Source organism: Taudactylus pleione, unplaced genomic scaffold (assembly GCF_031769625.1).
Source record: "Taudactylus pleione unplaced genomic scaffold, aTauple2 ptg000393l, whole genome shotgun sequence".
NCBI lineage: Eukaryota > Metazoa > Chordata > Amphibia > Anura > Myobatrachidae > Taudactylus > Taudactylus pleione.
Window position 1 is genome coordinate 9147771 of NW_028284794.1, and position 71477 is coordinate 9219247.

The following is a 71477-nucleotide window of genomic DNA, read 5'->3' on the forward strand; positions in this document are numbered from 1 at the left end:
CACACTCAGTCATCTATTATCCCCCATTACCTCTATTACTGGGACACACTCAGGGCCTAATTCAGACCCGCTCGCGAGCGCTGAGTGCTCGCAAGCGGGTCGATGTTGGCCCAGTGCACATGCGCGAGACCCGGATAGCAACGGCCAAGCCGTCGCTATGGGTCTCACTACAAAGGGGGTGTGCTGTCGATGGTGAGTGACAGCACGCCCCCTTTGGTGGGCATGCCGGGGGCGTGGCTGCCCAGACGGAGGCATTCCCATGGGAACGCCTACCATCTGGGGCCAGCCCCACTGACATCACTTGTGATGTCAGTGGGAGTGCTCTCGGCTCTGATAGAGCTGAAAGTACTCCAGGGCTTGCGGCAACGAGACCCTACCACAAGGGTCTCATAGCAAGCCCGCTGGTCGCGATGGTCTTGACCATGGCGACCATCTTTTTGGCCATTCGCTATAGCTGTGGGTGGTCACCCACAGCTATGCGAAAGGCCAGATGGCCGCTCTAAAATTTGGAAGGACGGCCCTGATTCAGAGCGAGCGCTCTGTCAGAGCGTCCGGCTCTGAATCAGGGCCTCAGTCCTCTATTATCCCCCATTACCTCTATTACTGGGGCACACACTCAGGGCCTGATACAGACATGTATCATGCGCACGAGGGAGACCAGGATAGCGATGGCGAAGCCTTCGCTCCGGGTCTCGCTTCAAAGGGGGCGTGCTGTTGATGGTGAGTGACAGCACGCCCCCTTTGGTGGGCGTGCAGGGGGCGTGGCTGCCCAGATGGAGGCGTTCCCATGGGAACGCCTACCGTCTGGGGCCGGCCTCACTGACATCACAAGCAGCCTCCATCGTGCGCATGTGCATTTGGGAAACATCGACCCGCTTGCGAGCGCTCAGCGCTCGCGAGCGGGTCTGAATGACCCTCAGTCCTATATTATCCCCCATTACCTCTATTACTGGGGCACACCCTCAGTCATCTGTTATCCCCCATTACCTCTATTACTGGGGCACATACTCAGTCCTCTATTATCCCCCATTACCTCTATTACTGGGGCACACACTCAGGGCCTGAATCAGGGCCGTCCTAGCTAAAATTAGAGCGGCCTCCTGGCCGCTCGCATGGCTGTGGGTGGCCACCCACAGCTTACGCGAGCGGCCAAAAAGATGGTCGCGATGGTCAAGACCATCGCGACCATCGGGCTTGCGACGAGACCCTTGCGGTAGGGTCTCGTTGTCCGCAAGCCCGGAGTGCTTTTGGCTCTATCAGAGCCAAAAACACTCCCACTGACATCACTAGTGATGTCAGTGGGGCCGGACACAGAAGGTAGGCGTTCCCATGGGAATGCCTCCGTCTGGGCAGCCACGCCCCCGACACGCCCACCAAAGGGGGCGTGCTGTCACTCACCATTGACAGCACACCCCCTTTGGTGCGAGACCCGGAGCGACGGCTTCCTCGTCGCTATCCAGGTCTCGCGCATGCGCATGACGGAGCAGCCTCCATCGTGCGCATGCGCACTCGGGCAACATCGACCCGCTTGCGAGCGTTCAGCGCTCGCGAGCGGGTCTGAATCAGGCCCTCAGTCCTCTATTATCCCCCATTATCTCTATTACTGGGGCACACACTCAGGACCTCATTCAGAGTCGGTCGAAGCGGCCGCACGGTCGTATGCCACCGATATTCGCTATACTGTGCATGCGTTAAGTTCGTAATGCGCGTGCGCAAACTAGCCGCTACGATCAGAAATTTCTCTCTCCTTGAACACAGCCAGGTCGGTAGTTTGAGTGACAGATAGAGGCGTTTGTGGGTGGTAACAGGGGAAGGTGCTTGAAAACGGGGGAGTGGAGATCCGAACGCAGGCGTGCCTAATTATGCGAACAGCGTTTTATGGGAGTGCATACGGTTTATGGGAGTGCATAATTAGCAAAGTAGCGTCATGGCACATGTGACATTGGAGGTTTTTATACTGACATGATCGTAGAGCTTAAGAGAGGGTATGGTCAACCTTAAGCTCTGCGACCAGTTCCGATGGTTACCGATGCTTGCGATTAATCCTTATATGCCCGGAGATGACGTGTAATGCGTACGAGAAGGGGGCGTATTTTTTGGTCTTTCGGCCGCTTCCTCCCCTTGGTCGGCCAGTAACCGATCCGAACTTAGAGACGTAACTTGCGAGGGAATCATTTGCATATCCGGCCCCTTTTCCCGTACGACCGTGCAGCCGCTTCGACCGACTCTAAATGAGGTCCTCAGTCCTCTATTATCCCCCATTACCTCTATTACTGGGGCACATACTCAGTCCTCTATTATCCCCCATTACCTCTATTACTGGGGCACACACTCAGTCCTCTATTATCCCCCATTACCTCTATTACTGGGGCACATACTCAGTCCTCTATTATCCCCCATTACCTATATTACTGGGGCACACACTCAGTCCTCTATTATCCCCCATTATCTCTATTACTGGGGCACACACTCAGTCCTCTATTATCCCCCATTACCTATATTACTGGGGCACACACTCAGTCCTCTATTATCCCCCATTACCTCTATTACTGGGGCACATACTCAGTCCTCTATTATCCCCCATTACCTCTATTACTGGGGCACACACTCAGTCCTCTATTATCCCCCATTACCTATATTACTGGGGCACACACTCAGTCCTCTATTATCCCCCATTACCTCTATTACTGGGGCACATACTCAGTCCTCTATTATCCCCCATTACCTATATTACTGGGGCACACACTCAGTCCTCTATTATCCCCCATTATCTCTATTACTGGGGCACACACTCAGTCCTCTATTATCCCCCATTACCTCTATTACTGGGGCACACACTCAGTCCTCTATTATCCCCCATTACCTCTATTACTGGGGCACACACTCAGTCCTCTATTATCCCCCATTACCTCTATTACTGGGGCACACACTCAGTCCTCTATTATCCCCCATTACCTCTATTACTGGGGCACACACTCAGTCCTCTATTATCCCCCATTACCTCTATTACTGGGGCACACACTCAGTCCTCTATTATCCTCCATTATCTCTATTACTGGGGCACATACTCAGTCCTCTATTATCCTCCATTACCTCTATTACTGGGGCACACACTCAGTCCTCTATTATCCCCCATTACCTCTATTACTGGGGCACACACTCAGTCCTCTATTATCCCCCATTACCTCTATTACTGGGGCACACACTCAGTCCTCTATTATCCCCCATTACCTATATTACTGGGGCACACACTCAGTCCTCTATTATCCCCCATTACCTATATTACTGGGGCACACACTCAGTCCTCTATTATCCTCCATTATCTCTATTACTTGGGCACACACTCAGTCCTCTATTATCCTCCATTATCTCTATTACTGGGGCACACACTCAGTCCTCTATTTTCCCCCATTACCTCTATTACTGGGGCACACACTCAGTCCTCTATTATCCTCCATTACCTCTATTACTGGGGCACATACTCAGTCCTCTATTATCCTCCATTAATTCTATTACTGGGGCACACACTCAGGGCCTGATTCAGACCAGCTCGCGAGCGCTATGCGCTCGCAAGCGGGTCGATGGTGGCCCAGTGCGCATGCGCACGACGGAGCCGGCTCCGTCGTGCGCATGCGCGAGACCCGGATGGCGACGGGCAATCCGTCGCTCCGGGTCTCGTACCAAAGGGGACGTGCTGTCGATGTTGAGTGACAGCACGCCCCCTTTGGTGGGCGGGCGGGCCGGGGAAGTGGCTACCCAGACGGAGGCGTTCCCATGGGAACGCCTACCGTCTGGGGCCGGCCCCACTGACATCACAAGTGATGTCAGTGGGAGTGCTCTCGGCTCTGATAGAGCCGAAAGCACTCCAGGGCTTGCGGCAACAAGACCCTACCACAAGGGTCTCGTCGCAAGCCCGATGGTCGCGATGGTCTTGACTATCGCGACCATCTTCCTGGCCGCTCGCTATAGCTGTGTTATTAGGGTACTCTCAGTCCTCCATTACCTCAGTTATTGCGGTACGCACAGTCCCTCATTATATGTTATTAGGTTACACTCAGTCCTCCATTACCTCTGATGTTAGGGTACGCTCAGTCCCTCATTACTTCTATTAGGGTACGCACAGTCCCCCATTATGTTATTAAAGAACACACAGTCCTCCATTACTTCAGTTGTTAGGGTACACTCAGTCCTCCATTACTTCTGATGTTAGGGTACACTCAGTCCTCCATTACTTCTGATGTTAGGGTACACTCAGTCCCTCATTACTTCTATTATTAGGGTACGCACAGTCCCCCATTATGTTATTAGGGAACACACAGTCCTCCATTACCTCTGATGTTAGGGTACACTCAATCCTATTGTTGCTAGGGTACTGTTGCTAAGTTATTGTGTTGATAGATTTTGTAGTTGCTAGGGTACTGTTGCTATGTGACGCAGTTGCTAGGGGTCTGTTACTAGGTGACGCAGTTGCTAGGGTACTGTTGCTAGGTAACGCAGTTGCCGGGTAAGGCACCATCTCTGTGCTGATTGGTGGCACATGGCTCGGCGTTCCTCTGCTTCTGTCTGTTGCCAGGTGACACACACTGCTGCTCGGCGCTCCGGCCTGATTGGGCGCCGTCTCTCGGCGCTCGGCTGCTCTCCCCTGCCGGGACCCATCATGGAGTCGCAGTGCGATTACTCGATGATCTTCCCGGCATGTCCCCTGTTACCGTCAGACCTCCCGGGCCGGTACCGGTCCCTCCCCCGCCGTAACCACCTGTACCTGGGCGAGTCGCTGAGGTTCCTGCTCGTTCTGCGGCTCCGCAGTCCCGGGGAGGTTGCCCAGGAAAGGGCGGGGTCCGAGGCCTGCTGCGGCGGGGACAGCTCTCAGGAAAGCCCGGGGTCTGAGGCCTGCTCCTGGGCGCCGCTGGCGGCTTCCCTCTCGGCTCTGGCCAGTGTGTGTCCCGGAGAGGAGGAGCTGGAGGAAGAGGAGGAGGAGAGCGGCGACAGCCCGGGGAGCTACCGGGGGTGCAGGGCCATCCTCAGCCAGCAGCAGCCAGCGGGGACCGGCCCGGGGGTGAGGAGGGAGCTATCACCCCGATGTCACCGCCCTACTGTCACCCCGATGTCACTGCCCTACTATCGCCCCCCCTATTGTCACCCCGATGTCGCCCCCCTACTGTCACCCCAATCTCACCGCCCTACTGTCACCCAGCTCTAATCCCCCTACTGACACCAGTCACCCTGATCTCACCGCCCTACTGTCACCCAGCTCTAATCCCCCTACTGACACCAGTCACCCTGATCTCACCGCCCTACTGTCACCCCGATGTCACCGCCCTACTGTCGCGCCCCTACTGTCACCCCGATGTCGCCCCCCTACTGTCACCCCAATCTCACCGCCCTACTGTCACCCAGCTCTAATCCCCCTACTGACACCAGTCACCCTGATCTCACCGCCCTACTGTCACCCAGCTCTAATCCCCCTACTGACACCAGTCACCCTGATCTCACCGCCCTACTGTCACCCCGATGTCACCGCCCTACTGTCGCGCCCCTACTGTCACCCTGATGTCGCGCCCCTACTGTCACCCTGATGTCGCCCCCCTACTGTCACCGCCCTACTGTCACCCCAATCTCACCGCCCTACTGACACCAGTCACCCTGATCTCACCTCCCTACTGTCACCCTATTCTCATTACCCTGATGTCTCCTGTCACCTGTACATAACTTATACCTACCACCATGTTTTAACTGTCATTATTATATCACCCTGCCGGCCGAAACTCTCCAGCCCCCGCTCGCCTGTCTACCTGATACACCTGCCACCTTACCACTACATTGCCTTCACTTGTCACCCTGCTTTACCTTTTACCCATCTTTTCTCCTGCTGTACTGGTAACCCTGCTCCTGATCTCTCACCCAGCTGCTCCTGTCTTCTCCTCTATCACCCCTATCTGTTTACCAGTCACCGAACTGTATCTTCAGGTGTCACCTCCTGTAACTTCCACCCTAAACACCCATCTTATCACCTGTAACCCAGTTATACCCGTCTCTTCAGCAGTCACTGAGCCATATCTCTCATGTCACCTGTCCCTGTTGTGTACCTACCACCTTCCCCCGAATCTTTGTAACTGTCATACCTGTCTCTTCACCTATCACTCTACCTCGGCTGTCGCAATATATCACCCCTATGTCTACACCTGCCACCATTCCAATGCCTTACCTGTCCCAGCTACTGAACGTGTCTCATCACCCTCCCATAGCGATCCCGCCTATGCCCGATAACTGGGCTGTCTCTGTACTGTGTGCTGTTGTCCTGTCTGGGCTGCTGATGTCTGTTAAGCTGAGTTATGTCCTTGGTGACCGATTACAGAGCCAGCTGACCTGCCACCCTCTAAATCTGTCACCTTGCTCTCTGACCCTCATATCTGACCTGTCTCACCATATGGGCCCTTGTTGCCTATGCAGCATTTCATTCTCATGTTCTGTATAATCTACCCTCCTTTATTTCACTCTCTTGTTATTTAACAGAGCACAGTTACAGACCCTGTAGTTTCTTGTGATGAAGTCATCTTTCCTCTGTCCGTGTCCTTAGATCGTCTGCCCCCAACAACGGTCAAAGCCAAGGTCAGTATTAGATCCGTTAGTTCTTCTCTGCCTGGAAAGTCTAAAGCTCCTTGGATATAGGGAATGTGTACTATAGTATAGATATAAACAGCAGCGTATCTCTTGAAAACCCCCAGGACACAGTCAGCAGTACCGGCACAGCCTGTTTTTTAGCCCTGGCACAGATATATGAAAGCAGCCTTTAACCTGCAAAGCATATAGGGGTCAGTGCTGCTGCTACACCACCGATAAGCAGTAATTAATAGTTAGCTTCTCCGACACGGCTATGGAGCAAATTATTGATGTTTCTAATGAATAATCTGGCAGTGCAGTGGAACTACGCGCCCCATCGCGCCTCCACATTGCTGCACTGTGCCTCTGGCTCCTGGCTGTCCTCCACATTGCTGCACTGTGCCTCTGGCTCCTGGCTGTCCTCCACATTGCTGCACTGTGCCTCTGGCTCCTGGCTGTCCTCCACATTGCTGCACTGTGCCTCTGGTCCCTGGCTCTTGGCTGTTTGTGGCAGATCAGTTGCGATGCACAAACCTATAATTCTATTTGCTTCAGTAATTTTGTGTTATCTGTCCATGTTCTTACATGCATTCCTTAAAAATGTTATTCTAACGGGGAAAGTGGAGGGACCACGACTAGCGAGAGCCAGAATCCGGGACCGAAAGCCCTTTCCTGAAATGCGGTTTTCCAATTGGGCGCAACTGAGCAATTGTACAGCAGGATGTCCACACACATGACGTACAAAATAATTGTAGAGTGGAAACCATTTAGCACATGGTAAATGTTATATTGCCAGTATGTGCATCTGCTGCAGAGCTCACAGTCAGCCAGCCCTGCAAATGGAATGGCTTAATTAACCTTGTTGAGTGTACCTGATAAAGCCTTGAGAACTAACCCTAGGACGGGTTAGCAATCATATATAAAGCCTCACTGTTCAAGAAGGCAAAAACCAACCGGGTTGCGGTTTCAGAATCTCGCACCCTATTACATTTGGCCCGTATCTCCTGATCTAAGGTAGAGGTAGGTTGTTGAATGGAGCAATATTCCTGCAGCTGTGACTCTGCAGCTAAGATTAAATCTGGATGTTAAATCCGCAAAGATTTTAATTTTTATCCATTGCAATAGTGCAATAGAAATGAATATTTTGCTCCTGTTGTCTTCATTCTTTATAAACCTGTAATAGGGCAATGCTGCCCTAATGTAATGTTCCTATGTGATCCTTGGTTCTGTTTGTGGGAGTCAGGCAGGAGGAAGTCACAGATTATAACAAGATGTTGAGTTCTGTGTGCCAGAGATACGGGTTAGTTTTGGTATCTCATCAGACAGCTACCCCCCTCCCCACCTCCCATTCACTCTCTCTCTCTGTCTTTCAGATAGTAGTAACGGTCTGGAAACGGGACACGGAGCAGTCTCGGGTAAAAGCGTTCGGCTATCGCTCTTTGTTGCTGAATTCTACTCCAGGTCAAATTTTCAAGGAGGAGCAGGCGACGTTCAAGGCTCAAGGTGACCTCAGAACTTCACAACTCTTCACTTCCCTATTAACTACAGCCCCTTGATAGTAGAAAGACAAACGCAACTTTTTTTTGGGGGGGGGGGGGTGTAACAGCAGCTACTTTAGCGGGTGTGCTTCCTTGTACCCCATAGTGTTCATTCTAGCACCCTGCCCCTGTCACAACCCGTGCAGTTCCTCTTTCCTGACTGGGGTGTCACACTCTGATGTGGTGCTTCTAGCGCACTCTGGTGTGTATCTCAGCAGTTTGTTGCTTCAGCTGAGTGTGCTAGAAGCACCAGAGCAGAAACTGACAACCCAGGAAGGAAAGAAGAACTGCACAGGTTGTGACAGGTGCAGGGTGCTAGAATGAACATTAACCCCACATTCATGATACCCAGTATGGTTGTCTGCAGATAAGAGCATTGTACTATGAGTAACTTAGTTAACCAATGACATTGTACATTATTCAGTTGTTATCAATGGAGGATTGTGAACTGCATGTAAGCTGCTTTGGGGAAGGAGTGGGGGGGACCTGTAGCTGGCAAGCTGTTGTGGAACTACAAATTGCAGGAGGGCTGGTCCAGAAAAGCTGCTGAGCCACCGGTTGGCATACTGGCCACTTACAGAGCTAAAGTGATCTCTTTTCCCCTCTCGCAGTGAGTACCCTCCTCACCGTGCTCCCACCCCCCACCCTCAGGTGCCGTCAGATCAACGTGTCCGGGAGACACCTCACAGCTCTGAAAGGTGAGATCGGGGGGAAAAGAGGGGGGCCATAAAAGCGACTAGATGTTACACCCACTCTTACCCCGTCTTTCTTGCCCTCTCAGTGTTGAACACCTCCTCTCAGGACGACCTCTGTATTCGGGATGTACGGATACTCCCCAACTTCAATGCCAGTTACCTTCCCGTCATGCCGGACGGATCTGTCCTGCTGGTGGACAACGTTTGGTAAGAGGGGAAGAAAATTTGATTTGAATCAGGTTTTAGGATTATTTTTATAAATGTCGATGCTCTGGGGCATATTCCTTTAAGAGCTGTAGAGAGGCAGCTTGTTACCTAGTATAGTGGTCCTCACATAGGAGCATTGAACTGTGAGAAACTTGCCTATTCCATAGGCTCTGTAAGCAATCAGTTGCCCATGGATGAATAGAGGGTCCCCCAATATCTGTTGCAGTCCGGGCATGTTCTTCTATCTGGATTTTTAGATTGCGGCGGAAGTAGCCTTTAATCACAGCAAAGTGCCAGCACTGACGGCTACCACTGCTGGCTCAATGCCCCCGGCTACAAGATATTACAGTTACAGCATCTTCCAAAAATCCCCAATTTGGGTTTCCCTGACATGTAGGTTAATTTATCTAGGACTGCAATGTGATTGATAGCACTTTATACTATAATACAGTGTCTCCCAACTCCAGTCCTCAGGCTAGGTACACACTAAACGACGTGTGTACCCAGAGATGCAACGTACAACCTCCCCTCCCCCCACACCAACAGTCTGACATATCGGGCGGCCCATACACACTGGACAATCCGGTGCTCGCCCGCCCGATATATTGGACCCTGCCTGCATGGGGTCGTCAGCCACGTCGTCTGATCGGACTGCATGCAGGGAAGATCCACGGGAGCGCGCACTGGCACAATATGGTCCATACACACTGGAAGATTTTAACGATTGGTTGTTCCGATGTTTCGGAATGGGGCAAATCGTTACCAGAATCGTCTAGTGTGTAGGGGCCTTTACAGTGCATGTTGTACAGATCTAGCTGGTGCACAGGTGTAGTCATTACCAGCTGAAGCATTTTATAAAAGACCCACAGGTGGTGCTAAATATTTCACTTGTGACACTGAGGAGACCTGTAAAACATGCACTGTTAGGGGTCCCTGGGGACTGGAGTTGGGAGACACTGCTATAGTGTATACAGGGCTTTAATTTGTATTTAAAATACACCGCCTTACGGTAATTATAAGGATCAGTGTTGCTGGAACCCTACTAGTATTGATAGCAAATTGCTTAAAACTACCGCTATGCTAATGACACAGATGGGGGGGTCTGCGTTGGAGTCTCTGAACAGTGTATTCAACCCTCCCCTGCAGGCAGCTGAAGTCCGGCCTCCCACATCTTTAGGGCTGTGTCTTAGTCGGCTCTGATATGGATTAAAATCTGAGACTGCAGTTATTTGACCTGCTGTGACATCACTGGCCCCACCCCTGTGTGTGAGCCAACCAATCTGCACAATGCAGGGCTGCCCAGCTGTCCATCCATCACACTCTGTTTAGTCACATGGCTCCTGCTGTAGAGGAGAGTGAGAGAGCATGAAGAAAAGCACATAGTGAAATCGTTATCTATTCATGTCATACAGGGTTTCCATACAGGGTAGAGAGCTTTGTACACCCATTGGCTTCTCCTTACTCGCTGCCGTCGGATAAAGTCACTCTGTACATTGTTCCTCTTGTCCGCAGCCACCAGTCAGGAGATGTCAGTATGGCCTCTTTCCTGCGTCTACACAGCTGCTCTTCCCAACTACCCAGTATGCTCTGCTCCCTGGAGGAGCACAACTTCCTATTCCAGCTGCAGGCAGGAGAGCGCCCCCCTGAGGATGTTAAAGAGGTGAGAGGGGGGACAAGTGCTAGAACAGGGAGTAGCCGCTCCCTCCAGAGTGTATCTGTACCTTTAATAGTCCTCCTCTGTGCCCCCAGGCATTATAACGAGGGATGTATCATACAGAAGGTGACATAATGTAATAGATAATGCACTGTGCCGAGAATATACCTGGTGGTGTGAGAGATGGCATTGTCATGTCAGGGTATAAGGCTAGCCCTGCATCCTTCTTTGTACCTAATTGCACTGATATTTATTTCCACATTGTCTCCCGTCCCTATTTCTCTCTGTCTCTTAGAATTAATTTGAGGTCATTTCCTGTACGGCTTTTGCAGGTCATAGGAACCTTTATTCCTTTGCACTAATTGTTTTATAATCGTCCCCAATTTGTCCTTTTATAGCTCCACTTTCGCCGCACCACCCCCCGTGTTACTCCTCATCACACCTCAATATTCTTCAATCGTTTCTTTCGTGTTTTGGGGTGTAACAGAAGCGGGCTGGTAACGATCAGAATTTTACTATTCACAGGACATTAGAAAAGTTAACATTTTATATATAATACTATTTTTGTTCACTGAAAGACACTTCCACGCTTCTCATCCACGTACGTGGTGCTCCCATCCTCCCTCTGCTCATCTATTCTATGACCATGTTCCCTCTGACTTCAACTTCTCGTTGTCTTCCTCAGGGTCTGGAGGTTCCTTTAGTCGCTATAGTTCACTGGTCAACCCCAAAACTGCCATTTACATCTGGGATATACACCCACTACAAGTAAGCCCACCCCAAAATACCAGCAGGACGTGTCGACACAAAATGACCCCCCTCCCAAGTATCTGCCGGGTCCTGATTTATTTTCCTCTTTCTCTCAGGCTCCCAAGTATTCGTCTGGAGAGGCCACGTTTTGTGATGACCGCTCGATGTGACTCCCCGGTACAAACGCACACTCCATTTCACGTCACCTACACCCTGCTGAACGATCTACAGGACTTCCTGGCTGTCCGCCTAGTCTGGACTCCAGACACCAACACGGCACTGGGTGGTGAGTGAGGGGAGGGGGGGGGGGGGTAATAGAGGGTGCAGATGCTGCAATTGAGGAGTCTGTTGGTCTCACTGTAGAGAGCAAAAACAGGACCTCGCTGACCGTCCACCATTCTTCCCCCGCAGGTAGATGTCTGTCGGAGGAGGAGCGGCGCGTCACACAGGCCGCCCAGGAGGCAGTGGTATGTTACACTCCCATCAATAGCCTTGGATTCTGTCGGAAAGGCAGCTCGGTGACAATCGGCGTCACATTCATGGCTCTGAAAGCCGGTCTGTTCGAGGTGAGGACCAGTAGAAGAGATTGCTGCATGGCTATGAGTGTGTGTGTACAATGAGCATCCAGAGGGGTTTAAAATCTGTCATGTATGTCTAGTGTTCATTCTAGCACCCTGCACCTGTCACAACCCATCGCAGTTCCTCTTGTCTGAGGTGTCGCTCTCTGCTCTGGTGCTTCTAGCACACTCAGCTGATGCAACAAACTGCTGAGCTACAGAACAGAGTGTGCTAGAAGCAGCAGAGCAGAGAGCGACACCCCAGGCAGGAAAGAGGAACTGCACGGGTTGTGAGAGGTGCAGGGTGCTAGAATGAACACTATGGGGGCCTGTTTATCATCACTTAATTTCTACACAAAAAAAAGCATGTGAAAATTAAAATTTTCACCTGCAATTGTAGAAATTAAGTATTCTGGCCATTCATCAAGAAGGTAAAGCAGGAGATATCACAGATATCCTCCTGCTTACCTTCCTCTCCCGGAATGGCCCGCTGTCCTCATACACTAGTATCACAGATATCTCCTGCTTACCTTCCTCTCCCGGAATGGCCCGCTGTCCTCATACACTAATATCACAGATATCCTCCTGCTTACCTTCCTCTCCCGGAGTGGCCTGCTGTCCCCATACACTAGTATCACAGATAGCTCCTGCTTACCTTCCTCTCCCGGAATGGCCCGCTGTCCTCATACACTAGTATCACAGATATCTCCTGCTTTCCTTCCTCTCCCGGAATGGCCCGCTGTCCTCATACACTAGTATCACAGATATCTCCTGCTTACCTTTCTCTCCCGGAATGGCCCGCTGTCCCCATATATTAGTATGGGGACAGAATTCATCAAGCTCCGAAAATACAATATTTTCGATGCTTGACTGCAGGAGCATTCGCCATCTTCAGACGGCGTTTGTTCCCGCTCGCCGCGAGCAACCCATTCCTTCCCTATGGTCCGGGTTGCGAAGAGGGACGGACGTCAGGGCTCTTGTGCTTATGCATGACCTGTAGGTTTCGCATGCGCACTTGTTTCACTGCTCCGAAAGGATTCACTGCTCCAAAAGGAGCAGTGAAAGCGTTTGTGGAGACAGCTGATTATCAGATCGGCTGTCTCCCCACCGGAGTAATGATGAGTTGCTTATGGCGAGATGAAATGTTAAGTATGGGGGTTGTTAATTAACATAATGAATAGACCCATATGTGTCCTACATTCTATTAAGAGCTGCATGTTTTCAGGCCTCAGAGCAGTGCCTCACTGACACTGGGAATCCCGAGTAATGGCTAGATGACACTGGCATGTAGCCAGAGGTGTAGTGTAGAGCAATGCCCCCCAAATATCTATATATAAGGTGGAACTCAGAATAAAAATGGCACAAAGCAGATCAGACGCTGACACCGCCCGCCAGGATCACTGCAGTGCGATTCGTGTGACGTTTCAGTAACGCACACTGACAGCAGTCGGCGTGTGTGGTCCACGGCCACCTAGACAGTCAGGAAAGCACCCATCCAGTGCCCGCAGCACCTACTCCGGGTACGCCGCCCTGCCTGTAGCTGGCACACATCAATGTGCTGATTATAATAAAAGACAAAATAAAAGTGTAAAAATCTTCCTTTTGAAACAGAGTGAGGGAGAATGTGACTATTCTCCTGGTCATTTGGGTAGAAATCTGGTCCTGAAGGGGTTAAGGAATGGTGGACTTGGCGGCAAATCCTCTTCATGCAAATGTAGGGATTAATCCCACCAATAAGATACATAGTGTACAAGTCCTTGATGCATTGTGTGTTCTATTGATTAACAATGCTGCAAATGTGTCCTCACACATCTAGCCTGAATACGCCTCGAGCGCAGGAAGCCTGGCGTGAGCGTCGGGTGTAATTTTTGCCTCTTTTCTTGTCAAAACCGCATCTTAAGTCGGAATGAGATGCTACTAGGATGCAGCGCCCATTGAGACTGCGCTGATTACGTTTGTACTGCGGTGCACACAGATATACAAGTGTCACATATCGCCTTAATCAGCGCAGTCTGCCGTTGCATCCACCGCATTGTGGCTAAGACGTAGTTTCACCCAAAAAAAACCCCCACAAAAAGACGATGAGCCGAAAGGGTCTGTTTGGCTGGACTGCAGCAAGGATGTGTCAGGACGTTCTGTCTGCTCAATGCAGCCGCAGCGAAATCAATAAAAGGAAATGCATTATGTATTCCAACCAACTGACCGATGTATTCTGGCCGCAGGTGAAGGTTGTGAACCTCTGTGGTACAGAATAAAGTGCACTATTCCCTTGAAGGACATCTCTGCCTTGTGTGGGAACTGTACTAATTAATTACGCAGCACCCACATACGGCAGATACGGGGGAGACATTACTTACAGCGATGTGCTGGCTGGCAGCGTGATGTATTTCTATGGATCTATAGCAGAGCTCTACAGACTCTGGGCCTGATTCAGAGACGGACGCTATTAGCGCTCGCTCGTTCAGAAAAAGGGGGTGGCTATTCAAATGAACCGTTCGCTCTTTGCAGTCTGTTGCCGCCTCTATGTCTGAACGAGCGAACAAAACATGCGGTCGTTTTTTGAAAGATACGCCCCCTGGCCGCTCGCATCATACGTCATGTCCGCTATTTAATTGATTAATCGAGTACATCAAACAGCGTATGAACTGCTCGCTATTCTTGTGGCTGGTTTTTCCTACCGCTATATTGCGAGCAGTTCTGACTACAAAATAACCAAGTGAAGTGGTCAATGACGCTGCTGTGTTAATTATGCACACCCATAAAACGCCCGTTTTGACCTTTTAAGCACGCCTGCGTTCTGATCTCCACTCCCCGTTTTCAAGCACCTTCCCCTGTTACCACCCACATACGCCTCCTCCTGTCACTCAAAATAGCAGGCATTCGCTATATAGCGAACAAACGATTTTCGGCCGCACTGACTGGTTCGCGCATGCGTATTAAAAACCGTACGCATGTGCAGATGTGCGAGCATCGCTCGGAACGAGCGAACGGCTGCATAAGAGCGGCTCTGAATGAGACCCTCTGTTCCAATAAGAGCCATGGCCAGCTTTGCTGTGTGAGTGTTTTGCCTTCACAGTCTCTGCGAGGGAAATCTATTCCCTATCTGAGAGCTCCGGCCCTCGGCTGCAGGTAAAGCTGGTGGCCTGGGGGGGAGGGTGCTGTGCGGAGACTAGAAGCATCTTTGTTCTGCCCTTGGAGGCCTCTGTCTGACCTTCACCCTGTCATTAATAGAAAACATGCAGTATGCTGGCAGCTCTAGGCCTGATGTGCCTATATAAGGCACCGTTCCCACCGCAAAGGTACAGCCACGTTCCTGGGAAACAGATTCATTCCTGAGATGTCTGGATTTGCCTTGAGACCATCCAGGGGGTGACGGCAGACAAAGAATTGGCAGGGGTTAATCCCTAACGTCCCTAAACAACAGTCCTTTTAATGTTCCCATCTCCTGCCCCAATACACTCTCCCTCTTCCCTCTCCTCAGCTGAGCCAACACATGAAACTGAAGCTGCAGTTCACAGCCAGCGTGTCACAGGCTCCGCCGGACGCTCGACCCGTCTCGCGAAGGAGCAGTCCCAGCAGCCCGGCCCTCAGGGACCTGGAGAGACAGCAGCAAGGGGGCGCTCTAGGGAGATCTCAGTCCTTTTCTCACCAGCAGCCTCCACGCGGTCAGCTTATCCGGTGAGTATACCCGCTAACCACAGCAGCAGCTGGAACGAGACCGCTCCTCACTAAAGTCCAATGCTAAAAAAAAACAAATCACAGCAAATAAATAATCAGGGAGTGTATAATATTTATGCAACATAGGAAAAATGGCTGCTGGCTGACAAAAGTTATTATTGTGTGCAAAATAGATACATGAATGAAAAATAGCGGATATAAATAATGGAGTTAGCTTCTTAAAGGATTACTCCCCATTAAAAACTAATTGTCTCCCTTCCCCAGCATCTTGGCTATTATAGAATTAACGGCTCGGGATGGATTTCCGGCTCCCTTGTGCTTAGCACTGCGGACCTGCAGGTCACCATCCCCCCCCCCCCGTGCCGTCTCCCTGCCTCAGTGTGTCATATAGTATAATACAGTACAGTGAGCGGCCCGGTATAGCAGGTAGTATTGAGGCAGGGACAGAGCTATTCTCTATTAATAAACTGTATGGCGGAGAAGAAAATGTGTTTTTAATCAGATTTACCCTCCCATTTATTCATTAAAAGAAGGGGGAAAAAATCGAATAATATACGTATAGATAACATTTATTATATTTGTATAAAGAGGGCGTCAGTTACAGCATATGCTCCTGCTAGCGAGGACTTGTTACTGATCCCAGCCAGCAGCAGCAGCACGGGTCAGCATGCAGCAAGTTAAGCTGGGTACACACTGGGACTGATTCAGATGTGACCGGTACTGCACAGCAGCAAGGAAGAGGCTCTGTAATACCGTCCAGCAAATATTTTACTGCTGCAGAAGGCGCCTATAGGAAGCGGGCGCCTCCTGCCAGTCATTGCGATCCTAGTGCAGCGTCCCTAGATGCTGCATTGGATCACCATGGCAGCAGGGTCCCATCTGAGTAAGCTTCAGCTTACTCAGGCTGTTGCAAGGCCAGGAAACCTGCGTCCACCGCAGACCCTGGCCTCGGTACTCCCAGAACACAAGGGCGACATGCCCCCCGTTTCCTGTGACGCAGTACAGGCACGCCCCCCAAACGCCACAGCAGGTCAGTCACGCTGCGGCTTGGTAAGTCTCTGAGCAATATTGCATGGGTACTGCGCAGTCTGTGCAGCAGAATAAGCTACCAACCCCCCCCCCCCGCAAACATAGATTTTTGTATCCTGAGTTTCTTATAATAAGCTGCATTCGCCAAAAGTGATCCGTTTATTGGCATAGACACAACTACAAGCTAAACTCTACGGAAACCTCTTACACTATTCCTACACCAACAAGGTGCTAATACACTTGCCTCTTACCATACACGTCAGACAGCGGGAAAGTAAAATAGATTTATCTGTACACATTAAGGGCCGGGCTACCTGGCCTGCTGTCCTGTCCATGTTTTATGGTTTCCTTGAGTTTAAGCTAACACGTGTCTTATCTCTGCAGGACTGGAAGTGTGATGGAACGCCGTGCCATCACCCCACCTGTGGGCTCCCCCTTGGGCCGTCCCCTCTACTTGCCCCCAGAGCGGGCCGCCCTCTCGTTGGATAAAATCGCAAAGCGCCAGTGCAAAGTTCTAGTGGTGAATCCGGTCCAATGACCTTCCCACGGCATTCCACGTAGAAGAGGAACTTCCCCCGAACCACAGCGGATGAGGGAACAAAACAAAGCAGCCTGGGATGAATGAGGGACGTGGACCTTTACCGGCCTGTGCTGGATGGGAGATTCGAGACAAAAAGAGCCTATGCCTGGATGGGGGAATAAGGGCCAAACAGAACCTACTAAGGATTTGGGACGAGTAGAAACTCTGCTGGATGGGGAATTGGGCCAAATAGAGCTTTGGCTGGATGGCAAAATGGGGCCAAACACAGCCTATGCGACTAGGGTACTTGGGCCAATCACCGACTGAGTGGGCGGGAAACTGGGAGCCTATCGCAGCCTGTGTGGGCGGGGACCTGGGAGTCTATCGCAGCCTGTGTGGGCGGGGACCTGGGAGCCAATCGCAGCCTGTGTGGGCGGGGAACTAGGAGCAAATTGCAGCCTGTGTGGGTGGGGAAAAGGAGAAAGTTGAAGGTGGGAGGAGCTTAAAGTATACTTGGTGGTACAATGGCTTACTCCTTGTGATATAGGGAATTAGTCGGCAGAAAGGCCTTCACCCCTCACTTCCACACAGTCTCTTACATTCAGGATACGTTTTATGTTTACATGATTGCCTGTTTCTTTTGTCGGTTTGTCTTTTTTTTATTTTTACATTTATTTATATGTTACTGCCACCACCTCTGCTCGTATTCACCCTCATTGCCCCCTGTGCCAGGATGCAACTCCGAGGCTGGACGTTTTCATGTAGCTGTAAAGTTCCACTGCCGGCTGTGGCATTGGGGGCTGGGAATTGGGGCGGAGGCGTTATTCTCTATGCGAATCACTCTGTAAGAACAGAGTTTACCATTTACTGTTAGTGAATACACTGGAAACCCCATCAAATGTAATGGCTGATGGGGATTGACTTTGATGGAGGAGAACTTAACACCCATAGAGGGATTAATGATTTTACACACTGTACAGGCAGCAGGAAGTGAGGTTACTGCCTGTATCTGCTGAGAAGCTACACCCCCTACCCATCATTATACCCCCAGATAGAAGTGCTAGAGAAGGGAGTGTGTACCAAGGGTACACGTGACGGCCAATAAAAAGCGGTCAGAGAGAAGTATATATAATTACCGTTGCCAAAGTGTTGATTGTAGTGTAATAATGTTGATTCTTCTGAATGTGCAGGGTAAGGCGACTTGTGAACACATTATTACACATATAGTGGCGCCACCTGCAGTTCGCTGGTAGGTACTGCACCTTCATTGTGCATAACCTCAGAAACGGGGACTCCTACGATCTGAACGGGTTAATACTTCTAATTGCAAACTGTACCCACAAATTATCCTTACTGTGAATTATATATCCGGGTACCTGAATTCTGTTTCCGGTACATGGATATAGTATAAATAAGAGTTACTGTGGGGTAGTCCCCATTTTTTAAATTCCCACAAACACCCACTGGTGTCTCTTTTTATAATGTGCTTTTAACACCTGTAAGCGAGTATGCTGCTAGGATCACTTGGGTTGCATTAGCATTCCCTTGAACGCTCCTGGGCGTGTGGACGCTGTAAAATGCTAGCAAGAAACAAACAGTAAGTAGAACTAAAGGGGGCAAAGGATATAATGGAAGTTTCCTGTCTGGGGCATGTTCCCGGAATGGATCTACAATCGCTTCCGGTGTGATGGGTAAAGTGCTCCCACCGCCTCATGTTTGTGGGTTAAGCTAATAATGAGGGTGCAGCTTCTCCATCCATTCGCTGGCAGCGTTTCACTGTACCGCTGTTATAATACTCTTATGGGCTGCAAGTACGGTCGACTTCAGGTATAGTTATCATCCAGGCGCATCCTTGGTCGTTCATAGCAAAAAGGTCAACGATATCGTCGTAGAAAATCTGACCGTGTGTATGCACCATTACTGATCATGGACCGATGCTCCTCTGTGTTCAGCTTACCATGTGTTTATCTTCCCCGTGTATTGTCATTGGTCCTCTTAATATTATAGCAGTTTCCCACTTACTGTTAGTGAATACACTGGGAACCCATCCAACTTAATGCCTAATGGGGATTTATTCCAGTAGAGAACTTCATAAACCCATAGAGGGACTGATGATTTCACTGGAATCTGTATGATATATCGCTGGACGCAATGCCGGCGGTGGCATCCCGAGCTTCAATAGCCCGTTGGGCTGGAAAGTACCTTAAACCCCTCCCCGCACCCTAAACCTAATCCTCCTTGCGAGGTCCCTAATTCTAAATCCCCCCCCTCCCGGGCTAACGCTAGTATACTTACCTTCGGGATGCCGACATCGGCTTCCTGACCGGCATCTTTATCGTATCCCATTTCACCTACACCATAGTATTTACAACCAAGTGTGGCTGAAGGAAGTGTAACCAATGCATTGAAATTAATTAGACCAGATGTTCCCAAACGCGGTCCTCAAGGCTCCCCAACAGGTTGCTTAAATCAAATTGGCTGAGGTAATAATTAAGCCACCTGTGCTTAACCATGGATCTCTCTAAAACCTGAAGTTTTGGGGAGCCTTGAGGACTGCATTTGGGAACCTCTGCGCTTTAGACATCGCGGTAACCTGCGAGTGAGTAGAACCGCTGCATAGGGATCAGAGATCCTTCAGCCAGCTGCAGGTAATTAGCAGTATTAAAGCAGCAGTTCCCACATAGGAGGTTTATGTTTTTTCCTTTAAATAGCAGGTTAGCACGCATCTGGGAGTTATTGTTCCCAGCTGTCCTATGAACCATTATCTCGTTTTCAAAATCTCTGTGGAGGGCCACAAAGCTTGTCTGCCAGTTACACACACACATGCTCAAGGAGGAGGGAAGGATTTTTTTTTTTTTTACAGATCAGTTGGCTCATTTCAAAGGCTCTCTGCTCACTATATTATGTGACTGTGGTTGCTATGGTAGTCGCAAGACACTCTGCAGCATTCTGAATTTCTAGCAGCCTGAAATATATCTGGTCATTACCAAGCTACTTTTCATGTCCTGCTACAGTGTTTTATGTTGCAGGTGGAAAGAAAAATAAAACCTAATTTTTCCATAGGTTTTATCTGCTTTAATGGGCTAGGACCCAGAGCTCTAGTGTGAGCCAGATCCAGTCTCCCACCCGCCCTTCATGTAGCGCAAAGTGAAATAATTAGGCAACAACACTGAGGTACTCCCTGCCACATACCTCATCATGACTACTGTAGGGTTTGTGACTTCGTCCATACCAGTTTCTGGTCACCCCGATGTTTTATTTCTGCCTGGCTGTCACTTGGTATGTTCATAGCTGGGTCATGGAGCACACATTGTGTTATTTGCCAATATTTTGGGGTGGTCAGCTGCTAACTGCACTTATCGCTCCAATATCCTGCTAATACTTGAGCGCTTTCTGTGGACCTCCCACATCCTGAAAACTGCATACACTGGAATGTTGTTTTTGTTTTATACTTTTTTTTTTTTTTTGTACATTGTATTTTTATTTGCTGTTTCTAATATGTCAGTTTTATGTTATGACCGCACTTTATGTTGTTTTGCGCTCTGCATTTATAATTTATTTTGAACAAAATGGTGCGAAATACAAAACTCAGTTCCAATGAAAACGTGTCTGGTGATTTTATTTATGAACGCAGTATGGAAAATAGCCTAGCCTGGGGTAAAACATCTTCACTCTGAATAAACATTTCATTAAAAAAAAAAAAATCCTTAAATACGAACAAATTAATTGACAAACTGATCTTTCCCTCCAAAGGGCCGTGAGTCCTAATGCTGGATAGCTTCCCGGGAGTAGACGGGGGACATCAGTAGGGATTGGGGTTGTAGTCTCAAGCAGCTAAACATTTATCGGTTCCCGGACAACGTTGTGCCGTTTCACCACGTAGATCTTCTGCCCAGAGATGGTGACAAGAAAGGAGTGCTCCCCAAACACGACTGCGGAATAGAAACACAAGAACAGGGTGTATGGACAGAACCATCAAACAAAAAAAGCCAGCCCCTATTAATGGTTCATAGTTACTCACTGCTCATACGCTTGAACGGTGTCTGGTCTCCCAACCCGTGGAAGCTGCAGGCAGTGATTACCATCTCTCTAATTACACCGGCCAAGCGCTCGTCGTTCTCTAGATCACCGGCGCTCTGCAAGCATAGAGGTCAGCACATTTAACGTTCCCTTCAGTCAAAACATGGGGTGTGATGCAAAAAGATTGTAATTGTGATAAGTAAGCTGAGGTTGTTGTAACGATCAGTCCAGTGATAGTCCTAAAATAGTGTACCGGCGTGTTTTGTTATGGAAAAACAATTTCATCTGAAGGTGTAGATTTTTTTTCCACAACGAAACGCGTAAGTAAAGCTACTCCTGAACCGATCTTTGCAACCTCCATAGCTTAGTGAAAAAGGGAGTGGACACACATACAGGTGGGCGTAGCATGGGATGGAAAGTATGCCACTTACCGCCAACACCCCATCATCGCTCATCACCAAGTACCCCATCTGGTCTGGGATCCGCTCAAGACCCTGGGTGAGAGTGGAGGTCTGAGGGGAAAAAACACACACAACCATAGGATATCGATATACCTGGTTTATTGTACGGACACATTTGTTGCAATCTTCATAGTGTGAACGCACAGATAATGGTTTACTTGCTTAGAGCTTACACGGTCATTTCCCCAGGCACAGATACGCACACATAATAACTACGTAGTTGGACTGTCGGAGAAAACCAGATCACTTAAAGTAGAGGTTCTCAAACTCGGTCCTCAGGACCCCACACAGGTCACGTTTTCCAGGTCACCCAGCAGGAGCACAGGTGTAGTCATTACTCACCCACACATTTTAAAAGATCCAAAGGGGGAGCGAAATATTTAACTTGTGATTCTGTGAGGAGACCTGGAAAACATGCACTGTTTGGGGTCCTGAGGACAGAGTTTGAGAACCTGTGACTTAAAGGAAGCATACTAAGGGGTCAATCCTATTAGGTGCAAGTTGTGATTTTCACTTCGAATTCGCATAGCGAATTAATTTTGCAATTCAATTAGCAACTCGCACTGCACCAGTCAGACTGAATTAGCATCTTTACATTCGCACCTCCCTGAGGGTGAGAGATGGAAAGGAAAATCTTTATTTTAAGGTTAAAATGTGGGAACACTATGCTGAACCCCTGGGCCACCCTCCCCCTAATGACTAATTAGGCAATTGGAAGTTTCTAATTAGCTTATTTAGTCCAATAACATTTTTTTAGGTAAAAAAAAAAAAAAAATACAAGTCCTCAAATTACCCAAAAATCTATTTTTTCGTTAGTTTAGGCACTCCAAATTTAATTAATTATTTTTCAACTAAAAAATTATTGTATTTTTTTTCAATTTTTCAAGGTGCCCTCAAAGTACCCCAAAAATCACCCTTTTTTCCTACTTTTTTTTGTGTTTTTCGTTTAAGATTAAACGAAAAGCTTGGTTTTTTATTTATCATTTTCTTGCATTTAAAAAAAAAAAAAAAAAGCACAAATCAGCCATTTGACACCATTTCAAATCCTACAATACCTTCCTAATGGCCACAAACAGCCTTCTATACGGTCCTGCTAACTGAATAATCCATTTTGGGGGGTCCAGGATGGTCTCCTGAAATTTTCATGCATTTCTCGCAAATCTCATTTGGCAGTCAATTCGCACCCCTCCGCTGCGAGTAGTGCGAATAGGCATTTTTTATTGGATTGGAGAATTGTCAGGAGCGCGCTTTGTGGCGAAGTGTGCGAGTTTAAAGAAACAAACTCGCAATTCGCACCTAATTGGATCTAGCCCTAAGTCCATGCACTCAGACTTACACCCAGGGCAGCAATTATCACTGTGCAGTTTTTATTGCACTACAGTTTTAAACATAGTGCAACAACAATCCTTACAAGTCCTACTATGCACAACCTCAGTGCCTTTCATATTGTGTGTCCTGGCGTATAAGGAAAGTAGCGCCGCAATGCATCGAGTTCCATATTTACTCCGCATAAACCTCTTATACTTTATATAGGCCCATATTCAATTTGGAGCGAAAAGCCAGAATCGGCGAAAAAGTTTAGCCGATGGCGTCATTTCGCCGTATTCAATTTGAAAGACTCAATGCAATGTAATAGGCGCAAAAGTTTCGCCTATGAATAGAAGGTGGAAAAAAGTGCAGAATTGGGGTTTTGGGGTGCAACGTTGTGGGAACCCCCTGCAGCCTTCAGACAGTCCCCCAAAGGTAAACTGCGTAAAAAAAAAAATTAACACCCCAAATTTTGGGGGCGAAAAAAAAAAACGTTGGGGGACAAAGTTAAAAACTAGCGAACTAGACTCCAGGGGGGTCCCCAATTATGGGCAATGTGTTTTTCATTGCAGGTGCTTGCAGCAGGTGGATTTTTCAAACTGTACTTAAGCAACTTTAAAATATGCTGTCCCCCATTTACAAGTACCCCAAATTTGCTGGAATAAGTTATTTTCTACAAAAAAACTTGGTGCAGAATACTATTCTGCACCACTTATACAAAAACGCTATTTAGCAGCTATTGAGCACATTTAAAAACACCAAATACCTTCAGCAAGCCAAATCAGGGAGTACCATAGGTAACCCCCATGTCAGAGCATCTTTTGAGGGGTCTCAGGCTGATTTCCCCATATCTGACAGTACTTTCCGCTTGTTTCTGTTTTGCCGGGTCCCGTTTTCGCATACTTTAAAAATGAATAAGGGGATACGTGGGTACATGCGCGATACTTTTCCACTTGCGAAAAGTCCGGGAGGCGGAAAAGTATCACGGGTCCGCTCAAATTGAATACGGCTCAATGTTCATTCTAGCACCCTGCACCGGTCACAACACGTGCAGTTCCTCTTTCTTGCCTGGGGTGTCGCTCTCTGCTGTGGTGCTTCTAGCACACTCTGGTCTGTCTCAGTAGTTTGTCCCATCAGCTGGGTGTGATAGCAGCACCAGAGCAGAGAGCAACGCCCCAGGCAGGAAAGAGGAACTGCATGGGTCGTGACCGATGCAGGGTGCTAGAATGAACACTACTATAAGTGTCACCATTTACCCCCAGTGGTGGGAAGAGACAGCCAGCGGGCAGACGAGCAGTCTGCTACAACCCCCTGCATTGTGCCCTGCTCTTGTAAAGTAGAGAACTTGTCTTAATGGGAGGAGCCAGCTTCTGCATTATGTGATCTCTGTGCATCAGGTTACACCGGTAATGAGCGGCCCTTCTGTAGGTTGGAGGGTCGCACAGCTGCACCTAGATGTACAGTCAGGTGCATAAATATTGGGACATTGACAGAATTTTCATATTTTGGCCTCTATTCACCACCACAATGGCTTTGAAATGAAACAAACAAGATGTGCTTTAACTGCAGACTTTCAGATTTAATTTGAGGGTAATTACATCCATATCAGGTGAACGGTGTAGGAATTACAACGGTTTCTATATGTGCCTCCCACTTTTTAAGGGGCCAAAAGTAATGGGACTATCAACTCAAAAGCTATTTCATGGACAGGTGTGGGCTATTCCCTCGTTATTTCATTATCAATTAAGCAGGTAAAAGGTCTGGAGTTGATTCTAGGTGTGACATTTGCATTTGGAATCAGTTGCTGTCAACTCTCAATATGAGATCCAAAGAGCTGTCACTATCAGTGAAGCAAGCCATCATTAGGCTGAAAAATCAAAACAAACACATCAGAGAGATAGCAAAAACATTAGGTGTAGCCAAATCAACTGTTTGGAACATTCTTAAAAAAGAAAGAATGCTCCGGAGAGCTCAGCAACACCAAAAGACCCGGAAGACCACGGAAAACAACTGTGGTGGATGACAGAATAATTATTTCCCTGGTGAAGAAAAACCCCTTCACAACAGTTACCCAAATCAAGAACACTCTCCAGGAGGTAGGTGTATATGTGCTAAAGTCACCAATCAAGAGAAGACGTCACAAGAGTGAATATAGAGGGTTCACCACAAGATGTAAACCATTGGTGAGCCACAAAAACAGGAAGACCAGATTAGAGTTTGCCAAACAACATCTAAAAAAGCAATTACAGTTCTGGAACAACATCCTATGGACAGATGAGACAAAGATCAACTTGTACCAGAGTGATGGGAAGAGAAGAGTATGGAGAAGGAAAGGAACTGCTCATGATCAAAAACATACCACCTCATCAGTGAAGCATGGTGGTGGTAGTGTCATGGCGTGGGCATGTATGGCTGCCAATGGAACTGGTTCCCTTGTATTTATTGATGATGTGACTGCTGACAAAAGCAGCAGAATGAATTCTGAAGTGTTTCGGGCAATATTATATGCTCATATTCAGTCAAATGCTTCAGAACTCATTGGACGGCGCTTCACAGAGCAGATGGACAATGACCCGAAGCATACTGCAAAAGCAACCAAAGTTTTTTAAGGCTAAAAAGTGGAATGTTAGGCAATGGCCAAGTCAATCCCCTGACCTGAATCCGATTGAGCATGCATTTCACTTGATGAAGACAAAACTGAAGGGAAAATACCCCAAGAACAAGCAGGAACTGAAGACATTTGCAGTAGAGGCCTGGCAGAGCATCACCAGGGATGAAACCCAGCGTCTGGTGATGTCTATGCGTTCCAGACTTCAGGCTGTAATTGCCTGCAAAGGATTTGCAACAAAGTATTAAAAAGTGAAAGTTAGATTTAGGATTGTTTTGTTTGTCCCATTACTTTTGGCCCCTTAAAAAGTGGGAGGCACATATAGGAACCGTTGTAATTCCTACACCGTTCACCTGATTTGGATGTAATTACCCTCAAATTAAATCTGAAAGTCTGCAGTTAAAGCACATCTTGTTTGTTTCATTTTCAAAGCCATTGTGGTGGTGAATAGAGGCCAAAATATGAAAATTCTGTCAATGTCCCAATATTTATGCACCTAACTGTAGGTGGGAGGGTCGCACAGCTGCACGTAGATGTAGGTCAGGTTACCCCATCGCTGATCTGAACTTTCACATTCTCTCGTAACAGCATGGGCGCAACATGCAATAACCACTCACTAGCAGATTACTGAATTCAACAACTTCCATAGACAGTAAACTGCACTCAGTATACAGAACAGAGAAGTGGTACTGGGCAAGTGCGATGTATAAAAATAAATAAATACCATATATTGATAATTCTACCCAGTATAGAGAAGTGGCACTGTGCAGCAGCCATACATACAGCATAGGAACCCATACTGAGAGCTGCACCCAGTCTAGAGAAATGGCACTGTGCAGCAGCCATACATACAACACAGGAACCCATACTGAGTGCTGCACCCAGTACAGAGAAGTGGCACTGTGCAGCAGCCATACATACAGCATAGGAACCCATACTGAGAGCTGCACCCAGTATAGAGGAGTGGCACTGTGCAGCAGCCATACATACAGCATAGGAACAGATACTGAAAGCTGCACCTAGTATAGAGAAGTGGCACTGTGCAGTAGCCATACATACAGAATAGGAACCCATACTGAGTGCTGCACCCAGTATAGAGAAGTGGCACTGTGCAGCAACCATACATACAGAATAGGAACCCATACTGAGTGCTGCACCCAGTATAGAGAAGTGGCACTGTGCAGCAACCATACATACAGAATAGGAACCCATACTGAGAGCTGCACCCAGTATAGAGAAGTGGCACTGTGCAGCAGCCATACATACAGAATAGGAACCCATACTGAGAGCTGCACCCAGTATAGAGAAGTGGCACTGTGCAGCAGCCATACATACAGAATAGGAACCCATACTGAGAGCTGCACCCAGAGCAGCAACCATACATACAGCATAGGAACCCATACTGAGTGCTGCACCCAGTATAGAGAAGTGGCACTGTGCAGCAGCCATACATACAGCATAGGAACCCATACTGAGAGCTGCACCCAGTATAGAGGAGTGGCACTGTGCAGCAGCCATACATACAAAATAGGAACCCATACTGAGAGCTGCACCCAGTATAGAGAAGTGGCACTGTGCAGCAGCCATACATACAGAATAGGAACCCATACTGAGAGCTGCACCCAGTATAGAGAAGTGGCACTGTGCAGCAGCCATACATACAGAATAGGAACCCATACTGAGAGCTGCACCCAGAGCAGCAACCATACATACAGCATAGGAACCCATACTGAGTGCTGCACCCAGTATAGAGAAGTGGCACTGTGCAGCAGCCATACATACAGCATAGGAACCCATACTGAGAGCTGCACCCAGTATAGAGGAGTGGCACTGTGCAGCAGCCATACATACAAAATAGGAACAGATACTGAGACTTGCACTCAGAATGTATAACTGGCACTGTGGATAAGCCATACATACAAAGAATGAACAGATACAGAGACCTACACCCACTATAGAGAAGTGGCACTGTGCAGCTGCCATACATACAGCATAGGAACCCATACTGAGAGCTGCATCTAGTATAGAGGAGTGGCACTGTGCAGCAGCCATACATACAGAATAGGAACCCATACTGAGAGCTGCACCCAGTACAGAGAAGTGGCACTGTGCAGCAGCCATACATACAGCATAGGAACAGATACTGAAAGCTGCACCCAGTATAGAGAAGTGGCACTGTGCAGTAGCCATACATACAGAATAGGAACCCATACTGAGTGCTGCACCCAGTATAGAGAAGTGGCACTGTGCAGCAACCATACATACAGAATAGGAACCCATACTGAGTGCTGCACCCAGTATAGAGAAGTGGCACTGTGCAGCAACCATACATACAGAATAGGAACCCATACTGAGAGCTGCACCCAGTATAGAGAAGTGGCACTGTGCAGCAGCCATACATACAGAATAGGAACCCATACTGAGAGCTGCACCCAGTATAGAGAAGTGGCACTGTGCAGCAGCCATACATACAGAATAGGAACCCATACTGAGAGCTGCACCCAGAGCAGCAACCATACATACAGCATAGGAACCCATACTGAGTGCTGCACCCAGTATAGAGAAGTGGCACTGTGCAGCAGCCATACATACAGCATAGGAACCCATACTGAGAGCTGCACCCAGTATAGAGGAGTGGCACTGTGCAGCAGCCATACATACAAAATAGGAACCCATACTGAGAGCTGCACCCAGTATAGAGAAGTGGCACTGTGCAGCAGCCATACATACAGAATAGGAACCCATACTGAGAGCTGCACCCAGTATAGAGAAGTGGCACTGTGCAGCAGCCATACATACAGAATAGGAACCCATACTGAGAGCTGCACCCAGAGCAGCAACCATACATACAGCATAGGAACCCATACTGAGTGCTGCACCCAGTATAGAGAAGTGGCACTGTGCAGCAGCCATACATACAGCATAGGAACCCATACTGAGAGCTGCACCCAGTATAGAGGAGTGGCACTGTGCAGCAGCCATACATACAAAATAGGAACAGATACTGAGACTTGCACTCAGAATGTATAACTGGCACTGTGGATAAGCCATACATACAAAGAATGAACAGATACAGAGACCTACACCCACTATAGAGAAGTGGCACTGTGCAGCTGCCATACATACAGCATAGGAACCCATACTGAGAGCTGCATCTAGTATAGAGAAGTGTCACTGTGCAGCTGCCATACATACTATATAAGAGCAGATATTGAGACATGCACCCTGCACTGGGCAAGTGTTATACATACTGAATAAGAAGAGATACTGAGAAGTGGCACTGTGCCGGTAGGATACACACAGCAGAACGACCAGGGCAGGTGCCCCTGGGCTCTGGCATATAACAGGTATAATAATGACTATAGGAGAACTCACCATGGCTGCAGCCCCTGATCCCAGGCACTTCCTCCTTTCCTGCAGGCACCGCCCACACCAACTCACTATAGGCTACTCCTCAGCCAATGCTGTATGTCCGCTTCCGGACTGGCTACTGCTGGTGCCATTCATACGGTAAGCCCGCCTCTTCGTCTGACTGATTTATTTCTCACATGACTAGTGCCTTTACTTCTGATTCGCTGAACTGCATGTTAATCACAGCAAGTATCAAAATGAGTTCTTCGATTGGTTATCACCTCGACTTCAGCCCGCCCTCATCTGTGTCATGTGATAGAGGATGTAGAAGTAATAGGCGAGTGAACTCGTCGCTTGCTGTCTCACTCTCAGCAGCTGATGGGAAGCCCTGGTGACCAGTAGTAAGAGAGTCTCAGCAGTCACCAGGGTTTCAGGTTTCATTGCCTAATAATTACTGTTCGAAGTTTTTCCATTGAAGCCTAAATTTGCAGGGGCGGCAGCCATTTTTCTGGAGGCCACAATACATTGAGACCTATGTAAATAGCCCACCTAACATGGCGTCTGCATTGGAGACAAAATTGATGCTATTAACAAAATAAGGATTAATTACATTTATTGTGGCATTATCTGTTCTCTGAGACTTCTTAACCACATTGGGCCTGATTCAGAGCTGTGATTTTCACAGCTGTGAATGTGCAGCAATATGCTGATTCCGCAGCGGGCCAACACATAACGCAACATCGAATGTTAAAGGAGCTGTGAAGATCCGGACGCCGTCTCCTAAACAGCAGCGTGTCCACAACGTGGGCCGGCGCCTGGAACCGCTGCTGTGTTAGCGGCGTGAGGGTGTTGATGCAGACAGCAGTGTATTGCAGTCACCACTGTAACGGCGAATTGGGAGAGCTGTGTTGGCCTGACAAGTGTCACTGAGGTCCCGTACTGTGGGCCTGATTCAGACCCGGTCGCTATCTGCGTACGCTCGCTGGATGCGTATGCAAATTTGTCAAAGTGACGCCACGGGAAGCGATCGCTCGCCAAGGCATAAGCACGCCCACCATGTCTTAGCAAGCGGCCACTTTGTGTATGCGTATGCCCAGTCGCACAGGCAGAGCCGCCCACCAGCACACATCATCTCCAGGAAGTGTATTAAAACATTGCTACATCGAGCACCATCGGATGTGAACGCAGTGCTTGCAGTAGCTTTACCCTACCGCAAGCATTGCGAGGAAATCAGTGTAAAAAAAAGGCAAGTGACGTGTACTATGACGCTGCCTGTTAATTATGCACGCCTCTTAAACGGCGTGGAAACACTCAGGCACGCCTGCGTTCGCATGTCCAACCCCCCGTTATTAGTGTCCTGCCCCTGTTACCACCCACAAACGGCCTCTCCTGTCACTCATTACCCTAGGCTGCCTTTGCTGGGCGAGCGAGAGGGTTGCGATCGCAGTGTGTAGTTCATGCACACGCAGAACGAAGCGTGCGCATACACAGAACATTGGGCTGCTTGCGAACGCACAGCGCAAGCGAGGGGCTCTGAATCAGGCCCTGTGTGTTGGTCATCTCAGAGAGTGTTAAGCTGGACACAGGCACAGGGCTGGATTATAGGGGGGGGTGAGGGGGGCAACAGGGGCGGTTGTCCCGGGGCCCCCACACAGTCACTATTAGCAGGACTGCACTCCAGTTATCCGCACCGTCCCTGCCCCCTCCTCAGCAGGAGCTGCGGCCAGCGAATGAATTTCGGCAGAGAGGCCATGGGACACATTCCTCCCCGGACTGTCTCTCTGGTCGGGGCCTCAAGCTGAAGACAGAAGTCAGCGCACATGTGCCACAATGCTGTCCCAGGCTACAGAGGCTATCCCCCTGCTTCCCCCGTTGCCGCCGCTATCCTTTGATGGTCTGGTCCCGGCTCCAGCTGAGCAAGGGGGGACAGACCAGAGTATGAGATGGAGATTTCACTCAGCGCTCCCCCCACTATCCAGGGAGTATACTGCGCTCCTTCCCGGCTTTTTATCCGTTGCCCGGGCAGACCCACTCCCTGTCGTGTCTGCCCATGAAACTCCCCTGCAGCAGGCGTCCTTCCCCTCCCCCCCCCCCAGGGTATGCAGGTTCTTGTAGTCCCACAGGTCTACTAATATATTGGTCCAGATCATTTACAGTAGTGCAAGCAGTGGTGTAAGTGTATATATGGGATCGGTATGATTTATGGCCGGCGGTTCAAATCCCGACAGCGGAAGCCCAGCAGAGGTGAAGATCCTGACTGCGCTAAAGGTAAGTATAAACTAACCTAACCCCCCCCCCCTAACTCTCCCTTAGGGGTGCCTAACCCTAACCTCCCCCCCAAGTGCCTAACCCTAACCCCCCTCTAAGTGCCTAAACCTAACCCTCCCTTCACTGCTGCCTAAACCGAAGTCTCTCAGGGTGTGCCAAACCCCCCCTTCCCCTAGCCTAACCCTCCCGGGGGGCTGCCTAATCCTAAATACCCCCGGGAGCCCCTAACCTAATACTCCAGCCCCTCCCGGCGCCCGGCTAACCTTTGATCGGGATAATGACAGGCGTCGGCATTTCGACGCCTGTCATTAGACCCTTGCCGGGACGGTCGGCATGCCGACAGTCGCGATTTAGACCGTCTGCATCCCGACTGCATACTATATATATATATATTTATATATATTTTCTTGTACTACAGTTACATTGATAGCGGGCCCCACAAGTTTGTCGCCCAGGGGCCCCCAAAAACCTTAATCTGGCCCTGCACAGGCAATCCAACACATGCCTACCCTCACAGATAACTTGAATCTTCACCACTTTTTGGATGACCAATTACTTTTCAGAATTTCTGCTTCACTACAGTGAGGTCACAGCCCTGATCCGCCAGCTTTTGCCCAACGGCGTTGAATGATTTTGGTTGGACTGTTATGCTGCTGCTATTTCTCACCTCAAGTCTATGCTCACTGCCAGCCCGGCGCTCCAATGTGATGTGCATTTTCCCGTTGTGATCTTTGATGATGCCTCCCAGCGTGGTCTTGGTGCTGTCTGCCTGCAGAGTAACAAACCCACCAGTTTTGCTTCCAGGGCCCTTACTGAGACGCAGTACGCTCAAATGGAAAAGGAACTCTTGGCTCTAGTCCTTGCTTGTCAAAAGTTTCACAGTTTCATCTATGGGCGTCCAGTGCTCGTTGAGACAGACCCCTGCATACTGCCTCTGCACGAATTCAATGTCTCCTGCTCAAGCTCCAAAGGTACCATCTGAATGTGGTGTACAAACGTGGCAATGCCTCCATGTTGCTGGTGCCTTATCACCTCACCTCCCAGACTCTGGTATCCCTGATGCTGATGATTACCTTTACTCTCATGACCTCTGGTCTCTCTTTGCCTCCCGCCGTGAATTGACCCTCTCAGAAGGCATCCTCCTATATGGTCAGCATTTGGTGATACCTAATCCAAAATTTCAGGACTATAGGCCTGACTCAGCAGCGATCGCAGCTGCAAATTCGCACAGAATGCAGCTGCGAAAATATGCTAATGCTTTGCCAAAGCTCCGCCCACTGCTGATTCTCACATACGTGGTCGTGTGCTGAATTGTTCAGTGTGTACGGCCGACCGACACCTCATCCCGTTGGTCATGCCATCGGCCGAGATACACATCATTCTGATGTGTGCCTGGCTTTAGTCTGCAATATGATATATTTTAAATGTTATTTTCACGCAATAAAACTTTAGATCCATTAACCCAACCGCTAGTTTTGATTGGCAGGAGGGTGAATCTTGGTGTAATTTCTATAGAGACAAACCAAGCACCCATGTTCTCTGACCCTCTATTAGAGCAACAATGTATAATTCATGGAACCTGACATTAGAGGAGGCAGTGGGATCTACCGGATATTTCCCCTGCACCCCTGTTGGCCAGTCCGACCCTGCTAGTAGAAAGTTTACTTAAAGCAGGATAAAGGACAGTCTAGCATGCTTAAGTAGTTCATTAATTACTTACATGACATCATTAGAGATACTGTTTACTCTTTTTCTTTGGTCCAAAAGAATATTCTAAAATTGGACCCTTCTGTGTCAGTTAGGGGCGTGGATTGAAAGTTCTACAGTAAAAAGGTAGACACCAGATGTTAGACAGTCAATAGGTCAACAGGGACAAAAGGTCGACATGTAAGAAGGTCGGCAGGTATAGATGGTCGACAGGGTCAAAAGGCAGATACAAAAATGATCGACACTTTTTTTTTCCCCCTAACCCTAATCTTCACCCTAACCCTCCTCTTGGTGCCTAACCCTCCCTCCGGGTGCCTAATCATAACCATCGGGGTGGGTGACCCTAACCTTCCCTTGTAGTACCTAACCCTAGCCCTTCGGTTAGTTCCTAACCCTCCCTCCTGGTGCCTACCCCTTCGGTAAGTGCCTAACCCTCCCTCCTGGTGCCTACATCTTCGGTAAGTGCCTAACCCTCCCTACTGCTGCCTAACCCCAACCGTCGGGGTAAGGGCCTAATCCTAACTGTCGGGGTAAGTGTCTAAACCTAATCCTCCAGTAAGTGCCTAACCCTTAAGTGTTGACCATTCTTGTGTCGACCTTTTGAACCTGTCAACCATTTGTACCAGTCGACCTTCTTACACGTTGACCTTTAGTGTGTCAACATTTTTGTCCCTGTTGACTATTGACTGTCTAACATCTGGCGTCTATCTCGACATTGTCAACCTTTTTACTGTAGATCTTGAGACCGGATCCCGTCAATTAGCGTCTCATTCCAATCACACTTGGTTCCAGCTTCATACCTACTTTCAACCACTAGGTGGCCTCTCATGCCTCTTAGCATTATTTATAATCATAATGTAAAATTAATCCTACAGCATGCAATGAACATAAGAAACTCATTGTTTAGCTGTAAAAGTTATATTAAATCTAATTTTCTTAAACACTTGTTACAAATCTAGGGTTTTGTAAACGTAAGTGAAAATGTAATTTTATGGTCTGACAACTTACCGCTATTCACATACAGCGCTTGGTCATTTTAAAATACAGTTACAAGTGTTTAGCGTCCTGTGTCCTGTCAGGTTACAGGAGTCATAGCTGCTTTTGATTAACAAGAAAACCCCTATAGCTGTGATCTAACATTTCCAGCAGATCGTTTGATTATAGCAGTTCTGAGTAACGCTGCGGGCGACTCAGAATAGGCCACGGGGACTGTGACACTGGAGCCACTTTCACTGTGTATAGGATCGCTGACAACAGAAATGTTAGTGACGTGTCACTCAATTACCTCACACAAATGCTCCCTGACTGTCAATCACACTGTGAGTAAACAGTCGCTGCGAACGACTACGGTAATGTATCTTGATGCATATGCGGTTACAGATTTGACGCATGCGCAGTTTACCAATAATCGCTCAACTGCCTTAATATCAGCATTGCGTTCTCGGTATCAGGCCCAAGTGGCCTTTTCAGGGCTTGTTCAGTCAGACGCAGGCTACTACACCAGGGAAGGACTGATACTAGCATTTGCATATTATCGCAGCCACGACTCCGGCAACAGGGGAGGCGGCAGCATCCATCTCTGAATCAGGCCTTATGTGTCATCTCTTCCAGATGTTGCCGAATCTGCCCAGTATAATGCTATGTAGTGCACCTAAAATGGCTGCCTCACCTGGATCTTTTGCATACATACCGACTTTCAGATTTTCCTCTCCGGGAGTTTCCCGGAGAGGAGATATTGGGGGGCGGGGCCAGACTAATTGTGTCATTAAACCTGGGAATCCTGCATATTTGACAAGGAGGCGGTACCAAATGACGTGATTCTCAGAATCCCCGAGAAAATTGTCCCCATTCTGGAAGTGGGAGAGAATGCGAGAGAAGTGCCTTTCCGGGGATGCGGGGGGGGTTACCCAAAAAAACGTGAGCCTCCCGCAGGTCCCGGGAGGGTAGTCATGTATGATCTGTTGTGGGTAGGATGAATAATCTGGGCAGCACAGACGGTGTAATGGTTAGCGTTACTGCCTCACAGCACTGAGGTCAGGGGTTCGATTCCCACCCCGGCCCTACCTGTGTGGAGTTTGTATATTCTCCCTGTGCTTGCGTGGGTTTCCTCTGGGTGCTCCGGTTTCCTCCCACATTCCAAAAATATACTGGTAGGTTCATCGGCTCCCAACACAAATTACCCCTAGTGTGTGCGCATGTGATAGGGAATATAGATTGTAAGCTCCACTGGGGCAGGGACTGATGTGAATGGCCAAATATTCTCTGTAAAGCGCTGCGGAATATGTGTGCGCTATATAAATAACTGGTAATAAATAAATAATAAATAAATAAATAATCCTTGGAATTTAGGCCCTGAATCAGGGCCGGTCTTCTTGCTCTTCAGAGCGGCCTCCTGGCTGCTTGCATAGCTGTGGGTGACCACCCACAGCTATAGCGAGCGGCCAGGAAGATGGTCGCGATGGTCAAGACCATCGCAACCATCGGGCTTGCGACGAGACCCTTGTGGTAGGGTCTCGTTGCCGCAAGCCCCAGAGTGCTTTTGGCTCTAACAGCCGAAAGCACTCCCACTGACATTCCCATGGGAACGCCTCCATCTGGGCAGCCACGCCCCCGGCCCGCCCACCAAAGGGGGCGTGCTGTCACTCAACATCGACAGCACGCCCCCTTTGGTACGAGACCCGGAGCGACAGAGTACCCGTCGCTATCCGGGTCTCGCGCATGCGCATGACGTGGGCCCCCATCGAACCGCTTGCGGGGCATCAAGCAGCCACAAACATCAGAAGAAAATTAACATACAGCAACAGACAACGATCGCCTCGATCGTTAGCTGCTATCACTCGTTAGTTAGAGGAGGTGCTTTGTTCATGTATGGGCTTCACTTTGGTTGCGACTGACCAGCCGTGCGATTGCTTTTTTCAGAGATTCTCGATCGTTAGGCGTACGACCGAGCGGCCGCAACGACAGCCTCTGAATGAGGTCCTTATTCCTCCAGCTACTCCCCTGATGGGTGTACAGTAGCAGGGCCAATAGCGTGCAGGCAGTGGTGATGTGGCGCACATAAAAGAGGGGTGGTCATGGGCCCAGGGACATTCCTAGCACTTTGAAAATATAAGGCCACTTCCAACCCAGCAACCGCTCACTGGTGAGGTCTGTGGTTCCCAGGAGTCGGGACAGGGATAGCATCCCTCACCTGTTACATTACACACAAAGCCGTCATCACCATAGGAAAGGATTCTTTATTGTAAGGGTGGTAAAGCTTTGGTGGTTCTCAATAGAAAGTATCTGGGAATAGCTGATCTTTATGAACGTTTGCCGTTTTTTTTAAATTGTTCTATGTAATAACTGTTAATCTGCTTAACAAAACCAGGACTTCTCCTCCCAGATTATCTGTCGGGGTTCAGGGGCAGCCGGGCTCTCAGCTGGAATTGACCCAGGAACGCCAGAGCATTGACCTTCTCAGGATACAGAGGAAGAGCAGCAAGCAAAGATAGGTGAGACCCAGGACAGCGGCACAGAGGTGGCACAGTGTTATGATCCAGAAGGCGTACAGGTAAAGGACCCGATTACATCTCTTTGGGCCTGATGGAGAATCCCAGGGTTCATTGTTCAGAGAATATATCCAGACATTACCTGCAGAGGGGAGATATATAACTCTGAGCATTGTACAACCGCCACTCTCCTCCCTCCCCCGATTATCTGCCTTGTAGATTATTGCCTGCACTCTCTGCTCTTTACCTGCCTGCACTCTCTGGCCCTGTGTCACGCCTGCTCTCTCTAACCTGTGGAACGCCTGCACTCTCTGACTCCATGGACTTCCTGCACTCTCTGACCCCGTGGACCACATTCACTCTCTGGCCTGTGGACCGCCTGCACTCTCTGACCCCATGGACCGCTGCACACTGACCACATGGACCGCATTCACTCTCTGGCCTGTGGACCGCCTGCACTCTCTGACCCCATGGACCGCTGCACACTGACCCCATGGACCGCCTGCACTCTCTGGCCCCGTGAGCCGCCTGCACTCTCTCGACCTGTGCGCCGCCTGCACTCTCTGACCCCGTGATCCGCCTGCACTCTCTGACCCCGTGGGCCGCCTGCACTCTCTGACCCCGTGGGCCGCCTGCACTCTCTGACCCCGTGGGCCGCCTGCACTCTCTGACCCCGTGGGCCGCCTGCACACTCTCACCCCGTGGGCCGCCTGCACACTCTCACCCCGTGGGCCGCCTGTCACCACCAGCACTCTCTGCCATGTGACTGCCTGCACTCAGAATTTGGGCTACAATTGTTGAAAGTGGAGAGCTCTACTGGGCACACTAGTAGCTTTCTACTTAGCTTCAGAGAGACCCTGGTATTACCGCCAGCCACCAAGCCTTCCAGCTTTCCTGTACCGCTACAGATGCACTGACTGGCTGGGGTGTTGAATATCACCCGCTGGTGTATACTGGAACAATGCTACACCCACAAACCTTTGCACACATATTTCCAGTAACAATGATATTGATACCCCCATAGCTCCTCCATTCTCTAACTTAGATCTTCCCAGTTCTTTGTAGCTCCCGCATCCCCTATATCCCAGCTCCCCACACCCTCTGCTTCCTGCTCATATTCACCTGCTATGAAGAAAGCAAAAAGGAATAGGAACATCACTGACTGTGCACAAATAGTGGCCAGACTGACAGATGGCGGCTCTCTGCCGTCCCCACAGGGGAGACATGTTAGGGAGAGTAGTAGCAGACATGCCGCCCCCGAAATAATGAGATAGTAGGGAATCAGATACTGGCCGGGACAGTCGTTTATGTAGATCGCACCTGGGAATGAGAATAACACATAAGTTATAACCATCAGTATGTAGTTAATATCATTAGTTGCAGAAGACAGCAGTGTCTTGGTAGGAAGGTGTGTGGTGATGGAGCAAATAATACTGGGGGTACAGTGATACAGTAGATAGGGAGGAGAGTACAGTGATACAGTAGATAGGAAAGAGAGTACAGTGATACAGTAGATAGGAAGGAGGGTACAGTGATACAGTAGATAAGGAGGAGAGTACAGTGATACAGTAGATAAGGAGGAGAGTACAGTGATACAGTAGATAGGGAGGAGAGTACAGTGATACAGTAGATAGGGAGGAGGGTACAGTGATACAGTAGATAGTGAGGGTACAGTGATACAGTAGATAGGGAGAAGGGAACAGTAGATAGGGAGGAGGGTACAGTGATACAGTAGATAGGAAGGAGAGTACAGTGATACAGTAGATAGTGAGGGTACAGTGATACAGTAGATAGGGAGGAGGGTACAGTGATACAGTAGATAGGAGGGTGGGTACAGTGATACAATAGATAGGGAGGAGGGTACAGTGATACCGTAGATAGGAAGGAGAGTACAGTGATACAGTAGATAGGGAGGAGGGTACAGTGATACAGTAGATAGGAAGGAGAGTACAGTGATACAGTAGATAGGAAGGAGAGTACAGTGATACAGTAGATAGTGAGGGTACAGTGATACAGTAGATAGGGAGAAGGGAACAGTAGATAGGGAGGAGGGTACAGTGAAACAGTAGATAGGAAGGAGAGTACAGTGATACAGTAGATAGTGAGGGTACAGTGATACAGTAGATAGGGAGGAGGGTACAGTGATACAGTAGATAGGAGGGTGGGTACAGTGATACAGTAGATAGGGAGGAGGGTACAGTGATACAGTAGATAGGAGGGTGGGTACAGTGATACAGTAGATAGGAGGGTGGGTACAGTGATACCGTAGATAGGAAGGAGGGTACAGTGATACAGTAGATAGGAAGGAGAGTATAGTGATACCGTAGATAGGGCGGAGGGTACAGTGATACAGTAGATAGGGAGGAGGGTACAGTGATACAGTAGATAGGAAGGAGAGTACAGTGATACAGTAGATAGGGAGGAGGGTACAGTGATACAGTAGATAGGAAGGAGAGTACAGTGATACAGTAGATAGGGAGGAGGGTACAGAGATACAGTAGATAGGGAGGAGAGTACAGTGATACAGTAGATAGGGAGGAGGGTACAGTGATACAGTAGATAGGAAGGTGGTTACAGTGATACAGTAGATAGGGAGGAGAGTACAGTGATACAGTAGATAGGGAGGAGAGTACAGTGATACAGTAGATAGGGAGGAGGGTACAGTGATACAGTAGATAGGACGGAGGGTACAGTGATACAGTAGATAGGACGGAGGGTACAGTGATACAGTAGGGTGGGAGGAGGGTACAGTGATACAGTAGGGTGGGAGGAGGGTACAGTGATACAGTAGATAGGGAGGAGGGTACAGTGATACAGTAGATAGGGAGGAGGGTACAGTGATACAGTAGAGAGGGAGGAGAGTACAGTGATACAGTAGAGAGGGAGGAGAGTACAGTGATACAGTAGACAGGGAGGAGGGTACAGTCATACAGTAGACAGGGAGGAGGGTACAGTGATACAGTAGATAGGGAGGAGAGTACAGTGATACAGTAGATAGGGAGGAGGGTACAGTGATACAGTAGATAGGAAGGAGAGTACAGTGATACAGTAGATAGTGAGGAGGGTACAGTGATACAGTAGATAGGGAGGAGGGTACAGAGATACAGTAGATAGGGAGGAGAGTACAGTGATACAGTAGATAGGGAGGAGGGTACAGTGATACAGTAGATAGGAAGGTGGTTACAGTGATACAGTAGATAGGGAGGAGGGTACAGAGATACAGTAGATAGGGAGGAGAGTACAGTGATACAGTGGATAGGGAGGAGGGTACAGTGATACAGTAGATAGGAAGGTGGGTACAGTGATACAGTAGATAGGGAGGAGAGTACAGTGATACAGTAGATAGGGAGGAGAGTACAGTGATACAGTAGATAGGGAGGAGGGTACAGTGATACAGTAGATAGGACGGAGGGTACAGTGATACAGTAGATAGGGAGGAGGGTACAGTGATACAGTAGATAGGGAGGAGGGTACAGTGATACAGTAGATAGGAAGGAGAGTACAGTGATACAGTAGATAGTGAGGAGGGTACAGAGATACAGTAGATAGGGAGGAGAGTACAGTGATACAGTGGATAGGGAGGAGGGTACAGTGATACAGTAGATAGGGAGGAGAGTACAGTGATACAGTAGATAGGGAGGAAGGTACAGTGATACAGTAGATAGGGAGGAGGGTACAGAGATATAGTAGATAGGGAGGAGAGTACAGTGATGGAATGAGGGCTCAGTTAATGATTTCCCCCCTGAGAACACTATTTACAGCTTATGCACAGCTTCAAATGTTCCTGATCTCCAGCCCTTTAAAAATAATGGGCCTGATTCAGAGGTGGCGCATTGAATAAAACGTTGTACTATTGGTCACACAACCATTGCACCATCAGCACCATCGGTCGCACACCCGTGGCACCACCGGAGATTAGAGCAGCCGTATGGTTGCTCAGAATTGCCGCCTGAACATGGCTGCCAAAATTGCTGCAACTGCGAAAAAAGTCAGTCATTGACAGTAACACACCTGTATCTGTATAGCCACTCCCCTCTTGTCACCCTGATACGCCCTTTTCCAATACCACTTGTCTGCCTCCAGATTCTCATGCGTTCCTAGCTGGTAATCATTGGGACGCAATCGCAGTGCGACTCCGGCGCCTGTTCAGTACAAAATAGAACTGCGCAAACATTGGTACTGCGCCACGCCTTGCATCAGGTCCAAAGCCCTGTAATAAAAGATTTCTGCCCTAAAAACACTGGGCCTCATTCAGAGACGTACGCCATTGCAATCGCAGCTACAATCCCGTACTCTGCTGCTGTGCAAAAATACGCTAATGCATGCAGCCACCTATTGAGACGCCCACCTGCGGCTTCACAGATCTAAACAAGTGCCGTACAAACATCGACCTGAGTAACCCTATTGTCGTGCAGAATGGCTGCATGAACAGAGACGCCGGTACCATATTTTCTGCATACAGATACACGCCCCGGAAACTGTCACGATATGCCCACGTTTTTGTCGCCATTCCCCGTTACTTACCACAAAACGGCCCCTGCCTGTCAGATCACTGCCAAATAAATCCTTAGTCGCATTTCGTTGCAATTCCGTCGCCTCCCATGCTTGTTGCTTCTAAGACGCATGTGCACTCGGCCGATAATCGCTCAACTGCGTAAATATTAGCCTTGCATTCACATTTCAATTCAGGCCCATTATCCATCTTGTCGGACATATCCAAGTGTGCTTTTATCTAATACCATGCCCATAATGCTCTTTAGTGATGGCTCAGAGCAGTCCCTGGTGCTGCAGAAGGTGGCTTCAAAAATAACAATTAATCTCAAACATCTCAAATTCTGTATCTAACCCAGCTATAGAGTTCTACTTTCTGCCTTTAAATTAAAGTAACCTCTGTTTTGGGCCTACTGTAAGACTGTTTGGGGAATGTTTGGGGACTGCATCATCTCTTTGTACCAATTAAATCCTTCAATTCTTCGTCTACAGGCAGATCCAGCTTTTTGACCCAACACTAAACATCTGGATGTATGAATGAAGTGACCACAGGGGCCCACTGCACAAGTACGGGCTGAATGGCTGCTCCCCATTGCCCATGGCTGGTGAGGATGGACAGTAACCACAACACATCTGACTCATCTCCTGCAGGTTTCAGTCAATACATGACCGTTCCTGGTGAGATGTTGGTCAGGAATAGCGGTCCTCTCGTGCCTATCCAAGCCGTGATTTGCAGCCAAAAAGGACCAATATGCAGTCACGTCTCCAGCAGTCTTGGTCACCTTAAGCTCACTAAAGGTTAGGTCCTACTGTAGAGCCAAAGATTGGGAACAGGGAGGGTTACATAGATGTGACACTTACCAATAGTGATACAGGCAATGCTAATCCCAACAAGGAGACACTTCCCGGCAACTGAGGAGAGAGGAAAACACAGGTATAGGGGAGGGGGGTCATACAAAAGACAAGGGGTCACTGTAATTTACTCTACTTGTCTTGGGGGCTACGGCTGGGTTTCTGGTCAGAGTGTCGACATTCAGAATATCAGTCATGGACTTTAGGCCGACGACCAAATGTTGACATTGTTAAAATACGGATATATAACATGTCGGCACCAGTAAGTAATTTGTGCAGTTTTCTGCTTATTTTTAGGGTTATGTTTAGACTAAAATAAGCAGAAAAGTGTATGGCGGCATTCTGGTGTCGACGCGATAAATATGTAATAATTTTAACCATGTTGACATTTTCATTGTGGACCAAGGGTCCATGTCGATACTCAGAACCTGTCGACATTCTGAATTTTGACCTTTCATACCACACCCCTACGGTAAAAGTAATGAGGTTATAACAACAACATTGGACTGAAGTAAAGACATGGGGGTATATTTACTATAGGTCGATTTTGGGTTTTTGGTGTATGTGTAGGTGATTGACAGTCTATTTTGCAAATCGGGGATTTACTAAAGGCAAAATGAACTATAAAAGACTATAAGACCGAATCATGACCAAAAGTGACCATTGACCAAACATCGATATTTTGCCATAGACCACTACAGGATCCCCTCATTTACAGTCGGATTGGAAATCAACTAAGAATCGACTACAAAACCAACTGAAAAATCCCCAAATAACGAGTGTGATACAGGAGACCGGCAGTCAGGATGCTGGGGGGTCAAAAGACCGACAGCGGCATCCTGATGCTGAGAATACCGACAGGGGCTCCGTAAGTTCTAACTCTCCCCCCTTCACCCCCTAAACCTCCCTTCCTGAATCCTAACCCTCCCCCCGGCAGCCTAACCTTAACCCTCCTCCCTTAGTGCCTAACCCTAACCCCCCCCAGTGGTGCCTAAACCTAACCACGCTGCCCACAGCCTAACCTCCCCACCCTCCCGCAGCCTAACCCCTCCCGGTGGTGCCTAACCCCCCCGCGGCCTAAACCGAACTCGGCCCACTATACTTATGTTCGGAATGCCAACTGTTCGGAATCCAGCATCGGCATCTCAAATGGTGTCAGGATTCTGGCGCCGGTCTTCTGCCCACGGATCGGGGTTCCGGCACCAGGATTTCGACGGCCAGCATCCTTAACGTCGGCATCTTAACTTCATCCCCCCAAAAACAGATGATTTGTAGCTTGTAAACACTATTCTATTGGTATACCCATACATTACATAACCAATAAAAATGGCTCTGGTGTCTCAGTTCTGTGTTCAGTTCAGAAGTTCGATTATCGAAGGATCTGCGACTGATGGCGCATCTTTGTACGCAGACGCTGGGATTTGCGAAGGCGCCGGGGGGGCATCTCAGTACAAATCCCATCGGCTGCGACATTTGCTTATTGTCATAGGGACGCAGAAGCTGCAGCATTAGTGTCCGTCTCTGAATCAGCAATTAATCCCCAATGTCCCTTTATTACAGCACTGGATAAACCTATTAGACTTACTTAGCAGGGGCTTTGGTAAGAATGGGTCCTGGACTGCCCTCAGCAGTGGGGTGTAGGGGCTGTCGCCATCCTCCATGTCACCGCTGGGATTAGGCAGAGCTGGCACCTGCGGGGATAATGGGCGATGGATGTGAGGACTGTACAGAGTGAATACGGACCCTCAGGTCGCTCATACAGGATGCAGGAACAATGGAGGCCCCGAGGGGCTGATTCTGAGTCGAGGTCTCGTCTGCGTCTATACGCTAATGCCGCTACATAGCCCTTCCCTGGTATATGTCCGTGTGTCTCAGGGTCTCATTCAGACCCGCTCGCGAGTGCTTAGCGCTCGCAAGCAGGTCGATGTTGCCCAAATGCGCACGACGGAGGCGCCTCCGTCGTGCGCATGCGCGAGACCTGAATAACGACGGGGTAGCCGTCGTTATGGGTCTTGCACCAAAGGGGGCGTGCTATCAATGGTGACTGACAGCACGCCCCCTTTGGTGGGCGTGCCGGGGGCGTGGCTGCCCAGACGGAGGCGTTCCCATGGGAACGCCTACCGTCTGGGTCACTAGTGATGTCAGTGGGAGTGCTTTTGGCTCTGGTAGAGCCAAAATCACTCCAGGGCTTGCGGTCAACGAGACCCTACCGCAAGGGTCTTGTCGCAAGCCCGATGGTCGCGATGGTCTTGACCATCGCGACCATCATCATGGACGCTTGCATAAGCTGTGGGTGGTAACCCACAGCTATGGGAGCGTCCACAGCTATGGGAGCGTCCCAAAAAAAAAAACACGCCCTGATTCAGAGCGGGCGCTCGTTCAGAGCGTCCGGCTCTGAATCAGGCCCTCAGTGCGCAAGGACTGAGAAGAGCACCATCAGCATCCGTAGATGTAGAAATACCGCTTGTTCGCACCATCAACACTTGCACCAGGGGACAGTTTCTCCATCCGAATTTGGCCTCCTGTGTGAGCGGATTAGCGTCTCTGTGCGCCACCGGGTTTCCCCTATACACCGCCGACACTCCCATAAGACACAACATCTCCGTGTGTCTATTTAGTCACCCCCCTTGTTACCTCCCAATCGCCATCCTCGAACACCCCTCACATTTCTACTACCGTGCGCCCAATTCTGTACCGCGGCTCTGTACGTGCAAAATCGGGACGCTTGAGCGGACAAAAAAAAACATTGCTCCACTGCATCTGATATCGCTGCTGCGTCCGACTCAGAATCAGCGACTGAGGGTCATTTGTGAACCACAAGAGAGGAAAACTGTAGTACAGCGATTCCCAAACGTCCTGGAATCAGGGCGTTTCAACATGTTTTTCATGGCGCACCGAGGCCAAAAGTTTCTTATTGAGAAACGATTTAAAGATTTAATAAACATTTAATAAACTGTGTGTTACCTATCGCCCTTAGGTTCAGTTAGGTGGTGGGGGACAGGGTTGCGCTTCAGTTTGTCCACGTATTTTATGATTGGCAGTTGGTTTTCCCTATCACATTGACCATAAATAATTTGATTTAGTCCTGGATCCACAACCTGGGACACCCCTGCCAGTGCCCCACAGCATCCAGTTTGGGAACCATTGCTGTATGGCAAAGCTATTTTCTTAGGGCACGTATGAAATAAAAACCTACATGCATAATTTCTGATAGGGATGGCAGATGGCAATCAACCATCAATGGTTTCCCAATGCTGGTCTACTGTCTTACCATCGATGGCAGAGGTCCATTGTACAGTGCATAGCCCCTCCCCTGTTGCGTGACACTTAGCCCCACTCTACTGATGATTGGCCCACTGCATCCTGGCTAGTGATACCCATTGATGTTTCACACCATTGAGGGATGGCCATTGAATGGCTCACCATTGATGGTCGCCATTGGTACTTTATATCGATGGATTTCAGGAAACCATCGCCTGGAAACAGTCAATGGTGTGAAACATCAATGGGTATCACTAGCTAGGATGCAGTGGGCCAATCATCAGTAGAGTGGGGCTAAGTGTCACGCAACAGGGGAGGGGCTAAGCACTGTCCAATGGACCTCTGCCATCGATGGTAAGACAGTAGACCAGCATTGGGAAACCATTGATGGTTGATTGCCATCTGCCATCCCTATCAGAAATTATGCATGTAGGTTTTTATTTCATACGTGCCCTAAGAAAATAACTTTTCCATTTAGCAATGGTTCCCAAACTGGATGCTGCGAGGCACTGGCAGGGGTGCCACAGGTTGGGGATCCAGGACTAAATCAAATTATTTATGGTCAATGTGATAGGGAAAGCCAACTGCCAATCACAAAATACGTGGACAGTTTCCAGGCGATGGTTTCCTGACATCCATCGATATAAAGCACCAATGGCGACCATCAATGGTCAGCCATTCAATGACCATCCTTGTTTTCTGGGTCATCTACTGAATTATTTTACAAGGTTGTTTCCAAAATCTGTACAGTGTACTAGACATAGGGAGGGGTCTTCTTACTAAACCTTGGAGAGAGATAAAGTGGATGGAGATAAAATACCAACCAATCAGCTTATTATAATGGTCATTTTTTAGGCACCCATGAAGTGTTGGAGCTCTAGGTGACTGCCTTAGTTCAGCCTAATGATAGCCCTGGCCCTGATTGGGGGAGGACTATAAACCCTCTGTTAGATGCTAACAAATATTCTGCCAGAAAATTAATGTGATTATGGAGGAGAGAAGTCAAACAATGGTAACTGCACTGAATAACGAGCTCTGCAAGCAGCCTCATAGTCATTGTTATTGTCTTTTTATTTATTTATCACTAAAGGTGCATACACACACAACTATTTTTTGAACGATTATCGTTAACAATATCGTTTATCGTTCAGTCGTTGAAAAAATTGTTCACTGTCTAAGTTAAAACGATGAACGATTATCGTTCATGCGCGTTCACATTTGTAGTTTGTAGTTCAGTCAGACTGACCAACCCAAAGATTTTCATTAAGGGAATATGCAAAAATCATTTGTAGTTCAAAAAAATCGTTCATTACATTTAGTAAATGAACGATTTTAGTACATGATTTTCGTTCATTTTTCCCTTGAAATCGTTTACTAAAATCGTTCATTTACAAAATCGTTATGGGTGTAGGCAGCTTTAAGGTGCGTACACACATAACGATTTTTTTAACGCTTTAACTATAACGACGTCATCAGCGTTAAATCGTTTGTAAAATCGTTCATCTTTTTACGCTGAACGATGAACGATAATCGTTCATGCGCGTTCATGTTTGCAGTTTGTAGTTCATCATCCATTCTGACTGTCCAACAAAGGATTTTCGTTCAGAAAATCGTTCGTGTTGTGCAGAATGAACGATAAACGATGAACGATTTCCATTCACTGTATGCATGATTCAAAAAATCGTTCATCGTTTTTGAAAATCGTTGATTATTTTAGTAACCAACGATTTTTAGTGAACGATGTTTGTTCACTTTCTCAAGGGAAAATCCGAACGAAAATCGTTCACTAAAATCGTTGGTTACTAACATCATTGTGTGTGTATGCAGCTTTAATATTAACATTAGCTAAACACAAATAAAAACATGTAGAGTTAGGGTCACTTCAGTCTATAATTACAGGGGTGGCACAACCATTGGTGCAGCACCAGCAGAGACTTTACCTCATATGTTGCAAAGGCTACTGAAGTGTCAGGGGATGGGGTGCGAGCTGTCAGGACCCTACTCACCTCCTCTCTGTCACGGGGTCTCTCACTCTGTACAACTGAAACAGAAAGTCTGAAGCCACTGAATCTCTAGCATCACACTTCCCCTACATACAGTACGTGTGACTGGAGAGGAAAGCAGGGGGGGAGGGTGGGGGGAGATAGAGAGATAACTGGAGCATGTACTCAGATAAAGACTGAGATAGACTGGATTACAGAAAAATAGCACCCAGAACTAAAAATGGCATTTTGTTGGGAGTTTACTCGGTGGAAATAAAATCTGATCTATCCTGCAGGTCCTGCGCGGAGATCCCCTCTCCTACAAGTGCTGGCTTGATTCCGTCAGTGGTGCTCTGGGCGCCTCCATGAACTCCCCATTCCCATCAGACCCGGCAGAGTCAGATCACAACCGCTGCCGGCATTTTGGTGGGGATGCACATTATTACCATTTGGGATCACTGGGCCTGATTCAGACCCGGATGGTATCTGCAGTCCGTTCGCAATTCTGCGCATGCATCGCAGTGCACATGTGCGAACTACACTGTGCGATCACAGATCCCTCGCTCGCCCAGCATAGACAGCCCAGCAGGATGAGTGACAGGAGAGGCCGTTTGTGGGTGGTGACAGGGGCAGACCACTAGAAACGGGGGGGAGTGGAGGTGCGAATGCAGGCGTGCCTGAGTGTCCCAACGTCGTATCAGAGGTGTGCATAATCAACAGGCAGCATCATAGTACATGTCACTTGGTGGGATTTGACACTGAAGTGACCGCAGTGCTTGCGAGCCTCAAGCGCTGCGATTGCATCCGATGGTGCTCGATGTACCAATGTTTTCATGCACTCCCAGGTGATGACGTGCGCAAAGTGGGCGTCTTATGAATGGCCGGTGGGCGTCTGCATACACATAGTGATCGCACTTGCCGTGCAATAGCCTGCCTTGCTGGGCGTGAGCTGGATTTGCATACGCTGGGAGCGAGCGAACGCATCTAGCGAACGGGTCTGAATGAGCTCCACAGTCAGGCAACATGTATGGGGAGGGGATTGGAGACCACTGCACCCAAACATGGCTGCTCATGTTTATTTACAGTCTTTGCTGAACCTGATGTATGGATTATCCCGTCTTGTAAATGCTTCTTCTCAATTCACAACCAGCAGTGTCGGACTAGAGCCTCGCAGGAGAATGCAGGGGCCAACAAGAGATAGGGCGCATGTCCTGTCTACTGCTTACCTAGTCTAGCCCTTACACCAAAATCCATAACTGTGTCACTCCTTTCGCAGTGGTGTGGGATGGCCGAGGTGACATCTCACAGACACCTACCTCTAGCCCAGCGTTCTCTCTGGCTAGCTCAGCCATCTCTTCCCCTGTAACCACTGAGCCATGTATAGAGGATTCCCTATCAGCAACAAGCGTTAGACTATGCACCTCTGTTCCTGCCAGGGCTAACAAACCCCCATAAGGAGGCTGGAACATGGCTGCTGTTAGGCTCGCAGGTCTCCGCTGGCTAACCCCCAGGTGTGACCTGCTGGGGCATACCGGAATAAAGGGACTGGTCAATGGCACTGGGACTTGCCATGAGGAAACCAGAAAGGAGTGTCAGGCCAGCAACAAACATAGGGCTTATTCAGGGATGTATTGCAAACCAATGGTTAGTCTACATCTCCAATCTTTGTGGATCGGCGCCTGTGCAGAACTGGTCCTGTGAGCTCGCTCACTCGCAGCCCCCCCTTAGCCGCATGATTGACATGCTGCAGCGTTTGAGGGGCATTGCGGGGACAGCGACCGGAATTTGTTCTCCAAAACGTGGGGTGTCGCCCTCAATTTGGAGGTGTGCCGAGCCCAGGGTAAGCGTTGGCAGACGCAAACCTCCTGGACCCAGCTGTCCATGTCCTTAGGCCGAGCTAAGCAAGTCTCAACTTATGCAGCCTGGCCGGTCGCCAAAGCTGCAGCCATAGTGACCGATGCTGGCGATGGTTTTCGATGGTGATCCGAGGCAGTGGCTAACGACGCTGCACTCAGATCGCACATGCAATGCAGGGGGTGTCTATTTCCTGTAGACAGCTCCTGCAGCATTTGCATTTTGTTGGACAGGCGGCTGCGCAATATCGTCCATCTCTGAATGAGCCCCAGATTCGGCGTCAGAGCCGAGTCAAGAAGCCACAGAAGAGTCAGGAGCAGTCTGGGTCACAATCACAAGGCACAGCCGGATACTATGAGCAGGTGTAAATAGACGAAGGTGGATTTGCATTGGCTGCAGCGGCCCAATCACCGCAACATTAGTTCTCTCAGGAGGTTGTGCCTCTCCCCCTATACAGAACAGGGTCGCACAAGCTAGAGCAGGGGTTTTCAAACTCAGTCCTCAAGACCCCACACAGTTCACATTTTCCAGGTCACCCAGCAGATGCACAGGTGTATTCATTACTCACTGACACATTTTAGAAGATCCACAGGTGGAGCTAATTATTTGACTTGTGATTGTGAGGAGACCTGGAAAACATGCACCGTGTGGGGTCCTGAAGACCGAGTTTGAGAACCTGTGAGCTAGAGGATGACAAGGTGCCATTCCAGGAATCCGGAGACACAGGTGTAGCACTGTGCACTGGGAATTAGCACCAAACCATGTCACATTGGAATCACACTCCTTTATTCACTCCTGAAGCACGTTACTTTGCTGCAGGTATCACAAGTAATCATTAGTGACTGGGCAGTATCAGAGGTGATACTCACCTTGGGACAGTCTCTCAGCCTGCACTGTCTCCATCTCTCCCCGTTTCCTCTTTACATGCACCTGTGTTCTCTCTAATCAGGTATCCTGTCTCAGCAGTCTCTAGTCAGCCAAATGAAGGCCCTCCCACATAAAGGGGTAAATTTACTAATGGTCTGACAGGCATTTTATCTGGACGTGTATGCCCAGCTTAAGATGGGAGTTCTATTTAAGAAGTGATGTTGCCCATAGCAACCAATCAGATTCTGCTTCTCATTTATCTAGCACCTTCTAGAAGATAATACCTGGAATCTGATTGATTGCTATGGGCAACATCACTTCTTAATAGAACTCCCATCTTAGTAAATTTACTCCAAAGTGTTGAAAGAGATCTAATGCAGGGCAAATAAGAAACTAAAGCTGGGTACACACCTCAATGTTGTGCCAACCCAGCGACGTCGCCTCATCTGATGTACAACAGGCATTCCGGGGCTGGTACCAAGTCCTACCTGTCAGGTTGCCGAACTGAATATATGAGCGGTAGCTCTTCACTTTGCCATACCTCCCAACTGTCCCGCTTCTGTAGGGACAGTCCTGCTATTTAGGCACTGTCCCGCTATCCCACCCGCGGGTCGCAGTGTCCCGTGGTGGGAGTTGAAGTTGGGGTAAATCATCTCTTCACCCGGGAGAGCCTGGAGCAGCCCAGCATCTCCGGGGATGTTGGCCTAGGGATGGACATCGGAAACCAATGTTTACTAACCATCGATGATTTCTTTTTCAATGTTAGTGTTTTACCATCCGATGGTGGCCTTCTGATGTTTGCCACCATCAAATGGTAACCATTCAATTGTGTTCCGATGGTGGCCTTTTTTTTTAAATTCCTAATATAGCTATGGGTCCTTGGCTGCTGTCTGAATCAGGGAATCTTCATAACTTATGCGCTCGCAAGCGGGTCGATGGTGGCCCAGTGCGCATGTGCGAGACCCGGATAGCGACGGCCTAACCGTTGCTCCGGGTCTCGTACCAAAGGGGGCGTGCTGTCGATGTTGAGTGACAGCACGCCCCCTTTGGTGGGCGGGCCAGGGGCGTGACTGCCCAGACGGAGGCGCTCCCATGGGAACGCCTACCATCTGGGGCCGGCCACAAGTGATGTCAGTGGGAGTGCTTTCGGCTCTGTTAGAGCCGAAAGCACTCTGGGGCTTGCGCAACGAGACCCTACCACAAGGGTCTCGTCGCAAGCCCGATGGTCGAGATGGTCCTGACCATCGCGACCATCTTCCTGGCTGCTCGCTATAGCTGTGGGTGGTCACCTACAGCTATGCGAGCGGCCAGGAGGCCGCTCTAAAAAACAAGAGGCCGGCCCTGAGTCAGAGCGTCCTGCTCTGAATCAGGCCCTTAGTCCTGGGTGCTGCTCAGCACTGTCAGTGCCAGCTGCACTGTCTCTCCTCCTCGCTTCCTGGCTGTAAAAACACACTGGACTCACTTCAGCAACCTCCCCACCTGTGCCGGGCATGCTGCACCCAGACGGTATATGTATATGTAGCAGGGGCGGATAGGGGTAGGCTGGGAGTAGTAGTAGTTCAGAGCAAGGGGCAGGATGGGAGTAATAGTGGAAGGGGCAGGATGGGAGCAGTAATGTGGAGCAGGATGGGAGCAGTAGTGTGGAGCAGGGTGGGAGCAGTAGTGTGGAGCAGGATGGGAGCAGTAGTGTGGAGCAGGGTGGGAGCAGTAGTGTGGAGCAGGATGGGAGCAGTAGTGTGGAGCAGGGTGGGAGCAGTAGTGTGGAGCAGGATGGGAGCAGTAGTGTGGAGCAGGGTGGGAGCAGTAGTGTGGAGCAGGATGGGAGCAGTAGTGTGGAGCAGGGTGGCTGAAGTGGTGGGAATAATAATTATTGGGCAGGATGGGAGTAATAGTGGAAGGGGCAGGATGGGAGTGGAAGAAGCTTAACTACACACTCGAGGGTCACCTCAGCTCACCGCAGCCCAATGGTCCCGGCTGCTGTCCCTCTCTCAGCGCTGACAGCCACAGGTGTGCTGAGAAAGCCCCTGCCAACTTGTCCCGCTACTCCGGCTCCTACTCCCAGGCACAGCGCACCTGCACAAACCCCGCCTACCTGCGTGGTCCACGTCATCTCCCCAGGGGATGGCCCGGCCATGCCACAGAGAAGGGCGCTGAGGGAGGGTGGGGACACTGCAGATTGATAGTGGAGCTGGGAGCTTCTGGTTTGCGTTCCATAGCGGAATACAAATCCCGGAAGTGAAGCAGCTGGCAGGCAGTGTCAACCCAAGCCCAGCAAAGGGGTTCATGGGGCCGGCCCAGCGGGATCTTTCAATCCACCCCTGATTTGTAGTGTACCCTATAGACCCCGCAGCACAGCGCGGTTGCGTTGCTACATTAGAGAGTACGGTTAGTTACCATCGCATAGAAAGTTTCAATTGTGGAAGACCAGCCATCATTTGACGGTGGGCTTCCGATGTCTATCCCTATGCTGGGCTCGCCCCCAAAGTGATGAAAAGGTGGGAGGGCGAGGCCACACCCCCTTCACACTCAGTCTCCCTCTCTCTCTTCCCCCCCCCCCTCTCTCTCCCCCTCTCTCTCTCTCAGCTGCTCACCTCCGATCAGTGGCGCTCTTTAGCTCTCCACTCCCAACGGCCCCCAACTGTCACTCTGCTCTTTATTTATTTATTTTTTAAATAAACTTTAATTAAAATGGCACTGGCCTCCACGCCCTTTTCCGAAATGGCCTTATTTTATAGGGATATCGCAGACTGACTATTCCCCAAGTGAGTGAGTGTCACCTCGGATGTAAACCTGTGAGACAGCCTGGGGCTTGTACTGCACCTGCGTCATCCACCGCCCAGCTGGTTATGTGCAGCGTCCCTACATGTCCCGGAGAGAGAAGAGAGGGGCTGAGCCATGCCAAGAGGAACCAGAGCAAGACATATTTGGCCACATGAGAAGCTCCAACACCGTCCACGAGTGTAAAAGGGGCCACATGGGTTTATTATACGGCTCAGTCACACACAGCCTGTGACGCATATTATTAATGGCTCTATGAATAAAACGCAAGCTGTGATACGTTTGATGTGATTGCTGTTTTATTTGCAAAGTCTATATGAACGGCTGAATCATTCTGCATACACACAAAGGAGATCCCCTGCCAGGGTTTGTTCTTGAAATTCATCGTCCATCTTGTTCAGATCACTTTAGAAGACAAACAGAAATAATTTAAATAAATCCTAATGCGAGAGAGGGAGCCGGAGGAGGGGGGGTGGGGGGGGGGTGTTTAGACTCAGCAGGCAGGCGCTGTCTTTACATATGTGGGACCCTTTGAAAAAAAAAAAAGAAATAAGATTGTATTAGTATAATGAATGATATATATATTTATTGTATGTTTATGCCATATAGAATATTATTATTATTATTGTTATTATCATTATAACAATCAGTGTGTGGTGTGTGTAGCAGTGATCAGCGTGTGGTCTGTGTAGCAGTGGTCAGCGTGTGGTCTGTGTAGCAGTGATCAGCGTGTGGTGTGTGTAGCAGTGATCAGCGTGTGGTCTGTGTAGCAGTGGTCAGCGTGTGGTCTGTGTAGCAGTGATCAGCGTGTGGTGTGTGTAGCAGTGATCAGCGTGTGGTCTGTGTAGCAGTGATTAGCGTGTGGTCTGTGTAGCAGTGATCAGCGTGTGGTCTGTGTAGCAGTGATCAGCGTGTGGTCTGTGTAGCAGTGTGTCAGTGTGTGGTGTGTGTAGCGGTGATCAGCGTGTGGTGTGTGTAGCGGTGATCAGCGTGTGGTGTGTGTAGCGGTGATCAGCGTGTGGTGTGTGTAGCGGTGATCAGCGTGTGGTCTGTGTAGCGGTGATCAGCGTGTGGTGTGTGTAGCGGTGATCAGCGTGTGGTGTGTGTAGCGGTGATCAGCGTGTGGTCTGTGTAACGGTGATCAGCGTGTGGTGTGTGTAGCGGTGATCAGCGTGTGGTGTGTGTAGCGGTGATCAGCGTGTGGTGTGTGTAGCGGTGATCAGCGTGTGGTGTGTGTAGCGGTGATCAGCGTGTGGTGTGTGTAGCGGTGATCAGCGTGTGGTGTGTGTAGCGGTGATCAGCGTGTGGTGTGTGTAGCAGTGATCAGCGTGTGGTGTGTGTAGCAGTGTGTCAGCGTGTGGTGTGTGTAGCAGTGATCAGCGTGTGGTCTGTGTAGCAGAGATCAGCGTGTGGCGTGTGTAGCAGTGATCAGCGTGTGGCGTGTGTAGCAGTGATCAGCGTGTGGTGTGTGTAACAGTGATCAGCGTGTGGTCTGTGTAGCAGTGATCAGCGTGTGGTGTATGTAGCAGTGATCAGCGTGTGGTGTGTGTAGCAGTGATCAGCGTGTGGTGTGTGTAGCAGTGATCAGCGTGTGGTCTGTGTAGCAGTGATCAGCGTGTGGTGTGTGTAGCAGTGATCAGCGTGTGGTGTGTGTAGCAGTGATCAGCGTGTGGTGTGAGTAGCAGAGATCAGCGTGTGGTGTGTGTAGCAGTAATCAGCGTGTGGTGTGTGTAGCAGTGATCAGCGTGTGGTGTGTGTAGCAGTGATCAGCGTGTGGTGTGTGTAGCAGTGATCAGCGTGTGGTGTGTGTAGCAGTGATCAGCGTGTGGTGTGTGTAGCAGTGTATCAGCGTGTGGTGTGTGTAACAGTGATCAGCGTGTGTTGTGTGTAGCAGTGATTAGCGTGTGGTCTGTGTAGCAGTGATCAGCGTGTGGTGTGTGTAGCAATGATCAGCGTGTGGTGTGTGTAGCAGTGATCAGCGTGTGGTGTGTGTAGCAGTGATCAGCGTGTGGTGTGTGTAGCAGTGATCAGCGTGTGGTCTGTGTAGCAGAGATCAGCGTGTGGTGTGTGTAGCAGTGATCAGCATGTGGTGTGTGTAGCAGTGATCAGCGTGTGGTCTGTGTAGCAGAGATCAGCGTGTGGTGTGTGTAACAGTGATCAGCGTGTGGTCTGTGTAGCAGTGATCAGCGTGTGGTCTGTGTAGCAGTGATCAGCGTGTGGTGTGTGTAGCAGTGATCAGCGTGTGGTCTGTGTAGCAGAGATCAGCGTGTGGTGTGTGTAGCAGTGATCAGCATGTGGTGTGTGTAGCAGTGATCAGCGTGTGGTCTGTGTAGCAGAGATCAGCGTGTGGTGTGTGTAACAGTGATCAGCGTGTGGTCTGTGTAGCAGAGATCAGCGTGTGGTGTGTGTAACAGTGATCAGCGTGTGGTCTGTGTAGCAGTGATCAGCGTGTGGTCTGTGTAGCAGTGATCAGCGTGTGGTCTGTGTAGCGGTGATCAGCGTGTGGTCTGTGTAGCAGTGATCAGCGTGTGGTCTGTGTAGCAGTGATCAGCGTGTGGTCTGTGTAGCAGTGTGTCAGTGTGTGGTGTGTGTAGCAGTGATCAGCGTGTGGTCTGTGTAGCAGTGATAGCGTGTGGTCTGTTTAGACCACATAGCTGATTACTGAGGCCGACTCCCGGCTCTGCTCTCCCCGTTAGAGTGGAGTAGGAGTCCGGTAACCGAGGAAGACCCTGGATAACGCTACCTCCAGGTGGCGTTATTATCACAGGGCTTTCCCCGGTATTTTTTTACAATTTATTTTTAGTAACTCTGGCCGGATCACATTTCCCATTACAGTTATGGGAAATGCGATCTGCTTACTAAAAATAAGTGATAATTAGGGGTTGGAGTAGAATTTTACGAATTCTACTCCAATTGCCCTTTAGTAACTGTAGTTGAAACTAAAATAATGTGAAAAGGGTGTGAAACCGCCCTTTTTCACTTTATTTTAGTAAAAATAATGTTAATAAATAGAGCCCTAAGGGCCGGTCGTATTTCCGAAAATACCGTGACTAGTGTGCGGAGGGGATTCGCAGGGACAGAGCTTTATCGCAAGCTCTGTCCCTGCAAGGGAGTTGTAGTAAATCCCTGTGATATTGCCTGAGTTCGCAATGCGAATTCAGTCGGTAAAATCACACTACAATCTGCATTACACATGCGGATTGTAGTAAATAGAGACCTAAGAGATAAATGAAAATACAGTAGGGAGAAGCACAAGAGGGTAGAGGGCCCTGCTCGAAAGAGCTTACATTCTAAAAGGGAGGGGCCGACAAACAGGAGTGGCACAGATGGGGTAGGAAGGAAGATGTAGCAGCAAGTTAGGATGAGAGTTGGAAGGCTTTAATGAATACTATATTTAAAGAATATTAGTATTACCCATGGAAATCATGTAATTTTTTTGCAGGTATAATGACCTTCCTAGAGTTTAATGTCCCCTTAACATTCCCTGTTGCTTTCTCAAGGCTATAGTCTATAGCAGTGGTTCTCAAACTCGGTCCTCAGGACCCCACAGAGGTCACGTTTTCTATGTGCACAGGTGTAGTCATTACTCACTGACACATTTTAAAAGATCCACAGGTGGAGCTAAATATTTCATTTGTGATTCTTTGAGGAGACCTGGAAAACATGCACTGTTTGCGGTCCTGAGGACCGAGTTTGAGAACCTGTGGTTTATAGCTTTAACCCTGAGAAAGGAACAGTGAAACGTGCGTCGGCACTGCAGTTCTAAATGTTGAATATAATTTGTGCAAGAGGATTCTAAATTAATGGTCCTGCATATATTAGCCTCATGATATACTGTTTGAAATATGTGCAATGATCTGATGCTCCTCATTCTATTTAGTTAAATGAGTGGCTGAACGTATTCGCTCTTGTATAATATACGTCAAACCAAATCCACAAAAAAAGATAAATAGCATCTGAGTTCACTAATAATTACCCGTGTTATAGAGGGGTTGGTTGTATATTACCTGACTTATACTGACTTGAGGGCCTGATTCAGAGCCGGACACGCTGAACGAGCGTCCGCTCTGAATCAGGGCGTGTTTTTTTTATTTGCGAAGCGGCCTTTTGGACGCTCGCATAGCTGTGGGTTACCACCCACAGCTTATGCGAGTGTCCATGATGATGGTCGTGACGGGCTTGCGACGAGACCCTTGCGGTAGGGTCTCGGTGACCGCAAGCCCTGGAGTGATTTTGGCTCTATCAGAGCCAAAATCACTCCCACTGACATCACTAGTGATATCAGTGTGGCCGGACCCAGACGGTAGGCGTTCCCATGGGAACGCCTCTGTCTGGGCAGCCACGCCCCCGGCACGCCCACCAAAGGGGGCGTGCTGTCACTCACCATCGACAGCACGCCCCCTTTGGTGCGAAACCCATAATGACGGCTACCCCGTCGTTATTCGGGGCTCGCGCATGACCACGACGGAGGCGCCTCCGTCGTGCGCATGCGCATTTGGGTAACATCAACCCGCTAGTGAGCGTACAGCGCTCGCGAGCGGGTCTGAATGAGACCCTGAATATCAATTCACTAGCGCTAAAGCTGGGTACACACCTATACAATCGTCGGGCTGTTCTTTCAATATCGAGTAAACGGCCGTTGGATTGTATAGGTGCGTCCCGATGTCCCGATGCAGGAGCGTTAGCCGATAAACGGCTTTTAACACTCCTGCAACGGTCGGGTCGGCAGGTCGCATCTTATGTACTGTATATATTTATCGGTTTGACCTCCCGATCTCATACAAGCCCGCACACACTGCGCTATGTCTGCACAGTGTGTACACGGCTCACAGCCAGCTGACAGGGGGTCACACTGGGGGCAGACTGCGCGGCTGATCGGGAGACTTTTACCCAATCAGCCTGTAATCCAAAACGTTTGTACCAGGCCTTAGGGGTCTATTTATTAAGCTGTGTTAGGCGATAAAGTGAACGTGATAAGGTACCAGCCGAACAGCTCCTAACTGCCATTTTTCTGCCTGTGACATGGCAGTTAGGAGCTGATTGGCTGGTACCTTATCACTGTTCACTTTATCTCCTGACAAAGCTTAGTAAATAGACCCCTTAGTCTGACAAAGGAATATAATGTCAAAGAACAGCTGACTCTGGGCACGCTAGCAGACGCACGCACATGGCCGCTGCGAGAATATGCTAATCAATGCATACGCACGGAGACCACAGCACAAGATGCCGACGCCCAGCCCCATACTAAGCCGCCCATCTCCCCTTACTCGCAGCCTGATCAGCACGCAAGATAGCGTAAACATCGGTAACATCGAGAACCATCGGACTCATACGCACAATAGTGGTTGACCTGACCTGCCGCAGGATTTTGTCCGCTCCCTGTGTACAGCTTACAGTACGGCTGCGTATGCCGCTGCACTGCCTCAATTATGCACGCCCCTATAACGGCGTTATAACGCCTGCGTTCGCTTGACCGCCCCCCGTCACCACCCACAAATGGCACTACCTGTCAATCAATATCAGATGGGTCTGGGTGCACACTGCGTGTAGTCTGCTTACCCTAACCCGATCGCACTGGCTAGTCCGCGCACGCGCAGTGCGATGCATACGCAGAGCTAAAAACATTGGCCAAGTGAGTGCGTTCTCTCCTTTGCGTTCCTTGCGGAATCAGGCCCTATGTGCGCTCCCTTTATTCGTACCGCTTATTGACCAGTGCCTAATTGAAAGGGGTACACCATTCCAGAGAGTGGCTGAATGTAGGCGCTCTCTTAATTGATATTGCCAATGTCACTGTGTTATGTTTGACCGGAGTCTAGAAGAGCAGATTCCTTTGTACTTATATTGCATCAATACACACAAGGAGCATCTGAGTGTATGCGCTCTTGATATACGTAGTGACTGCTATACAAACGACCTGGTAATTCAGGCAACAACTACCTATTAGCAGTATACTTGTATCCATAGCTAGTAAGTGTGGAGCTTATTCAGAGTCGGTCGTGAGCGCCGAGCGCTCAGGACCGACTCGATGTTGCCCCACGGTTCCGTCGTGCGCATGCGCGAGACCCGGCTAACGACGGGCGCTCCATCGTTAGGGGTCTCGTAGCAGACGGGGCGAACTGTCGATGTCGAGTGACAGCTCGCCCCATTTGCTGGGCATGCTGGGGGCGTGCCCGGCCAAACGGAGGCGTTCCAGTCGGGGGGAACTTCCTGCTCTAACAGAGCAGGAAGCTCCCTGGGGCTTACGAGTGCCCAGACCCTACCCTAGGGTCTGGTCGTAAGCCCCGATGGTCGCGATGGTCTTGACCATCGCGACCATCACCCATGTCGATCGACAAGGAGGCGGCCGTTCAGGATGCAAGCGGCCGCCCTGATTTAGAGCGACCGCTTGCGTCTAACGACCGCCTCTGAATGAGGCCCTGTGTCTCTCTGTATTGACATGACCATTATTCTGCCAATCAAATATATGTAGGAAGCACTCGGTAATATGTGCTTATGGTAGAGATTACTTTGACATCATAATATATTATACTAGACACAGAGTCAGTGTATGCACTAGATAATCTTAATTGATAACAATAGCGAAAGATACGGCTGTGTTTCCATTTGATTTGAACTATCTATTGAATGTTATCTGTATAAAGAAATAACACAGAGCCAGAACGTATATTGGGAGATATTTACCCCAGTCATTTAGGAGTACGCATAGCAGGGGATATTTATTCCACTTACTTGCTGGATGAGTACTATCCTACTAATAATGGCCCTGATTCAGAGCCGGACGCTCTGACCAGAGCGCTCGCTCTGAATCAGGGCCCTCCTCCATTAATATGGTGCGTCCTCCTGGACGCTCGTATAGCTGTGGGTCACCACCCACAGCATATACGAGCGTGCAAAAAGATGGTCGCGATGGTCTTGACCATCGCGACCATCGGAATTGCGAGGGAAACCCTGCGGTCGGGTTTCCCAGCCGCAAGGCCCGGAGTGATTTTGGCTCTATCACTATGACTAGTGATGTCAGTGGGGCCGGCTTCAGACGGTAGGCGTTCCCATGGGAACGCCTCCATCTGGCAGGCACGCCCCCGACACGCCCACCAAAGGGGGCGTGCTGTCAATCAACATCGACAGCACGCCCCCTTTGGTGCGAGACCCGGAGCGATGGAAAGTCCTTCGCTCGCCGGGTCTCGTGTATGTGCACGACGGAGCTCCCTCCGTCGTGCGCATGTGCAGTGGGGACCATCGACCCACTTGCGAGCACACTGCCGCTCGCGAGTGGGTCTGAATGACCCCCAATAAGTGCATCAATAAAACACATAACCAGAGTGAGTACTTGATGTTTCTTTATCTTGCCAACTCTTTGTGTTTTAGCTAACGTCTATTGATTCCTATATCCCTGAGGACTCAGGGCCTGATTCAGCAAGCATCGCTATTCTGCTAGAACGCACGCACCACAGTTGCTATTAGTGGTGAAATGCAAATGTTTGTAATCGCATTGCGATCGCAGCCTGACATAAGGACGCCCACTTCCCCTTACACACATCTGTATACTTGGGCAATATAGCGATACAATCGGTAACATCGAGTAACATCGGACCCATACGCACAGGTAAGGCAGGTCAGACCACACTCAGGAATTGCTAACTTCTGCACATGCTATGAGGCCTCAGGATGCGTATGGTATTACAGTGGATAATTTATGCACACCCCTGCAACGCTGACCCAACGCACTGGCACACCTGCGCTCACCCGACCACCCCCCCAGTCATCACCTACAAATGACACTTCCAGTCAATCACTGTGCTCGGGGTCTGCGTAGCCTCTGCAAACGCATTTCCCATCGTAATTGCTATTTCGCGCACCCGCACTGCGATTCATATACATGCGCAATGCGAATGAATCGACCGAATGCGTGCGTTCAGAACAGAGGGCCTGATTCAGCAAGGATCGCAAACTGCACATTACACATGCAATCGGCCTATTGTTGCACTCTGCGCATGCCTATGCATCGCATTGTGCGTACGCAAACCAGTCACTGCGATCGGGACTGCGATTGAAGCGACTACGCAGACCCATCGCAGAGTGATTGACAGGAAGTGCCGTTTGTGGGAGGTGACGGGGGGGGCGGTGAAATGCAGGTGTGCCAGTGCGTTTGAACGCCGTTGCAGGGACGAGCATAATTTAGCCGCTGCGATGCCGTACGCAGCCTGAGGACTCCTAGCGTGGGATGAGGTTAGTAACTCCTGAGTAAGGTAAGAGCTTGTGCAAGCGTGCGTGAGGCTGCGATGGTACTCGATTGTACCGATGGTTTCACAGTCTTGTTAAACATTACCGATGTGTGTAAGGTAAGGTGGGCGTCCTTATGTAGTGCTGCGACGGTAGAGCGATCCCAATGGATTAGCACATCATCGCAGTCAGACTGAGTGCGGAATCGCAGCAGCGATCACAGTTGCGATCCGTAGTGAATCAGCGCCGAGTCGTTACACAGAATAAATAGCTACATACTGATACCATCTGACACAATTTAGTAACAGAGTATGATCTGTGTCTGTTTAAAGAAACATTTTTTGCTATTTTCTCATGAGTCAAATCCATAACAGAAGAACTCATTGTTAATGGAGGATTATGCACATACTGTACAAATATAAAAAACTGATACTTTGACATCACGAATCAGATTGTGGAGGTGATCCTGTATCTACATGGAGATAAGGATTTGGGAGCATTAATAGTGTATCAATGCACTTTAAGGAAATATCCATTTTGAGGCATAGATATAATTAAATAGCTCTGTGGTTCTATATTTAATTCACAATTATGATTGGTGGACCAATCTGATGAGAAATACAGTAATAGAGACCCTGTGAGGATCGTATACAGAGATAGTCCTGCAATACAACAATTGAAGAAGATAATACTCATGGGAGAGCAAGGGATATTGGGCCTGATTCAGAGCCGCTCGTAAGCGGCCGCTCGTTCGTTCTGACCGATGTTCGCACATCTGCGCATGCGTACGGATTTTAATACGCATGCGCGAACCAGTCAGTGTGTCCGAAAATGGTTTGTTCGCTATATAGCGAATGCCTGCTACTTTGAGTGACAGAAGGAGGCGTATGTGGGTGGTAACAGGGGAAGGTGCTTGAAAACGGGGAGTGAAATTCTGAACGCAGGCGTGCTTAAAGGTCAAAACGGGCGTATTATGGGCGTGCATAATTAATACAGCAGCGTCATTGACCACGTCACTTGGTTTTTTTTAACTCAGAACTGCTCGCAAAATAGCGGTTGAAAAAACCAACCACAAGAATAGCGAGCAGTTCATACGCTGTACGATGTACTCGATTAATCTATTAAATAGCGGACATGACGTATGATGCGAGCGGCCAGGGGGCGTATTTTTCAAAATTACAACCGCAAGTTTTGCTCGCTCGTTCAGACATAGAGGTGTGAACAGACCGCAAAGTGCGAACGGTTCATTTGAATAGCCACCCCTTTTTTAGAAAACGAACGACCGCAAATAGCGAGCGGCTCTGAATGAGGGCCATTGTACATCTGTATTTAGATGAATAAAGCAGGGACCATTGATACCTGATTATTTATACATATAATATATGAGGACACCAAATAAGGCTCAGCAGTTTTAATCACCTTTTTCATTCTTTATACACTTTCTCGCTCGCTTTAACCATTGAAGAGTAAATAAACCTTAGTACTTATTTGTGATCTTGCTATCAAACTTGATGTTACCAGTCTCATATTTATTAAGGCATACCTAATAAAGAAGGGTATAATAATATTAGAGTTCTGGAGATTAGAGTGCCCCTTTATAACTGACTTCATGTCTCCTTTGTGTTCTGTCTTTGGACACCTGCAGCGGATCTGAGAAGCCGGAGGTGGCCGTCTGTTAACTTATGGTTGGGCAGATGTCCGATAGCCCACGTGATGGTCGCGTGGTCGCGACAACTGATCTTTGGCCACAGAGGTCACAGCTTTCATGGTAAACATGAAAATGGCTGTAGTTGTAGCCTCAATGAATAAAAGGGGGCTGTACGCCCCCAGCGCTCCTGGTTTAAATTTATCCCACTCCGTCTCACTCGGCTCAATTAAATAGGCCTCCCATATGGTGGTCAGCAGCGCCTGATTAACAACAGGATGGCAAGGGGTGGTCATCCAGTGGACCCAGCATCCCCACACACAGGGGGGCAAATAGCAACATCACAAGCATTGAGGGCACTGTGTCATATATACTGGGCTTTCCAGGATAGGTACGGGATGCCAGCACTAGGGATCTTGGCGGACAGAATCCCGACGCTGGCATCCCGTAACCATCCTGGAAACCCCCTCTCCCTACCCTAACCCTCGCTCCCCAGTGCCTTAACTTAACCTCCCCCCCTAGTGTCTAAACCTAACCTCCCCCTCCTCGCACCCTAAACCTAACCCTCCCCCTTAGTGCCTAATCCTAACCCTCCCCCTAGTGCCTAACCCTAACGCTGACCCTCCCCCTAACCACTCTACTTACCTTTGGGATTCCGGCGGTCGTGATTCCGGCGCCGGTATTATGACAGGTGTAGGGATTACTGTGCCGGCATTCTGAACGCCAGAATCCCTGTGGTCAGGATACTGACCACATCCCTTGGTTTTCATGTGGCATAATGTGAATTTGGGGCACTACACATTTGTGATACTGGGAGTATGAACACATTATACTATTTAATAGCATCACATATCATATTGCCAATTTCATTTGTAGGGCCCCTCGCAAGTTAGTTGCCCCTAGGGCCCCCACAGACCTTAATATGGCCCTGGTAATTTGTAAAATGCAGTTGCAATAGTTTCAGCGCCTTTTGCATAAATTGTCATGTACTTTACATTTGAGACCAATCAGACGCTGTCATCATCGCCCATGTTACACTGTAGCAGACTACATATCTGCATCTGAGGCAGTGAGTGCAATAAGTAGACGCCAGTGCAGTCGCAGTGATAGTTTGCATGTACTAAGAGTTTCATAGAACAGGCTGTTCTGCAATTCCGACAATGCAATCTCCAGGTTCTGATTCACTGTATTTGTAAATTGCGTGACGCCACGCTCGCGTCTTCATAGTCTTTGCCCGATATATAAAGTAGAGATTAACGGCGTTGTAAAGCTGGTTTGCATTCCTGGGCGGGGCCTGGCAGGTGGCTAATCAGCTGTACGCCAGGAAAGGGCCGGTAGCCGTATTTGCCTAAAGTCCTAGATGTGCGACCAGCAGGAGACACACACGGATGCCGCTGTGTCCAATTCAGAATCAAGGCCCATTATTACCTTTCTGCTCTCTTCCCAAATCAGACTTTCACCCCTACAATCTATACAGCAGCAAGACTGATTATCCTCCACAAGCGGCTGGTACAGAGGGTATGCAGACGGGATGCCGACGGTCTAAATGCCGACCGTCGGCATCCCGACTGTCTAATCCCGGCAAGGGTCTAATGATAGGCATCAAAATCCCAACGCCTGTCATTTTCCCTACGCCGGGAGCCCGATGCCCGGCATCCCGATCGAAGGTACGCGGGGCGCAGACAGCCATGGGGGAGAGGAGGGCTAGGTTAGGGGCTCCCGGGGGGGACTCAGGGTTAGGCACCCCCCCGGGAGGGTTAGGGCTAGGCTAGGGGAAGAGGGGCTTAGGGTTAGGCACCCCCAGGGGGGAGGTTAGGGTTAGGCACACCCCCCCCGGAGACTTAGGTTTAGGCTGCGGGGAAGGGGGGGTTAGGTTTAGGCACATAGAGGGGGGTTAGGCACTTGGGGGGCAGTTTAGAGTTTGGCACCCCTAATGGAGGGTTGGGGGGGGGTTAGGTTAGTTTATACATACCGTAGCTGCTGTCGGGATCGTCACTAGTGCCAGTCTTCCAGCGTCGAGAATTGAACCGCCAAACATGCGTCCAGCGGTAAATCATAACGATTCCGGTACAGAGTTGTCTTGCTTTTCGCACTGTGCATTGCTCCGAAGCCGAGCGAAGCACCTACAGGGGATGATGGGTCATGAGCAACCCAAACACATCTCCACTTCCCTCTTAGTGGACTTAACTGGGTGATAATGGGGCAATCGCACGTGAATTAAGTTTAGCAGGTGTGTCAGCAGAACGGCAGGCTATGCAGAATTGTGCGGAGGGGTAGTTACGCCGGATTGGGCGCAAGTGCGCTCTAATTGTGCTGACGACTATGAAACCAGGTGTATGAATAAAGGCGGGAAAGATCCATCCAATTGGGCGGTGATACACAGAAATGAGTAAAATTCGATTCTGCCAAAACTCGCTATTTGGATCCGTGCAGATGGGAGGCATCCAGCTCGCAATCAGCTCCATAATATCAGATATATTAACTTTGCCTCTTGGACATTAATTTAGCGCCCCCTGTGATATAATCATCATGTTGTACCGCTTATCGCTAGGCATATACTCACATTCGCGGCTCACAACAGTCTCTCCTGGCAGGTGCCGCAGAGGAAGCCGAACAGACCGTTGATCATCTGAATAAGGCAGAGGACCATTTGGATGGCGCTTGACACCATAATGGTGGCGAAAAAGATGACGTTGAACTCAACCACACCGGCTGGCAACAGGCAGCGCGACCAGGCCTCTTTGTGGAAGAGGTAGCTCCTGTCCAGGCTGTGGGGAGAGGAATAGATATGGGATATATAAGCGTGTACGTCCACCTACAGGTTTTTTAACTTTTTTGGGGGGTCCTGACTGCACCATCCAGAGATTGTAGTTGGTCAACTAGTGCGATCATTTTTCTTAAACATTTTAAAATATTTATCATCATGCACAGTTAGGGTGTGATTTAGTGCATTTCTGCAGTGTAAATATGCATTTTCTATCAAATAAAATTGTTGAACTGCGTGATTAAGCAAATATTTGAAGCTACGCATACCTACAGTATATAAAACACATATTATATTGGCAGGTAGCCTCACAAATATATTTTAATAAATGTGCCCCTATATATCCCCCCCCCTCCCCCCCATCCTGGCACCTAGAAAGATGAGGGCACCCTTGTTTGAAAGAGAGGTGTGGTATGTTATGGCAACATTCAGAATGCCGGCCGGCATGCAGAGATATGAATCTAATGGCAGAGTGTTCATCTGATTCCAAGGGGTAAATTTAATAAGATGGGTGTTCTATTAAGAAGTGATGTTGCCATAGCAACCAATCAGATTCCAGGTATTATCTTCTAGAAGGTGCTAGATAAATGAGCAGTAGAATCTGATTGGTTGCTATGGGCAACATCACTTCTTAAATAGAACCCCCATCTTAGTAAATTTACCCCCCCAAGACTCTAGCCTTCCGAGCCTGCGTGTGGGCCAGGACATCTGCCATTTTGGCTTTCAGTTCCTCTGCACATCACAGCGTGATTACCAGGGCTCAGCACAATCCACATTAAAAATGTATTATGGGACCACAGATGTCAGGGTAACACCGATCAATTTAATTACCCATCATGCTCATATCTCAGAATTTCAGTCACGGTGATAAGTCGCCCATTAATAATGGGCCTAGATTAATACATATATGAAAAGTGGTGCTGTGGTGTAAAAGTGAGATAATGTAACGTTGGTTATATGCCATGCAAAGCATGTTGACATTACAACCATGGGCCTGGGCCATACTCAATTAAATGCGAAAACGGGCATTTTCGCAGTCGTTTGCGAATCGGCCGTCCGTGATCAGCCGATTTGCGGACCATTTGCGGCCGATTTCACCAAGGACGACGGAAAACGGACGCTTTTTGCCTAAAAACTGGAGAAAACTTTTCTCCAGCCTAGGGTCAGGCGAAAAAATTAGCAAAATCCCTATTTTTTGGGTAGAAATGTGGGGATTTCTTACAGAACCCTTTGGCCCGCCTCCCCTAATGATACTTTAGCGGGAGAAAAAATTGTAAGTTGCGGACTTTGGTGAAAAGCGGGCGCTGAAATTTCGGTAAAAACATTTTTTTTCCCGTGAAAAATGCGTTTAATGTATTGGGTCTGGTATTACGCATGGCCATAATGATGCGCCAAGTGTTTTAAACATCACACGTAGCTGGCGCAGGTGGTTTTTAAAACTGCTAAGAAAACGCCTGCGCCAGCCATGTGCGATGTTTAAAACACTTGACGCATCTTTATGTCCCTCCAAAATACCAGCCCCAATACATTAAATGGATTTCCACGGGCTGTTAAAAGGGTTCTGTAAGAAATCCCCACATTTTTACAGAAAAATAAGGATTTTTCACATTTTCCCCCTTTTTGAAAACGGAGAAAAGTTGTCTCCATTTTTACATGAAAAAACGGCATTTATCGCCGACGCGATAATATCGATGAAAAATCGGTGATATTATCGTGGGTGCGATAATATCGCCGCTAATTGAATACGGGCCCATGTTGGCATTATCACGGCAACATTATGAATGCCAACAAAATATATCACACCCATAAATTTTATTTACTTTACCATAGGGGGCTGGAGACTCACTTTATAAACTCTTTATCCAGTTTGAAGGGGGCCGCCCAGCGTGGTTCTACAGCGATGAACTGGTAAAAACACACAGGGCCGTAGATTAGGCCCAGCAATGAGGTTACAAATCCGTAGAGGGCACCGCACACGGCCACTGCAGCCAGGAGGACAGAGACTAACATCTGGGGAAGGAGAAGAGAATTGCTTTATTACTTTTATCTTTTATACCATGTAATTATTTCACTACTCGCCACAAAAGGCATTGGACGCATCATGGAAGAACCAGACATCATGGAAGAACAAGACTCTGGACATGCTGGGATGCAATCCATTTCTACATGCTCCGATCTATGTAATCATCCACATGGCCCGCATCATGAAGTGTGCTCCCGATTTTGGAATTATCAATAAGAAAAACTCTGCTGGATGTTTTGCAGGATTGTCGGTTCTGCTGGAAGTATGCATGGTGGAAACAGCAAAGATGGTACATCAAGGTCCAGTTACAACTAATTTTGTAACTACTTACTTTGTTAATTTGTATTTGAAATTTTTTTTCTATTGAATCTCCATCTTCAATGTCATCACCATCATTATTCCCATCCTCCCCATCATCATCTTCTCAATCTCACATCGCCTTCATCCCCATCATCATCATCATCACCACAATCTTCACCATAATCATCGCCATCTCCATCATCATCACCACAATCTTCACTGTCATCATCACAATCTTCTCCCTCACCATCATCAACATCCCCATCATCATCACAATCTCTCCAATCATCATCTTCATCACCATTGCAATCTTCACCATTATCATCACCATCCCCATCATCATCATTACAATCTGCACCATCATTATTATCATTAACATCACCACAATCTTCTCCATCAGCATCCCCATCATTAATGTAATCACCATATTCATTCCCATCCTCCCCATTATCATCATTTTATCAATCTCACATCGTCTTCATCATCATCCTCATCACTATCATCCCCATCATCATCATCATCATCATCACCACAATCTTTACCATAATCATCCCCACCATCATCACAATCTTCTCCCTCACCATCATTAACATCCACAATCATCATCACCATCATAATCACTATTGCAATCTTCACCATTATCATCACGATCCCTATCATCAATGTCATCACCATCATCATGCCCATCATCATCACCCTAATCATCAACACCATCATAATCTTCTCCCTCACCATCATCAACATCCCCATCATTATCATCTTCATCATCATCACAATCTCACCAATCATCATCATCATCACCCTAATCATCAATACCATCATAATCTTCTCCCTCACCATCATCAACATCTGCATCATCATCATCATCATCATCACAATCTCCCCAATAATCATCCTCCTCATCATCATAATAATCTCCCCAATCATCATCATCACCCTAATCATCAACACCATCATAATCTTCTCCCTCACCATCATCAACATCTGCATAATCATCATCACAATCTCCCCAATCATCATCCTCATCATCATCATAATCTCCCCAATCATCATCATCACCCTAATCATCAACATCATCATAATCTTCTCCCTCACCATCATCAACATCTGCATCATCATCATCATCACAATCTCCCCAATCATCATCCTCCTCATCATCATCATAATCTCCCCAATCATCATCATCACCCTAATCATCAACACCATCATAATCTTCTCCCTCACCATCATCAACATCATCATCATCATCATCACAATCTCCCCAATCATCATCCTCCTAATCATCATAATCTTCCCAATCATCATCATCACCCTAATCATCAACACCATCATAATCTTCTCCCTCACCATCATCAACTTCTGCATCATCATCATCATCATCACAATCTCCCCAATCATCATCCTCCTCATCATCATCATAATCTTCCCAATCGTCATCATCACCCTAATCATCAACATCATCATAATCTTCTCCCTCACCATCATCATCACCATCATCATCATCACAATCTCCCCAATCATCATCCTCCTCATCATCATCATAATCTCCCCAATCATCATCATCATCACCCTAATCATCAACACCATCATAATCTTCTCCCTCACCATCATCAACATCTGCATCATCATCATCATCATCACAATCTCCCCAATCATCATCCTCCTCATCATCATCATAATCTCCCCAATCATCATCATCACCCTAATCATCATCATCATCATCAATCTCCCCAATCATCATCCTCCTCATCATCATCATAATCTTCCCAATCATCATCCTCCTCATCATCATCATAATCTTCCCAATCATCATCATCACCCTAATCATCAACACCATCATAATCTTCTCCCTCACCATCATCAACATCACCATCATCATCATCATCACAATCTCCCCAATCATCATCCTCCTCATCATCATCATAATCTCCCCAATCATCATCATCACCCCAATCATCATCATCACCCTAATCATCAACACCATCATAATCTTCTCCCTCACCATCATCAACATCTGCATCATCATCATCATCACAATCTCCCCAATCATCATCCTCATCATCATAATCTCCCCGATCATCATCATCACCCTAATCATCAACACCATCATAATCTTCTCCCTCACCATCATCAACATCTGCATCATCATCATCACAATCTCCCCAATCATCATCCTCCTCATCATCTTCATAATCTTCCCAATCATCATCATCACCCTAATCATCAACACCATCATAATCTTCTCCCTCACCATCATCATCTGCATCATCATCATCATCATCACAATCTCCCCAATCATCATCCTCCTCCTCATCATAATCTACCCAATCATCATCATCACCCTAATCATCAACACCATCATAATCTTCTCCCTCACCATCATCATCTGCATCATCATCATCATCACAATCTCCCCAATCATCATCCTCCTCCTCATCATAATCTACCCAATCATCATCATCACCCTAATCATCAACACCATCATAATCTTCTCCCTCACCATCAACATCTGCATCATCATCATCATCATCATCATCACAATCTCCCCAATCATCATCCTCCTCATCATCATCATAATCTCCCCAATCATCATCATCACCCTAATCATCAACACCATCATAATATTCTCCCTCACCATCATCAACATCTGCATCATCATCATCATCATCATCATCACAATCTCCCCAATCATCATCCTCCTCATCATCATCATAATCTCCCCAATCATCATCATCACCCTAATCATCAACACCATCATAATCTTCTCCCTCACCATCATCAACATCTGCATCATCATCATCATCATCATCACAATCTCCCCAATCATCATCCTCCTCATCATCATCATAATCTTCCCAATCATCATCATCACCCTAATCATCAACACCATCATAATCTTCTCCCTCACCATCATCAACATCCCCATCATCATCATAATCATCATCACAATCTCCCCAATCATCATAATCATCCTCATCACCATTCAAATCAACACCATCACTGTACATTTACTATATAATTTGCCACAAAACTGTCCCTTTAATGTTGTTGGTTTTATTATTGATATATTCCATAAAATGCAGCATTTTTATTTACCGTAATTGTTCACCTCAGCCCACAGTCTAATTTTCCTACCACACACATTAGACCCCTTGGGCAGAATGTACTAAAGTGCAAAATGTGGTAAAACTGCAGTTTTTGGGGGTGGGGTTACTGCATTTTCCATATGTACAAAGCCCCGGAATGCGATGCATCCCAGTGCTTCGTCGCGGTGGGCAACGCCATCTTCAAGTGACGTTACCCAATAGAAGCCTATGGAACACTCCCCCTGAGAGTGATCCGTCCCATCTCCCCCCCCCCCGTGGCCCGTGGCCTTCTGCACATGTGCAGAAGAATGCCAGAGGGACCTCTGGGTGTTAAACCTGGAAGTTCCTCTATCCGGGGGCATCGCAAAGGACAGCTCTTATCGGGAGAGCAGTCCTTTGCGATATTCTAAGTACATACTTCCCCTTGTCAGTAATCAGTTAGCCTGCTAGTATGTTATTGGACTTTGGGAAGAACCCTAAAAGCAATTGTGGGGAGTACATACAAACTCCACACATACAGGTCACTGGTTGGAATCAAACGTAGATCCCAGTGCTATTTAGTAACCATTAGGACAATGTCTGTGTTATCTTTAGAGCCTGCTAGCACCAGTATATGTAATAATGCTGTTAGCTCACCCCACAGCGGTTGTTACAGCTCCCTCGCCGCCCAGTGTACTGGATGCAAATTGCTGGAATCATGACCTACAATGAGAGAAAGAGGTGGCAGTAACCAGGACTATCCCTTCATCCACTCACCATGACAGTTCCATAAGGAGATTCTCACATTCCGGGTAGGTTTTGCCTTCAATGTCAAGTATACTCTCCCGCAGGGCAGTAACTAGGGTAGTGCGGCCTGTGCCATGGCACAGGGCACCACAGGGCAGGGGGCGCTGTTCGGGCCTGTCAATTTTCTGG

At 48.6% G+C, this 71477-nt stretch overlaps 4 protein-coding genes across 6 annotated transcripts in view; 1 reads left to right on the top strand and 3 right to left on the bottom strand.

The window, feature by feature from the left end:
• The first annotated feature begins 4604 nt into the window (after positions 1-4604).
• Positions 4605-20817, top strand: TRAPPC14 (trafficking protein particle complex subunit 14). The gene is made up of 11 exons (XM_088446152.1): positions 4605-5056; positions 6514-6609; positions 7974-8103; positions 8750-8836; positions 8920-9040; positions 10553-10700; positions 11380-11462; positions 11561-11730; positions 11856-12010; positions 15483-15679; positions 17093-20817. Exons 1-11 carry the CDS (start codon positions 4658-4660, stop codon positions 17244-17246), a joined length of 1740 nt encoding a protein of 579 aa, XP_088302278.1. The 5' UTR covers positions 4605-4657; the 3' UTR covers positions 17247-20817.
• A 14-nt stretch (positions 20818-20831) lies between these two features.
• On the bottom strand, positions 20832-28966 carry LAMTOR4 (late endosomal/lysosomal adaptor, MAPK and MTOR activator 4). The gene is made up of 4 exons (XM_088446153.1): positions 28877-28966; positions 21680-21760; positions 21250-21364; positions 20832-21160 (listed from the first exon to the last, which is right to left on the bottom strand). The coding sequence occupies exons 2-4, from the start codon at positions 21716-21718 to the stop codon at positions 21063-21065; spliced, it is 252 nt and encodes an 83-aa protein (XP_088302279.1). The 5' UTR covers positions 21719-21760; positions 28877-28966; the 3' UTR covers positions 20832-21062.
• A 7203-nt stretch (positions 28967-36169) lies between these two features.
• Positions 36170-49853, bottom strand: LOC148507454 (transmembrane protein 272-like). Of its 3 annotated transcripts, none has more exons than XM_088446039.1 (5): positions 49749-49853; positions 43368-43473; positions 41792-41842; positions 37562-37759; positions 36170-36581 (listed from the first exon to the last, which is right to left on the bottom strand). In XM_088446039.1, exons 2-5 carry the CDS (start codon positions 43441-43443, stop codon positions 36367-36369), a joined length of 540 nt encoding a protein of 179 aa, XP_088302165.1. In that variant the 5' UTR covers positions 43444-43473; positions 49749-49853; the 3' UTR covers positions 36170-36366. The 3 variants fall into 3 exon arrangements, with proteins under 3 accessions (XP_088302165.1, XP_088302166.1, XP_088302167.1); XM_088446040.1 differs by lacking the exon at positions 49749-49853 and adding an exon at positions 47050-47071; XM_088446041.1 differs by lacking the exon at positions 49749-49853 and adding an exon at positions 46984-47058.
• Positions 49854-64961: 15108 nt separating this feature from the next.
• Positions 64962-71477, bottom strand: part of LOC148507455 (transmembrane 4 L6 family member 4-like) — a 9245-nt gene continuing 2729 nt past the window's right edge. Inside the window, exons 2-4 of the mRNA XM_088446106.1 lie at positions 71199-71264; positions 67000-67163; positions 64962-65157 (exon numbers count right to left, since the gene is read on the bottom strand). Coding sequence (XP_088302232.1) covers positions 64962-65157; positions 67000-67163; positions 71199-71264 — 426 coding nt within the window. The remainder of the gene's footprint in view (positions 65158-66999; positions 67164-71198; positions 71265-71477) is intronic.

Bases quoted from the DNA above. Each gene is read 5' to 3' on its own strand.
- TRAPPC14 (XM_088446152.1), top strand. From the start codon at position 4,658: ATGGAGTCGCAGTGCGATTACTCGATGATCTTCCCGGCATGTCCCCTG. The intron at 8,104-8,749 runs GTGACCTCAGAA...CCCCTCTCGCAG, and splicing joins GGCGACGTTCAAGGCTCAAG to TGAGTACCCTCCTCACCGTG. The intron at 12,011-15,482 runs GTGAGGACCAGT...CCCTCTCCTCAG, and splicing joins TGAAAGCCGGTCTGTTCGAG to CTGAGCCAACACATGAAACT.
- LAMTOR4 (XM_088446153.1), bottom strand. From the start codon at position 21,718: ATGGGGTACTTGGTGATGAGCGATGATGGGGTGTTGGCG. The intron at 21,365-21,679 runs GTAAGTGGCATA...CTATGCTTGCAG, and splicing joins GCGATGATGGGGTGTTGGCG to AGCGCCGGTGATCTAGAGAA. The intron at 21,161-21,249 runs GTGAGTAACTAT...TCTATTCCGCAG, and splicing joins ACCGTTCAAGCGTATGAGCA to TCGTGTTTGGGGAGCACTCC.
- LOC148507454 (XM_088446039.1), bottom strand. From the start codon at position 43,443: ATGGAGGATGGCGACAGCCCCTACACCCCACTGCTGAGGGCAGTCCAG. The intron at 41,843-43,367 runs GTAAGTCTAATA...CTCTCTCCTCAG, and splicing joins CTTACCAAAGCCCCTGCTAA to TTGCCGGGAAGTGTCTCCTT. The intron at 37,760-41,791 runs GTAAGTGTCACA...TCTCATTCCCAG, and splicing joins CATTGCCTGTATCACTATTG to GTGCGATCTACATAAACGAC.